The following is a 72089-nucleotide window of genomic DNA, read 5'->3' as shown; positions in this document are numbered from 1 at the left end:
TTTGGAATTGCAATCTCATTTGGTGTGTGCACGTCTACCAGTCTGAGTAGATTTATAGAAAAAAATATCGCATTCCAAATTGGTAATTTTGGATTCCATTTAAATAAAAATTTCTATCTATTCAACTAATATGCCTAAAAGATTTTCAAAGTATATTTTTTAAAAATCTAATTTCATAAAAATTTCACTTTGCTTTAATTTTTTGCCTTACAATATGTTACGAATTTTATTGATAAAATTAACATAAAAATTCGTTAAAAAAAACCTTTTAGGATATATAATTATTATTTCTCAAGCAAATTCTCTAAACCTATTTAAAACAACTTTATAAGTATTAAAATCTAAAATTAAATCTATCAAATATCTAAAATTAATAAATGGAAAGTAAATTTTTAAAAAAATTTTAACTACTCACCACAAGATTCATTAAAAATTTCAACAAATGTTCGTCAATAGAGAAAGCAGAATTTTTGAAAAAATAATAAGGTGTCAACCTTCACAGAACAATTGTTAACTTTTGGAGTGATACCGAAACAAACGTGTAAGCTTCTACTAAAATTTTCTTTCAAAATGAACACTGTTCCGGGGGATTGCAGATCCAACAAGGGTGCGTGGGCTTCTCTCTTCTAACACGCCATTGCTCAGTCCAGGGATGCTTCCAGGAAAAAGCAATCTACGTCAGCGTTTCCATTAGCAACGGGAGGTCCACACTCCGTTCCCAGAATCTCGTAAACAAGTCTATTTATATCACTCATCTTATCGATACCGACTACTGAATTTTCAGATTTCAAAATCCTTTTTCACTCTCTTTCTGATATGGAAACTTTTGTAGTTCTATTTATAATTATATATTCACAGTAGCACACCAATATATCCTTATTTTCTAAAACTATCTGGGTGCGAATCAATCTATCAAAATTTTTAATTAAATTTTTAAATTTTATCAAAAATGAACAATCCGTCCAGTCGAAGTTCTACGAAACAAAGGAGTACGTTGTTCTGTCAGCAGAAGCAAAAAACGTTATCTGCTATTGAGGATCTAAACATATTATGTTTTCGTAGTAAGACATTAAGACATTTATAATCAGATGTGAAATAAGAAAGAATAAATTAGAATCCCCCTCCCCCGTAATTTAAGAAAATTTTAAAGTAAGGATATTTTTCGAATCTTCTCTTAAAACTCGATGAAGGAATTTCTACATGGAACAAAAATCATAAAATTTCTGATACTGAATCGTGAAAACAAGTTAGAAAAAAGTGGAAATACAAAAAATTTTAGGGTACTGATAATAAAAATAAATTTGATCAAAAGTCTGAACATCAAAACTAAAATTTATATAAACATGAAGGTATTGTTCGACAACGGATTCAAAAACCCTTCACGCTTTTGTGGTTGGGTTTAATTCGTCTAAATAGGGGTGAGAGGAAAGATGAAAGGAGGAAATGCTTAAAATAAACTCGGATTACTCGCGGACTGAATTGAAATAATATAGTCAAAAATGACACGATACTCACATACACGTGAAAAAAAATTGAACAAAAAAAGTATAATAGGGCGAAAATCAAGGTCAAAGAATGGATAAGAATTCCGGAAATGCGCTCATCTTTCCTCGTCTCTCCCTTTAATGAGATAGAATCGTTGAAAAGTAGTCGTCTCAGAATACTGAAACGAACAGTATGAAAGAAATTTAAACCTGAAATGTCTACAGGAGCATAATACTAAAATTCTTAAAAATCATTTATAGAACACTAAAAAATGCATTTGGAATGTAACTATATTAAAATATGTACAGAATTTTTCTGTCCCCTCATGATATATATATATATATATATATATATTTTTACTTTCGCAATATTGAATTAAATATAAATAATTCCCTGCTTTTTAAAATTTAGATAAATATGTTATTTTCTAAAATATTTTTTTAATTTGTTTTAAGCGTATTGTAAAAAATATTATATCAAATCTCATTTGCAAATAAAAAGTGAATTACGCTTAACTAAGGGCTCACATGCTCGGTTCAAGTCAGCTCGCTTCATTTGTGCTATAAAGATAGTATAATTTCTAGATCAATCACTACGCAATTTTGAAGACATAATAGATCTTCAAGCGAAATATATGTAGTAAATTTCAGTATGAAGTAAAATTTATAGAAACATCAATTGTTGAACGATTTTCGTTCAATTTTTATGAAATTGGTTTCCATAATTTGTAATATATTTAATATTAATTTTAAGTAAGTCAATTTCCATATAAGCATACTATTAAAATATTTTTATAACATGAAAAGATAACAAACGCCTACAACAAATAATATAAATTGTGGAATCTCGGTAATAAATTATTAGCACTAATAAATGTCAATCATTATTCATTTCAATGATGCAATTGTTCATACCTTGCCGTCTTTGTCAACCAATTATTTCGCTGGAAAGATTTGTTGTTTTTACTTTTAACTAAAATTCTGAATTTATAATTTGATGTTCATAATTCCCCAAGAAAACTGGTTTAAGCATTAGTTTGCGATAGATATCAAACCCCAAACTCATATCATTTTAATAGACTCACATATGTTCTGTTCATTTTAGTATTAGAGTCAAGTCTCATGACATTATAATGCTATTAAAAACGTAACTTTACAGTTCTCCTCTGAACTTATTCCCATTTCCCGTATAAACTAATGAAATATTGAGCAGAATTTCCCTTCTTTAACTTAATATTCATAATTCCCCAAGAAAAAATTTTTCAGCCTTAGTTTGCGATAGATATTAAAACCGCATTATTTTAATAGACTTGTATTTGTTCTGTTCATTGTGATATTAAAGCCAAGTCTCATGACATCATTGTGCTATTAAAAGCGCAATTTTCAGTTCTTCTGGTTCAATTTTTCTCTACACTTATTATCATTCCTTATGCAAACTACTTAGATATTAAACAGAATTTTCCTCATTTAGCTTTCCACCATAGAACAAAACCACGGAATTAAATATTTATTGAAACAATGAAAACAGTTTCAATTTCAGAGCAACAATGACATCTATAAGCGAATAAAATAAAATCTTAAAGCATTCCCAGAATTTTGAAAAAAAAATCATGACAATTAAACCTTATCATTATAATGATAATAGTTCAAACTTTAAAATGGTGTAAGAATTAGTTCTATGCTGTATAAATTTTGGAAGTTATCGCGGAATAATGGGGAAATCTCTCTTAATTTATAATAAATTAAAAATTGATATATATATATATATATATATATATATATATATATATATATATATATAGTTAACTTCTCATTGGATAATAAATGAAAAAATATGTATATTTTATAATCGGAAATCTAAATATATATTCGTTGATAATTTTCAGCAACAAAATTCAACAAATTTCATTTTCGCATCAAAATTAAGTCAATATTCCAACCGTGAAGTATTGGATTAAACGCTTTGTTTTTCATTATCTAAAGCTAAAGAATAAAGATTTCAATTCGATTTCTTGACATAATAGTGCACATGAAGAATCCAAGAATAGAATTAAATTACACCAAATTACTACGAATTCTAACTTGAAATTCACTATATACAACCTTTAAACTTCAAAGGACACATAGATAACACGGGACTCAACTCCATTACAAATGTTTATGTACCCAAAAATACAGGTGTGCAGTCATTAAAATAATATGACTTTAATGCATATCACTATCTGATGTATAAAACACTTTGTTGATAAAATTAGAAACATTCTGTTTTGCACAAAATTAAATTGCATTAATCTAAAACTGCACAAAATGAATTTTTTCTTAAAAGAAAACAGTTGCCAAAAGGGGCTAATTCAGCAACAAGTAGTTACTCAAATACTTGAAATTCTCTTGTTTAAAATACTTTTAAAAATCATTAACTCTAAATAAATACTTTAATAGAATTATAAATAATATTTTAAATATCTTCTCCCCCCTAATCTAAATAATTATTTGACAACGGAAAAAAATGCATCACATTATAAGGATTGTACTTTTACATTAAAAAATGTTTTATGACCATCATTTTGTTTGTTAGCTAATTCTACTTATTTTTCAATAATTGTCCCGCATATTTCGAATTCAATTCCCAAAAGTGTTTAGGTTATTTTTTTTATCATGTAAAAGTTCAATTTCTGCCATCGTTAGCTTATTGTTAGGCGGTAAGCAACCTCCTCAATGATTATTATATGTAATAAATTATTATATGTAATTAATTTATTTAGTTTGATTTTGCTTGTCTTCGGTCATTTCCCAATTTGAAGAGACAATTTTGACACGAGGGACTGAACATATACAGATAGTATTTTTAAAGTTAATTTCTGCAAACATTAATGGTGAATTAAAAAATTTAAGATTTTTAATGCATATTTATCCACATATGATTAAGATTTTGATTCAAGAATAAAATTTTTAAAAAATAAAGCCATGAAAAATGTGACATAAAAATAATTCATAATATTAACTTGATACTCGACATTAAACATAATTTATTCTCAACAGTAGATACAATACAGATAAAATAGTATCAAATAGGGAAACATGCTCAAACACAGAAACTGAAGCAGCATTTTAAAATAATTTCACTAGAGATGAAGGACTAAGGCATTTTTGGCATCTTTTTAAAATTAATGTATGAATTGTCCAATATAATGGTGTTCAAATACCAAATTTATACAAGCAACTACTTAAAATGAAATCAATACTCTGAATGACATAAAGGTTAAATCTCTTATTGTTTGAGTCAATACATTCACGGCTGAAACGATGACAAAAATGCAATTTTATGTCACTCAGTGCATTAGTATTATATAGCAAAATTATCTTGTCACTTAGCATTTCAGCATCCATTTAAAAGTTCCACAAACTTTGCCGAATTATGAAGCTTTGAATATTACTGTCTTAAACGATTTCCAACTGCTTCAATGAGAACATCAATGAATATTCGAGAATCAGGGCATGGTATTTTCTTGATGGGCTGAACAATTGGCCTAAATGAAGTTAATTGTTTCATATTTTTATCAATGCTAGTCGTATTACAGTTTCTTTGCTGAAATGTGCAATGCATCAAGAATATAGGACTATAATACCAGGAAGTAGGGTAAAAATTTCGATTTCGTAATTTTTAATCCATATATATTTTTATCTCAAACAATATAAAATATAATTATGTATGCCATTTAAAGCTCCCCCTCCCCCCATTTTCTCTCTTTAAATTTTTTTCCTTAAAGCAATTTTTACCATTTTTTTCCCTCTGTCTGTCAATTTAGAAGTAAGCTATTGGGCCAGATATAAGATTTTTTTTTCAAAAGAATCCACGCCATCGTTCCATTCTGTAAGATCTGAACTTCACAAAATGCTGCTTAAGGTATAGCATGTGTTCGATCTGCGTTTATGTTGAATCTGGCATCGTAAGCTAAACAGTTACCCACAGATGCGATAAGAAGCTTGGAGATGGGGTAGACAACGCACCTGCATCTACGGCTGTTCAACATCAAAAGATCTGTTCCAATTTATCCATCGTTTTGCTTCATTACTTCGATATAAATTAAAATGAGCTATACCTGAAGTAGGTGAATGCGTTATAAAGTCGTTTTTTGGCGTTCTTATCTATTTCTTATATTTTTATTAAAATATATTATTATAATTTTTCTATCTAGTTAATTAACGCTTCAATGTTACGTGCGTTATTAAATGTCACTTTCTCCTCTTTCTAACTTTTGTTAAAATATATATTTCAAAAAATTCAAAAATAAAAATGTAATCATTTTTTAAGTGTGATTTAATTATATCGCAGTATGTTTTGTCGTTCAAGAAAAACTAAGTAAATGGTCTGTTTATTTTAAAATATTTCTCAAAGCTTCATTTTACTTATTTTTTTTAAATTTGAAAATGCTTGTAATTTATTAGCTGAACACAGATATTCAAACATTGTATAAAAACTCCTTTTATTTTAAAATTAGGAAATAATATATCTCTGAATTTAACTGAAAAAAATTTTATGATTTTTTTTTCATAAACTTGACCAAGAAGTTTTAAACGAATCAGAATGGATTTGTAAAGAATTCTACCATTCAAATCGGCAATTTTTGAATTCAGGTAAATAAAAATTTATCGTTATTGAAGAAATATGACTAGAAAAATTTCGATACATATTTTTAAAAAACTATTTTCATAAAAATTTCACTCCGCTTTTACTTTTTTTTCACTCAATAAGTCATGAATTTTATTGGTGACAACAATATAAACACACACTGTCAAATCTTTCGAGATACGTGATCAGTATTTCATCTTCATATTATCTCAAGCTATTTAAGATAGCTTTATAATTACTATACCGAATATTTAAAATTAAACAAAAGAAATTAAATTAAAAACTTTAAAACTACTCACCACAGGATTCTAGAGAAAGTAGAAATTTCGAAAATTCATTCAAATGTCTCACCAATTCATAGTAAATTTAGTTTAGCTTTTGAAGTGCTATTGAAGAAACCAACCATCTTTGACAACTTTTCGCTCGAAATGGACGCCGCTCAGAAAGGTTCCATCTGGAAAGAGTATGCGCATTCGTTTCTTTCCAAAGCTCTATTGCGCAGCTTCCAGGCATGCATGCATTAAATAGCCTCCCAGAGAAAAACAACCTACGTAAGGGTTTCCCATAGCAACGGGAGCCCCCCCTCCCTCCGGAGTTCTGCGAAATCTTGTAAACACGTCTATTTATATTGCAGTCTTTTATTAAAACTGAATTCTGGGAATTTTCCATTAACAAAATCATTTTTCACTGTCTTTCTCTTGTGCTAATGATTTCAGCTTCCTACACTTATATATTCATAATCCAATCCAACATTTTAATAGTTTTCTAAAATTAATGGTGAATAAATTAATTTATTTAAATTATTTTATTAATTTTAAAAAATTTATTTGAATCACGAATAAACAATCCGTTCAGATGCTGCTCTTCGAAACACTAAATTTTAAACTGATCTACAATTTTAGATTTTTTTTTTTTTTTGCATACTTTGTGTATTAGAAAGTAAAGAGAGAGAAAGAGAGAGAGATAAAGTGATGATAGTGATGAGTTTATGATAAAGTTTGGAAAATTTGAAATTTCAAATGATTCCTTTTATTTAATTCCTTTATATATTCCTTTTAAAATAATATATTTATTTTGAATGCAACATCTAAAATATTTTTAATTTCACAGATTCTGATATAATTTTAAAAGGTGTTCAAGATACTTCGATGATAAATTCAAATGGAAATTACTAAGCATCAAGAGAATCACACTCAAATACTACTACAGGCCAAATAAATAAAAACTTAATACTTAACTTTTGAACAATAAAAAGGCCAAAGAAATTATAAATAGTCAAAAAAAACCTACAACAAAAGAAGAAAAGATTCTTTTGGCTATGACAATATTTTGCATATTATATTATCTCGTTATCCTTAAGATAAATTCTGAAAAGAATTACAAATATAAAGTTTAAAATATTTAAAATTCACATGAATTAACATTTTTTAATTTAATAATTTCATCAGAAAGAGTCAATTTCACACACCTTTCATCAATATTCAGGTCCATTCTGTACACGATATTTTATTCATTCAACAATGATTCATCATACACTTGGGGAAAGTAAATAATTGTCCTTCTCACTTTCCTGCGAAAATGTCAGTCTCCCATTACCCGCCTCCATACAATTGCGCGAGTTTATCAATAAAATTCGTGATAATCCTTTGCCCAAGAACTTTAATATAGCATAGATTCCCAACTTTAGTTATAAAGAACCATATAATAATTCATCCTGGGCTATTCCAGTCGCCATCTCATTACAATTGCGCGACTTTATCAACAAAATGCGTGATACTCTTTTTCCTCAAAATAATTCAAAGCTTTAGTTTTCAACAGCCATTTAATCACTCATCTTCGGCAACTCCATTGGATGTCTTCTAAAAATTGCACGAGTTTATCAACGAAATGCGTGATACTCTTCTTCTTCAAGAAATTTACCATTGCGTATATTCCTTGCTTTAGTTTTCAAAACCTAAATAATCACTCATCTTAACCATTCTATGACTTCTTATCTCACATACTCCAAGTAACCGCATCCTAACAATTGCGCGAGTTTACCAACAAAATGAGTGATACTATTTTTCTTCGTGAACTTCACCAAAACAAACATTCCAAGCGTTGTTTTTCAAGCAATATATAATCACTCATCTTGGGAAACTTCATTCCCTCTCTCCTTTCAATAGCGTAATTTTATCTACAAAAAGAGAGATGCTCTTTTTCCTCAAGAACTTTACCATTACATATATTCCAAGCTTTAGATTTCAAGAACCATATAAAAACTCATACTGGACTGAGCTTTTCCCCGTCTAATTACAAATCCGCTAGTTCCTCAACAAAATAGTGATTTTCTTTTTTTGTCAACAACTCTTCCATTACATACATTTAAAGCTTTAGTTTCCAAGATCTAAATAATTACTCATCTTAACCATTCTATGACTTCTTATCTCCCATACTCCAATTAACCGTCTCCTAACAATTGCAAGAGTTTAATAAAAAAAATGTCTGATACCCTTTTTCCTCAGTAAATTTACCAATAAATACATTCCATGAACTGTGATGGATGAACTTTGTAATCGCTCATATAGAGCTTCCTATTTTCCTGTCTCTTTACAATTGCACCAGTTTATCAACAAAATGTATGATCAATGTTTTTTTCTCAAGAACTTTAACAGGAAAATTATTCCAATCTTTCGTTTTCAAGAACCAAATAATCCCTAATCTTGTTCTGCTGTATTCTCGTCCCGCTTATCTCACATACTCCCATTAGCCATCTCTTAACAATTGCGCGAGTTTATCAACAAAATGCTTGGTACTTTTATCCTCGCGAACTCCACGATTAAAAAAAAATTAAAAGGTTCAGTTTTCGAGAACCTTATAAACATTTATATTCATCAAAAACATTCCACGTATCATTATAATTGCACGAGTTTATCAACCATTCATTTTCCTCCAGAACTTTACCATTACACACATTCTGAACTTTAGTAAGATATATATTTCTGAAGTAATAAATAATCACTCATCTTACCCGTTCTATGTCTCCTTAACTCTCCACTTGTCTCCTTATAAATGCGCGAGTTTATAAATGAAATTCGTGATATTCTTTTTCCTCGAAAACTTTACCAGTAAATACATTCAAAGTTTCAGTTTTCAAGAAATATATAATAACTCATATTGGAATGCCCAATTCCCCGTCTCTTTACAAGTGCGCGAATTTATCAACAAAATGGGTGATGCACTTTTTCTTAAGAAGTTTACCCTAAAAAATATTCCAACCATCAGTTTTCAAGAACCAAGTAATCCTTCATCGCAGACTACCCTCTTCCCTGTCTCCTTACTTCCCATATTCATATTAACGATTCCTTTACAATAGCGCGAGATTATCTTAAAAATGAGTAATAATCTTTTTTCTCAAGAACTTTACCATTACATACATTCGAAGCTTTATTTCTCAAGAACCATATAAAAACCTCATATCGGGTAATAAAATTCCCCATCTCCTTACAGTTTCGGTAGTTTATCAACAAAATGAGTGATACTCATTTTCCTCCATTACTTTACCATTATATACATTTTTAGCTTTGGCTTTCAAGATCTAAATAATCACTCATCGTAATCATTAGATATCTCCTCACTTCCCATACTCCATTTAACCGTCAGTATCTCAGTAGAAAGTATTTCTGTCCCCTCATGATATTTTGAAATTTCTTTTTTTGACTTTCGTAATATTGAATTATACTTAAATAATTACCTGCTTTTTAAAATGTATGTAAATGGATTATTTTGTAAGGTATTTTTAAATTTGTTTTAAGTTCATTATCAAAGATATTATATTATATTTAATCTGCATATAAAAACTGAATTGTGTTCTAATAAGTGCTAGTCCATTCAGTTCAGTTCGTTTAGTTTGTGCTACAAAGATAAAACAATTCCTGCTCCCTACACAATTTTGAGGATATAATAGATCTTCAGCCGAAATCTATATCAATTCAGTGTGTAGTAAAATTTATAAAAATATCAATTATTGAAAGATATTAATTCAATTTCTGTGACAGTTTCCCTTAGTTTCCACAGTTTCTTATTTATTCTTCATTTTAAGAACGACGATTTATATATAAAGATACAACGTAAATATTTTTATTACATCGAAAGGTTACAAACGCATATTACAAACAATATTCATGGTGAGATTGCTAATAAATATCACTTATTATTCATTTTAATATTGTAATTATCTATACCTAGCCGCCTTTGTCAACCGATTGCTTCACTGGAAACATTTGTTGTGTTTCCTTTCAACTTAAAACTCTTAATTCGTAATTAATGCTCGTAATTATCCAAGAAAACCTTTTTAAGAATTAGTTTGCAATATACACTAAAATCGCATTATTTTAATAGACTTATATCTGTTCTCTTCATAGTGGTATTAGAGTCAAGTCCCATGACATCATTGTGCTGTTAAAAACATTACTTTACCATTTTTCTGGTTTTATTTTTCTCAATGCATATTCTCATCCCTCATGTAAACTACTCAAATATTAAACAGAATTTTCCTTCCAACAATGGAATTAAATATTTCATAAAACAATAAAAACAGTTTGAATTTCAGAGCAATAATAAAATCTATAAGCAAAGAAAATTGAAACATTTCTAAAATCTTGAATATTTCTATGACAATTAAATCTTATCATTATAATGATAATAGAATAAATTTAAAATTGTATAGAAAATCAACTCGTAACAGTGTGTGTGTGTGTGTGTGTGTGTGTGTGTGTGTGTGTGTGTGTGTGTCTTGTACAATATGATTAAAAGAAGACCAGGCATTAAAATAAGTAATAGAATTAAAAAAAAAAAAAAAAAAAGATGAAAATTAATTTATTGTGCTTTTATAACGAAAAAAAAGATTGAGAATCAATGCAAATGAAATATATCAAAAAATCAAAATATTCAAATTATTCATATATTAAAATATGTATAAATTGTCTTTTACACAAATTGTTGCACATATTTTTTCACATATTTTGAACAGAATTATATTCAATTCAAGACAAAAAAAAATCAAATCCATTTTTATGAATGGTTAAAAATATAAATATTAATTTAATAATCAGAAATAATGCAAATTCAAATAATCACAAAATATTTGCAAAAATGACACAGTGTAGATTAGATTCCCTCTAAACAGTTTCGAATAAAAAAAATAATTTAGAAATTTGGTAACAACAAACAAATCACGAAGGGAAGAAATAAAATGCATCAAAATTAAGAATGTGAATCAAAATATTATGCTTAAAGAAGATTCTTGAGATGAAATTTCTCAAGAATTCAATTGCTTGTGATCAGTTTCAGTAAATTTTAAAATTTTTTAATCTGAATAAACATGCAACCATTTGATAATTTGCAAATGACTGATTTAAGTAATCATTTTTCATAATATTTGAATAAATGGTTGTTGAAACTTCAATTGCATTATATCAAAACTAAAACTGGTTGATCACCAATTTGTACAAACAATTTACACAACATTATGCACTGAAGAGTCGAAAATTTAAGACCATATCACCATTTTTTAAAGAACTCGTATAGATGGCGTGAAGAACACGTGATTGAATGGTAATGGTGTTTAACTGCTGCCAGAGAAGGTTAGGAATCATTCTTGCATTTACTGTGATGGAAAAGGATGCTGATTTCAAATCTGATAGATGGCAGATTGTAATGGCCCGAAACGAGTATCTCGAAAAGTGCATGACTGGTAGACTGTTAACGATTAGTTGTTAATAATTATGCAAAGTTGATAAATGATTATGAAACCAGTAGCAGACGCCTAGGTGTTGAGCGTCCACACGTCATAAAAAAAAAACGGAGACTGTCCATCTTGGTACAGTAAAATCGGCGCCAGTCAGTGGCTCAGTTGACAGTCCAATACATTTCAGGTCCAAGTGTAAGTGTTTCGGAACACATAATTTAGCTGACACTGCTGAATACGAAACTACGCAGCAGACGCCCTTTCATGTGCCTCTGCGAACCAGTCGCCTTTGTCAACTACGCCTACATTGGGCCCAGCATCAAGATTGGATTATGGATAAATGGAAAAATGTTGCTTGGTGGGATGAATCACAATTTCTAATTCATTGTTTCGATGGTCGTGTCCAAGTACGCCGTCTTCCAAACGAGCAATTGCTTCAATCATGTGCAGTAGGTCATACACAAGTTATTGGATGCAGTATTATGCTTTGAGGAACTTTCTCATGAGCGGGTATAGAACTTGTAGTTGTAGTAGTGCAGAACATGAAAGTTGTGGTTCGAGGAGTATAATGATGAATTCCAATAAAGGCATTGGCCACTTAAATCGCCGGATCTTTATCTGACAGAGGATGTCGGATAAAGATGCTTAGACATTTGGTATAACCTGTCTTCAGTCATCTACCAAGGACTTGTGGCATCAATTCCAAGGCGAGTTGCAGCTGTTTTATAAGCCAGACGAGGAGTAACACGTTATTGAGTAAGTGGTTATAATATTTTGACTCTTCAGTGTACAGCACTATGACATGTTTAAAATAGAGCCAGAAACTTCTGTTACTGCTTCAATCTAATGTATGCTGGAAAATTCTTAGAATTATTTTTAATTGGTATCAGATAATTAGTAGATTAAAGATAGCATTTTATAAACGTATCATCTATAATTATTCTATGTCAAAAAAAACTATTATCTCAATAAATTTATGAGCATCACATAAGTTAACTTTTAAAAACAATTATCTTTTTGCAGATTTGCAGAAAGATTTCCTCATCTGTATAATTTAAATATATGAAAATCACTCTTAATATGACTTAAATTTCTGCTGGGGCTTCTCCTATTATATGCTACTGGTATATTAGCATTAATGTGTTTCATTCTATAGAACTAATTTTTAGACTTTCAAGAAAATTACATGTGTATATATTTTACGAGGCAAGAAAAGTACCAAGTTGTGAGAGGAGTTAATATGAAATAAACAGGATGCAAATGACTATGGAAGAAGGGGTCAGTTTCTAAAGCTAAACATTCACTAGAATTTAATTAGCTCTGATCGATATCATTGACTTCCTAGTTATAAATGAAATCTATGACTTACAGTTAACAATCAGTTCTATGTCAAATTAGTTGTCAGTGTATTTTATAATTAGTAATTAACATGGAAATAGTCAGATTTCATCATTTTAATATATACTTTAACATCAGGAATTTTCAAATTGAAAAAAAAAGACACTTTCTAGAAATTTTTAACAATTCTTCTTCAAAATTAACTCTTCTCACATCTATAATGCTACAGAATTAAAGTCTAAATTTAGAGTTCAGAGGTAAATGAATAGGAGATTTTATGATGAAGCAGTTAATTGATCGAATTTTATTTTTGTATATTCATCAATCGGTATAACACACAATATTGGATATGATAAATATTCCTAATTTTTATTCTTCATAATTAGTACATCTTCCTCATACCAGTTCTCATTCAGTAATATTCATTCGGTTTCATAACAATTGAATTTCCTATTTTGATCATGTTTTCCACCACTCTATGAGGAAAATATAAGGAACATCAAACTGTAGAAATTATTTTATCCTTTCTACTTCAGGAACACATTCTGCTCTTATATTCAAGCATCAGTCTAGTGAAAATATACATATTTTGCAGGTATTACCATTGTACAGTAAAAATTACTTTTTTAATCATCTGGTCAATTCAGTTTCAAATTTCAATACTTTTTAGACAATATGCTAATAATTTATATTACATTATTTCACTCATTTATGAAAATATGATTATTTATTTATTATAATTTAAAATCGCATGGAAACCACATTTGTACAAAATTTTCCTTAGTGTTCGGATTTTATAGACAATGAAACAACTAAGTGAAAATGTAAAACATTTAGGAATTTAGAGAATTATATTTGACAAAATGCTAATATTGTGTTGTATTTTACAATTCGTAGATTTTATATTCGTACTTTTTTTTATTTGGATATTAGTCAAATAAATTTTTTTAGTTAAACAATTTGAAGTCTTCCTCAGCAGACTGAAGTAGATGTCACATCGAAAATTAATCACAGATCAGCCTCATCAACATGCTTCAAATTTCAAAACTGATTTTTTTCAACCATTTTACGCATTATGTGTATATTAGTTAATACAAGAATTTAAAAATAATCCATGGTCATATTTGAGCATAAAGTTAGCACATTTTTTTTAATGGACGATACAAATAATCTTTTCATTTTTCACTGCTAAAGTGTTAAAGTTTTTTTCAATCTTGAAAACATCTGTTATAAGCCTGATTTCTTGGATGAGAACTCCTCCATCAGTTTTCGTTGTAGGCAGACGGCAAGTGCAACAACAATCCTCCATCCCTGATATACTGCTTTCAGTGGTTTGCGATAAACATCAGAAAGAGTTTCAGGTAGAGGACTAAAATAAAAAGAAAGATCTTAAATAGTGAATTAAAAAAATAAGTAAATTATAGAAAAGCTTCATATTTTAATTAAAAAATGTTATTATATAGTTATTACACATCAAGGCAAATTTGAGGTACTTTTATATAAGATATACGAAAATTGAATCCATTATTGCTAAATTTCTATCATATTTTATGAATGTATAATAATTTTTTTCACCATCTAAAAGGAGCAGCAGAACTTCGATTATCGATTATGCACTTTTATCAATCCGGTTTCTGCCAACCAGGCAGATAATTTAACAATATTTTACACTGTTTTAATAGCTGTTAACTATATTTTACACTGTTAAAGAAATTTTCAAATAAATTGCCAAAGATGCCACTGCATCAGATCTTCAACATGTTTAGTTTGTGTAAATCATTATTGGGAACTGATGTTTCATAATGTTGTTTTATTAATAAATTATTTTAATTAATAAATGACTAAATTATTTTATTTAATAAATTATCTAGAGTTAAAAATAAAAATACAGATACGTTCATAATCATTTCATTAATGATGTAAGCAAATTTAAAGAATTTTTATGGAAAAAAAATGGCACTGTAAATTGCTAGAAAATTTAGCACTGTTAAACAGAATAAATTATTGATTTGAAAATGCCCTTAAAATATTATTAGGAAAATATAAAAATAACAGCAGAAATTAAAAATATTCGAAAAATTCTATTATTATTGATTAATTTTTGAATATTTTAAACTGTTAATGAATAACAGTAATTGCGGTTATAAATTTATAATACCATTTAAACCGCTTTGAAAAATTCTGTAGAAAGAAGAACAGTTATGCTTAACATTTTGTCTGTATTAGTTTTTTTAACTATGAAAGTCATGCTTAGAACTTTAATCGTAGTTCTTTATAGACGTTTGACAAATTTTTTTGTATATTAACATTTGCACTCATAAAATAAAAGAAATTTCATCACTCTTTTTAATGAAAAGCGCGTCTAAAAATATCAATACTTTAGAATTCATGATGAATAAATAAATGATTCGCGACACCATAGAAGACATTTTTCAAAAATTTCTTTTCAGTAGCCAAAATTAATTATGTAATTATAGCTATTTGATAAATTTCAAGCTCCTAGAGCTCATAGTTCGAAGATTTCATGATGAATTAGTCAGTGAATTTGATTTTTATATATGGATCAGTAATCCTAAGTAAAAGCATTCAATATTGCCTTGTATTTATCCAATAATATTGCTTGTGTTAAATGTCAAAGGATTTTTCTATGCTTATGGCACTGTTTTAGATTCCATCATAGAAGAATTGGAAACTCCAAGTAGTATAAAGCATTTGATTCATACTACTTCAAGAACCTAGTATTTTTTTTTATTCCTTGCGCTCAAATATCAGGCTACTAAACATTCTTGAAATATAATTTATTTTTTTAATCAAAAGAAAATATTTTGCATATGCTATTTGGAAAAAGGTTTTAAAAATAATTAGTGTTTACAGTAAAAGCATATATTTTTCATACTTTCATAAATTCAATGCCACATATAATCTTCTCTTTTTTCACTAATAAAATATATAAACTTATTTTTAGGTTTACCTTCCTGTGTTTTTGGTTTCCTGGCTATAATTCCAAGATGTAGGTTTGACAAACAGAAGTTGCTACAAAATGTAAGCATTCATGTTAATCAGTCTTTACAATATTTTGATAAATATCAGAAAGAATTTTAGATAGATGTCTAAGAGAAACAAATCAGATAAAAGACTGTATTTTCGTAAACCTTCACATTGTAAATAATAATAATGTTACAATATTTGGGATATAAAAATGACAAAAATTTTCGCTTGAATAAATGTAACTATATGAAATATCTAAAAACAAAGCTCATTATTGTAAAATATTTCTCATATTTCTATAAATGAATAGCAATTACTAAAAATTTACACACATTCATTTTCAATAAGTAAGTGATTTATCAAAATAATGTTTTGTTATCTCTATTTATAATAAAAGAGTGTGTGTGTGTGTGTGTGTGTGTGTGTGTGTGTGTGTGTGTGTGTGTGTGTGTGTGTGTGTGTGTGTGTGTGTGTGTGTGTGTGTGTGTGTGTGTGTGTGTGTGTGTGTGTGTGTGTGTGTGTGTGTGTGTGTGTGCGCGCGCGTGCTTGCGTGCGCAAATAGAATGTTTGGTCTACAATTACAATGTAATACTGTCATGCGTATTTTCAAAATTGGGAAAGTACCTTTTGCAGCAATTTTAATTTTATATTTTTCTGGCCAGAAGAAATTCTTGGGAATTCAAATTAATCAAGATATTGGTGTTTTTCCATGAAATCTTCCGAGAATGTTATAGCTCAAAAATTGTTTTTATAGCACTTTAAAATTAAAAGAAACTATCCATTAAGTAAAATAAATGCTATTGTCTGCAATTTTTTTTTCTAATACTGGCACAGTTATAAAAAAATATTTTGATGCATAAATTACACCAATATTTTCTTTGTTGCAATGAAATGCAAGCCTCTTTCATGTTTCCACAAATATTTAATTTTTCTTATTTATCTCCGTCTTTTAAAATAAAAGATAGAACATTTTGTTTATATTTCCATATTTTGGGGCAATATCGTTTCTAATTGTTCTTCCCAATTTTATTTATTTCAACTTTTTGTAGAAAATTGACAAAAATATAAGAAAATAAACTTCATATATAAATGTTTGTACTTGAAATTATTTTTACCAGGAAGTTTCAGTTTAATCTTTTCCGTTGACGGACATAATGTCATATTCTTGCAAGGAACGACCCCACCAATTTTATATTATAATTAACAGATATGAGAAAAACATGGAAATGAAGATGCATCAGTGTATCAGACATTTTCCAGAATAGATACTAGATATTGTGGATATTTGAAAATTTTCTTATGGTTCTAAATAATGATTTGACTTTATTTAGTAAGCTCATGCTCATAAAGAAGAACGCAAGTAAAGTTACTGAAATAAAGATACCTAAATCCCTATCTCAAATTGAAATTTAAAAATACACCCATAGCAAATTGAAATGGAATCAAATCTAACCAATACCGCTGGCGAGACAGGCTGATCATAAAAATCATTAATATTTTTCAGTGATTTCGTCGATTTAATATACAAAATTTTTCATATTCTAATTTTGAAAAAAAATGCATACGATATTTTTTTCTTTAACAATGATCAAATATTTTTGATTCAACTAAATCTTCTGTATCCATTCTTAAATACAAAACTTTTGAATAAAACCAAACATTGATTGCATTATTCTTAATTTCTGATAAATATATATATCTCAAACGCATAATAAATGAGGTTCTATCAAATTTATTTCATTCTAAACGAATTCAACTCGATGCGTAAAGAATTTTAAAAAATTTTACTTTTTATTAGCAATAAAGCATACTGTACTTCTATTTTAATTATTTTCGATCACCGTTCTGCTTATTTGTTCAGTATAAGCCTATAAAATTTAATAATTATGTATGAATTTCTATGAATTCATTATATACAAAAAAGTGTGAAAGCTTGTGTTAAATGAAGAAATCTTTTTTTGATATGATTTTCTTTATTGATTTTTATGCAGGTTTTCGTAGTATATCTCTGATACCGCTTAACACTTTCAACGCTACAGACGAGATATCTCGTTTTAAAGATACTTCGAATTACAGATTTCTGTGAGCTAAAATTCGTCTTTTATGCCAGTTTATATATGTTGAACTTTCTAATACATATCTGAAGAATACCTTTACTTTTTTTCATTTATTTTTTCGTATAAAAAATGCCAACAGCCAGAATTGATTTTGTCTTTTCATGGAGTTTTTATGTAACGGTTATATACCACGGTTAAAACGTTAAAAATTACGAAGTCCGTCCCAAAATAGCCCTAGCGTTACTTTAAAACGGCACGTTAGTATAATCAAACTAAACTAATCATCTTTAGCGATGAATATCTTAATGCAAGAATAAATCAATAAATATTTTCATACCTACCGATTCTATGTGCAAGGACGTGGGTTAGATCTCTGTTATCCGAACCTTGAATATTCATTTCTCTCCTTACTGCAAACTGGCATTTTGTCACAATAAATATTGAATCAAGCTTTAATCATAACTAAAATGCGCTTGACACCACTCTTGCTGCGTTCCGCAGAATAAAATTCAGTAGTAATTAGTCACGTTTTCCAATGGCTTTAGTAATGGCTATTAGTAATGTTTCCAGTAGTTTAATAATGCTTTCCAAAGGCTTTTGGAAAAAATGAGTGATGTTGCTACAGGGCAGTATTTAGGTTTCTTTATTATGACAGTGGGAAGATATTTGGAAGAAGTCTATTTCGAATTGCTTGCCTTGAAAATTTGTTTCCTCTTAGAGAAGAAACAATTTTTCCAGTTGATGTTACAGTATATTACATTTTTAAGATTTATCAATATCAGATGTCTGTTGTCAGAAGTGCCGCATGACCAACCGTTCATTCGCCAACTATACTGGTGGAAAAACAGAATAAAACCTTCATACTAAAACAAAGAATAGTCGCCTGTACCTGATTATATGCTTTCCAGATGGATGCTGACAAAATACAGACTGACACAACAGAGCCGTTTTGCACTATGTTAGCATATGGACATTCATGCACAATGGCTTGGCTGTGCCAGTCTGATACTCGCCTTCCTGTTCTTTGTCCAGGTCACATATGTTTGCTACTCTCGGAGGAATGCAGGTGGTCGTTAAATGTCCACATTCCACTAACGGTGATGTTTGCAATCTATGCCAAATAAATGATGACAATAGGCTTCCTAGATGGTATTTTTTGCCGCTCTTCTTTAGATGTATCAATGGTAAACCTCGAAAATTTGTATTATGCAGCCTATCCTAAAGTTTACTTTGGGAACGTTCCCGTTGAGCAATTCGAAACAAAATTAAAGGAAGAATAAATAAATCAAAAAGAATGTCTCCCACTCCCGAAGGCACTTTCTTCTGGGGAACGTTCACAGCCCCATTGTCGTGGGTTATCTGGAATGTGGCAGGACCTGCGTTTCTTCACTGAAGAGCAGCATTCAGACACCATTGAAACAGTTGATAATCCACTCATCAATGATATCAGCAAGCGAGGAGGATCTTCATAATGTGCACTACAATTAATAGTGGAATAGAGTGGATCATCAACAATGGTATTTGAGTGGTGATTCATCGTTTCAGTTTGCTATCAAATCCTTAGCAAATTATGTGCCCTATAGAAATGGGAAAATATAACAAACCAGTTAGTATTTATTTTGTTAATGGTCAATTGCAATATAACAATAAATATTTATAAAACATTTAATCAGTATATAATATGATAACAATTGATGTTCGAAAAAACAAAAGTACACTCAGGACTAGTCTTTAACTGATTTTTTAAGCTGATTCTAATAGAAGATCCTGGACCAAAGCAATGGGGATTTTTCGTATAGGCATTAGAGGCGCATTGCAGAGGAACTCGGCTCTGTCGCGATCGGTGCAGTTGGTGTTTTCTTGTTCTCCTCAAAATATGTCTGTTAAATGAAAAATGGTAAATAATTTCTGTTGAATACAGTGCTCAAAAGTAGCTAAAACCCGGGAATAACAGAGTTTTTCCACTTCATTTAAAAAAAAAATTTTCTTAGAAGTTATTTGACTTTTCCAGATGTTGTTGACGCAGAAGCGTCCACTTGTTTGGATTGCCATTTTGTTGTGTATTTCCATCTGAGAAACTGTTATCGGTATCCGCATTCAGTGCATGGGCTATTTGCAAGACTCGGATATTTCCAAGTAGATCCAAAGATCTGATTATTTCGTTGGCTCATATTTTGTGATTTTTCTTTTACCAATTTTAATTTTCAATTAATGGAAAATGCCCATAAATGTGTTGAGTATTAATTGACAAAAAAATAATTGTTTGAAAATTTATATTTCTCATAGGTGCATTTAATTTGTAGAAATCTTGATTTTTTTAAGTAGTTTTTTTTATATAAAAATTTTTTTTGAATGAAATTTTATTTGGACTATATTTTTTAATGTATTTGTACTAATTCAAATTTAAAATTGGAAAAATTTTCCAAATATTTCGTTGAAGGATCGCTGCCTTCTGTTGCACTACAATATTGATTAGTATTAAAATTATTGCACTAGAAATCTAGATTTTGTAGGTAAATAAATAATGCAATCATGTAAAAACAAGACCAGCAGGAAAAACTATGCGGATATTTTAATAATCATCTCCACTCCTGCCAAAAGGAGTGGAGATGTTTATCCCTGATGCACCAACACCAATAAAAGGATTTAAAGTAATGACGTATAAAGACTTTAAAAAAATCGTCGGATTCTGAATCAAAGAAGATCATTGAACTGTTAATGCAGACGGATAGCAAAATACAAATCGCTAAAAAACGGAAAAAGAAAATAAATTAAAAAATGGAAATGGAAAAAAAAAACTCTAAAGATGAAAGACATTTGCATTCCCAGCAAAAATAAGAAGAAAAAAAATGAATAGAAGTTGCAAATGTTAAGATTGCAAAGAATATGGATAAAAATAAGAATGAAATAATACGATAGAAAATTAACAACCTTAGAACTATTGAGAATAATGGAAACATTTGAAAGTATTATCAGTAAAAATTAGATTGAGGGTAACGCAGCTTAAGATCTGAAAGACTTATTTTTAAAGGATTCGTCAAATTTTTCAGAAGAAAAAATAAATTCGCCGGATGATAATAGACGAACCTTCGCAAAGGCGGTTAAAAAAAAACAGTGATGGTATAGAGGAAAATAAAAAAAAAAAAAATCCATTAAAACCAGGTCTAACTTTTCTTAGAGGTATCCAAATCGCTGATGGTAGAGTGGGGGAGGGGGGGGAATGGAATCAAATGCAACAAAAAAAAGGATAAACCTGAAGGAAAAATATAAATAAGCTCTATTACTAAGACTTAAAGCAACCCTGCCTACACTAGTGATTAGATCAATAACAGGCACAATAAACTCATTGATTAAAATGAGAATGACATTAGAGGTGAATATCTTTCCAACGAAGATGGAAATTAAAATTATAAGTCTGAAGACGTCAATAGGAAATAGAGTCCCGTTTCAGGTAGAAACACCGGAAATGGTCATAAATTAGAAGATGCAATTAAGAGGCATTCAAATCAGAAAAATGTATATAGATCTACAGCACCACAGATCATTATATTCGAAGAGGAAATAAGTGAGAGACCCAGACAGGAGGACGAATTAGATTTCCTGAATCAAATCAAACAAAACGATGACATAGTAAGGAACGTGTGGGTTTTTATACAGCAAAACGGAAGGGAAAGTTCGACTCACTGCATTATGAGCTTGGACTCACAAGTGTTCCAAATAATAATGATAAATTAAGACAACAATGTGGATTCGTATAGATTTAGGGAATTTGTGGAACCCCAAGAATGTTATAATTGTCTGACATTTGAGCATTTCGAATCAAAATGTCTGCAAAAAGAAGAATATTGCTCTAAGTGTTTGGAATCACATGATTATAAAAATTACACAAGGCAAAACTCACAATGCAGAAATTGTAAGAAATATCGCAAAAGAACAGGGATTAACATTAATATTCACCTGCCAGCCTGTTCAAGAGAGCAATACTGTTTAGTATAAAATCTGGAAATGACAATTGTAAGCAGTGACATACTGGAAATTTATAGATAGAACTTTTTATCTCACATCAAACTGGCAACTTTTTAGTGAACTTTTGAAGACGCCAGATTCTGTGATACTCATGAAATATAAAATATATATATATATATATATATATATATATATATATATATATATATATATATATATATATATATATATATATAGCTCTATTTTTTAAGAATACAATATACAATTATTTCCAACTGATACATATCCTTATTATTTTTCATCTTTCAGAGTTTTAAAGAAAAACCACCAATGCTCTGTTTTCGTTACATTTTTAAAATTTAAAAAATTTATAATAATTTAAGAGAAGAATGAAATAATGATAAAATAAAATGAAATAATGAAAAAGTTTTAAATTGCATATATTTCATAGCCGTAAATCCAAGAAAATAATTACAGATTCTTCTAAAATTGTTCTAGATTTTTAAAAACAAACCCCTCAACAAACTATCTTACCTTAGCTTTAAAAATGATTTCATTTCTATTTCTGACACAAAACTACGAAATCAGGTTTATGTCTTCTAAATATAAGGAAAAAGAAATGAAAAATCAAAACTTTAAATTTCTGAAAAAATTCACAAATATTTGCATTATTTATCGGTTCAAAGTCTTTAAATTTCATCATTTCGGTTGAAAAATGTCTTTAAAAAATTTCTAAAAATTCATTTTTTAAAGATATTAATAATTTTTGAAAGAATAACAAATATAAAAAAAAATTAATACCCTTTTTATCAGAGAACTAATATTTTATCAAAAATTTGAATATTAAAAAAATCAGAAAAGAGACATTGTTAGAAACTTCTGAGTAAATTTAATTACAATCAATATTAATCAATCATGCATTATAATGAATTTTCAGGAATTTTTTAATGATATTTATAATGACTATATATCCTTTATTATTTCTTACACCTCGCTCATTTAGGATTTTTTTTCTTTATTCCAGAATTTTCAAAGAAAAATAATTTTCTCTCTATATACACTAAAAAGAGCACTTTTTTAAAAAATACATTTTTTTAATATTCATTAATTAATTTTTACACTCTATTGTTCATGATATTCTTTACGACTTTTAAAAAGGTGCAATGCACATAGGTTTTCTCCAGGCATTTAACGCCCTTCACAAACTTGGCGAACCTGCTGACTACCATTAAATTTGAATTCTTTTCTAAACAGTCACATTAGATATCATTGAAAAAAAATTATCTTTAATTAATATTCTAGATTTTTAAAAACAAATATTCTGATTTTTACATGATCTATATCTTTAATACATTTTTTAGCTCTGAATGAATATCCAAACACTTTTCTTGTGATTACATTAAGACCTATTTCTTTCAATAAAATTCATTGTTTTATTTTAATTTTTGTGGAAAAACTATACTTCTTATTTCTTCTGCATTAATAAGAATAATTTTTAAAACATTATTATTTTCTACTTATTAACTTTTAATTTATTGCACAACTCATGGTGAGAAATATTATGGATTCTCAAAATTAATAAAATTCGAACTAAATTTTGCATGGCGCCTGCTAAACGGAATACATTTTTCAGCTAAATTAATTTTCCTGAAAAATGTAGAGCTGCTTAAGATTTGCAAAATCAGGTAAATATTTTGTTGCCATCAGAAACCAATATATGTGTAGAATTTTAGAATTCAAGTACTTAAAGAAGAGAATGAAACATCAAATAGAGTATTTCTTCATTACAACATGGAACATGCGAAGTTAAGTAGAAGTGTTTAAATTTTTTTCTTTTAATATTTATTTAAAAACTAAAAAATATATATAATGTTGCGCATATACAATTTTTTTCAAGATTCAATACAATTTCTTAATATTACTATTATTAATTTGAGATCCTTAAAATAATTGTAAGTATTTCAGAGTACAATTGGGAAGACATATTATATTCTAATTCATTCTTGCTCGAAGGTAAGGATAATTTAAACTATGTTAACCAAAAAAAAGACCCTTATGATCATTAGGATAAAGACGAATTTTATGTCTTTTTTAAATGCAGTATATATTGGTTTGTATTAAACTATATACTATATTGATCTACATTAAAACAACTTTTGTGAACTAAATTTTTTCTGCGGTTAAAAAAAATTACAATTTTTAATCTAAATTCCAAAAACAATTAAAAATTGTAATTTTTAAATATTTTTGAATTTTATCCTTTTATTATTTACTTTAAAAGTTATTAAAAAACATGCTCATTTTAATCGTGTCCCAAATATAAATCCCTATGTTATTAGAGAAACAAACAAATATTTCCAGTTGAAGTAATACTTTAACAGACGTAAAGATCACATTTTATATTATTTAACTGAAAAACCCTACGGCTAAAAAACAAATGACAGAATTTAATTTTTTTATAGTTGATTGGCTCTAAAAGTCATATTAAGCAATATATTTTTGTCCCCCTGATTCTGAATAGAGGGTATTGCATAAATTTTAGAATTCTTAAACTTTTTATCAGTACATATTTGTTTCAATTAAACATAAATATGATTTTTACGATGTTTAAAGCGTTTTTTAAAATTGGTAATAATGACTTATCTCTAACGAATTATCAATTGCTATTCTCTACATTTGGGCCACGATGAATGATAATTCTTCATAATGAAGTTTTCATTAACGATAAGGGGCAGAGGTTTTTGGCAACAACATCGAAATGTTTTTATTCAATATTCTTAATTTCTGAAAATGTTTCCCTATAAAACTTTTTGGCTCTTTTTTCTTCTCTCATACCTGAGAAATAAAGTTGATTTTTGTAAATGCATAATTTATGTTTTAATGTTATTTACATCGTTAAAAGACAATTTCTAGATTTTGGTGAAATCCAATTAAAAAACGTCGGAAATGAAAATGTAATAAGAATTTTTTTGTTCATATTTGGTATAATAATTTCTCAATAGGTCTTCTAATTCTTGAACTACATTGAACAATTTGTTCATTTATAAAAAATTTGCAGTTGTTTTAAAACTTCATCTTGTTTTTAAAAAAAATGAAAAATTCAAGCCGTTTTAGAAATCTAAACCTATTATCTATTTATTTCTTTGTTCAATAACTACATGCTTTGTTCCTTATGTGAAAGATTTTAAGCAAAGCATTTGATACATTTCTAAGCTAGACGGCTTTTCTATACAACTTCTTATTGCGAAAATATTTCATATAGTTTTTTTTAAACAATTTTGATTTAATTGCTGCAAGTCTATTTTAGAAGTTTTTTTAAATGATTGTAATGACCAAAATTTAAAAATGTAAGCATATGATAACATTTTTCAAAAAAAATTCTCTACAAAATAATTTTTTATAATAGCATATTTTTGTGAAATTCACCTTTGCATGTATCAAATTTGTCAAGTGTCCCCCTTAATTTTTACAACTTAGATTAATGTTAATATTTAGATGCACTGGTGTAAATTCCCAAAGGGTTTCTAAATGGCATTTTTTCTTAAAATAATGGGTGAAGTAAATTCCATGAAAATATTGACTCACATTCAGAATTCTTCCCCCAACTTGTTATTTTACAATATATCGACAGGCTGCATATTTGCAATGGAGTCCCTGCAATAAAAAAAATTTATTTGAATGAAAAATAACAAAGTTATTTTATCAGAGACATTTTAAAAATTAAAAAAATGAATGAAAACCTGACTATGAAATTTTTCACTTTAGAAACAGGAAAAAAATAAAATTGAGTGACAAATTCAAAATAAGCAGATTTTAAAATTTTATTTAAGGAGTGGATTTCAAGTATTTCAATTATTGCATTTAAATCTTCAATTTATAATTCGATATTATAAATATCATGAAAATTGAAATCGGTTTGAATTAAAAAAATTAGAATACAATTTATTTTTAATAAATTTTTATTTATTATAAAATATCCTTTCTTTTATACTTATTTTCAAATTTAAATTCACGAAAAAAAATTCTGCTCTGGGAAAAAGCATAAAACCTTATTTAACATAAGACTCCAGCCTTTCTTCCCTTTAAAACATATTGTTAGAAGAAATAAAATAAAATATTTACTACTTGTTGCTCCGCGGCCACAACAGATTGAAATGAGGTTTGAGGGAAGTTGTTACCCTCTAAGGACACCTGAAGGCAAATAAAGGCATAATGGCTTTTCTGCTTTTTTATGTGAAGATTAAATGCACAAATGTGTAAGTAAATTTATTGTAAATGTGTAAATAAATTGTTTATTTGCAAGTAAAGTAATATAAAGTAAAGATAAGTAATTATAAATTAAATATACGCCCTAAATATGTTGTGAAATTGCAACTCCATATTTACAAGAGTCGTTTAAGATTTAGGACAGCTTTACAGTGAATCCTATCAATGAATTCGTAATTTTGAAATCCAATTAAATAAAATTAAACGTATATATCTAAAAAAATCGAATGTAAATTTTTTCAATCCTATTTTTATAAAAATATATTTGTGCTTTTTAATTTTTGCTTTACAGTATTTAATGAATTTTATTAATAATAACAACATAAAAATTCATTGCCAAGACTTTCAAAATTTACGATCATGATTTAATTTTCGTATTCGCCTGAACTATTTAAAACGTCTTAGTAATCATTAAATTCTAATTAATATTTTAAATTAATCAGTAAAAAATTAAAATATAAAACTATTCACCACAGAAAATTTCAATAAATGTCCGTCTATCGAGAAAGCAGAAGTTCAGAAAAAACTACAAATGTCTCTACATCTAACAGTAAATTAGCTACTTATGGACCACAAGGAAACATTTACAGATCTGTCGAAACAGCATCAAAATCTGACAATATATGCGATTTTCTGGGAGCACAAAACTGGTAAGGGCGCGATTGCTCAAAATCTAGGTGCACTTGCACGCGCCACGCGCCAGCAGAGAGCTAAGATGAAATCCCTGCGCGTTGCCTAGCAACGAGCCCCGGATGGCTGCAGGATTTCGTAAACAACTCTATTTATATCAAATGCTTTTATTGAAACTGGCTTCATTTCCTAGAATTTTCTATCTACAAAATCAATATTCCTGGGGCTCTCTAATACTTACTAATGCTCTTCGATTTTCCTTAATTATACATTGAAAATAGCTGTGCAATATATATTACTATTTTCTAAAATTAAGTATCAGTAAATTAATTTATTCAAAATTTGTAAATAATTTGAAAATTTCGAATTTAACTAAAAACTTTAAAAAAAATTTTTTTTTCAGCAGTTATCAAATATTCTTATTTGGCAGAAAAAGTAAATCAAAGATCGCAGACATCTTCTCTGCTGAATATATTATATGTTTTTGGAAAGAAATTTATTAAAAAAGCAACAAATAAAATATTTTTTCTCATAAATTAAGAAATTTACAAATTAAGAATTAAAATATTTGTTTGAACATATTAAAGGAATTGCTCACTGAGAAGTAAATTAAAATCATCAGTAAAAAATCTGCTATCGAGTTATTACATATTTAATCAACTTTAAACTAGAAAATTATAAAAATGTAAATGACTTTAGAATGTTGTGCGAAGATAATTATTTTTTTATCAAAAAATCGGAGGCCAGAATAAAATTCAAAGCGTGGACAAACCGAATTCAACAAAAGAAAGGAAAATGTAAACAAAAGAAAATGCCATTTTAAATGTTATAATAAATTCCTAAAATTTAATAATAGAAAATTTAAAATATTTCACGAATTTATTGAAATGCCAATATATTTGGAGTATTTCTATCTCTATGAATATTCAAATATTTCTTTCTATGATGTTTTGCGATTTCTATTTTGATTTTCGGACTACTTATTTAAACACAAAATAATTTTCTGGTTTTAGCATAAAAACTTACAGGTTGGCTTCTTTTTCCTTTATTTTAGTTGCATATTATCAATGAAAATATATTGTCAAATTAGCTTCTTTTCAATTAAAATCTGAATTTTATTCTACTAAATATTCATGAGACAGTCAGTACGTTCCATTGAAACTACAGAAATATTTCCTCGTTTCTCACGCAGTTTTGCAAACGACATTCTAACAGAAACAACATCCTGTTGGTATGAGTTAAAAATTATTAACGGATCAATTATTCAAAAATGTTAATTAATTACATGAACCCTTTTTAATTGATATCCACATTTTTTGTTGTTGTTGTTGTTTTTGTTGTTGTTGTATTAAGCATGATAACTCGGACACGGTAAACGGTTTAAATATTTTCATTGTACAATCGCGGAATAAAAAGGAGCCATTCTGTTTTATTTTGCAGTCGATCATTGAATATGAAAACTAAAAATATCATTTTAAAGCTAGTAAAGTGTACTAAAAGAATCTGTGCCTAATATGTCCGTATGAGATTGTCTGTATATTTAAAATTTACAAATTCTGATATTTTCTATGACAACCCCATTTTTTATATCATGAATAGATTTCCCATTTGAAAATTACTATTACTTTTATACTTTTATTTATCATTAAATTACTTTCTTAAGTTATTATTCAATACATAATTACATAATTCATTACATATTCATTCATAATTATATTTATAAGTTTGATAACAAATAAATGTTCAATTTTTGCATTACTTTTAAAAAGTTTTTAATTATTTTCAAAAGGATAAGTCTAAGAAGAAAAACCTGCTCTTATCAGGGATTTCTAAAAGGACACAGAAAAAGGCTCTTTAATATTTTTAAACAGAACTATTTGACAAATCACGATTTTTCACATAATTATGTTCAACTAAAAATGACAGTAAATATTTAATAAAAAAAAAGAACTATTTTCGCTCTTTTTTTAAGTATCAAATCTTTAAAAAAGTATAAACTTAAAAATGAATTTTATTCAAAATTATGTGCAATTTTTTTTGTTATAAGATATTTTTGCTTATCAACAGAAACTATTACAAAACTTTATTTTTCCAGAGCTTTACTCATTTCGGTGTTCAAGTAAACTGAAATTTATTGCTTTTAAAGTTTTATTTGATCCACTTTTGCTAATCATTTAAATATTAAGTAGAACACGCATAATTTTATACTGACAAAATAGCTGTAAACTAAAATATTGATCAGTATTTTGTGAATCATTAAAATAATTTGAAATTCTTCGTCTGCGCATGTGTAGGAAATAAATGCAAGATATATTTTGAATCCAAAATATTAATAACAAATGCATTATCACTTATTATTGTTTTAATGTCGGATTTTTTTATTTCATTTATGATTACATACACTATTATAATAATCACAATTACGGCAGATTAATTTTATGAAATGTGAGCATTTTGAAAGAAATATTCAGCAGGCATAACTAAATTTAAGCAAACTCAGATTGCCCTTTTCTTATTAAAAAACATGAAATTTGTTATGCATTTACAGAAAAATAATTCTATCTGTATGTTTGTAAAATTAAATAGTTACAATCGTACAAAATATTTATAAGGAAATAAAATTTCCATTTTAAAGTAATTTTTTTATATTCTGTATGCGACATAATATGAGCCAACGAATGAAAATTTTAGCTTTCCACAAGGAATAAAATACCATGTCAACGAAAAGCGTATTTTTTTTATTTCATATTTTTGGCACTAAAAAAAATTTATACATATTCTTGGGACATGAAAAATAATATTTTAATTAAGAAATGCAAACTCAATAGCATTTGAATGCCAATTAAAATATATAGTGTTTTGATATTTGTGAAAAAACCCTTAAATGCATCGTTTTAGAAGCAATATAGAAAAAAATACTAATAACATTAAAAAAACTACTAGTAAGAATGAGCTGAAATGTTACATGCCCCCTTGAAATAATATTGCCTTTCCATTTATGTCCAAATTTAAATGTGTTGCCATTAAAAACATTTAATTTTAATTTTGAAATATTTTTGCACATTAAAAATTATATTTTAATGGTAAATATGTGTGAAAAACATGTAGAATATCTTATACTTTCATAACAAAAAGAATTTAGTTCAATAATTATAAAATGTTTTAATGTATGGATGAAAGCTCAAAATTTTATTTTAACATTAGAAAGTTAAAATTGTGTTAACTCATAATTTCGAAACGAATAGATCTGACTAATGAAATTTGGTTTCTGGAAAATATTTCTCGTGTAGTTTTGAAATTTGGTAAGAACAATAGAAGTTACCATTGAAAACTTTGAAGTTTATTCTTATTTAAGTACAGAGTGAGTCTGAACAAAACGGCAAAACTTTACTGGGTGATAGAATGCATCTACACGAGCAATATTCGCCATAGAAAGCATGGGCGAGCCGCTGGTGGCGTTGTAAACGGTATAAAAAAGTCGGTCCTCATATGATGGCTGGTTTTACGAACCATGAAAATGCAGATATGAACTTCGTGTACGGTGCAGAGGAAGAGAATGATATAAAAAAGTCCTCAAATGATGTCTGGTTTTACGAACCATGAAAATGCAGATATGAACTTTGTGTACGGTGCAGAGGAACAGAATGGTATAAAAAAAGTCCTCAAATGATGTCTGGTTTTACGAACCATAAAAATGCAGATATGAACTTCGTGTACGGTGCAGAGGACAGGAATGCGAAAATTTTACCGAGAGCGGTTTCCGATGAGACACAATCCAAATAGGAAAACATTCGAGAGCTGTGTAAAACAGGATCCTTCGTCGAATCCAAGTAAGATGCAAGCCGTGAAATGAATGTCAGGACAATGTAACTTGTAGAAGATATCCTACGTAGGATGGATGATCAACCGGGATGTAACACGTGAGTGGTTGCACATACTGTAAACGTGTCCCAAAAGACTGTTTGGCATATGCTACATGATTTAGAAATGCACCCTTATCATAAGCAAAAAGTACAAGCTTTGTCATCTGCGGACTATCAGCGGCGTGTCGATTTCGCACATTGGTTCCTCCTGCAAAATGTAAAGCATCCAGATTTCGGTGCACATGCTGTGTTTACCTGTGAGTGCACTTTTAATCGTGAGGGTGTTTTTAATACCCAAAACTCACACACGTGGACATCTATGAACCCGCGTGCTACGCATCCTTATTGGTTCCAGCAACGATTCTCCGTTTAAATGTTTCGTCAGGAATTCTTCATGACCATTTGAGTGGCCCATATCTCCTCCTCATCGTTTGAAAAGCGAATCGTATCACACATTCATGCGAGAGCTGTTGCTGCCGATTTCAACTTTCATCAGGTCGAGAATGTTGTTTGTGGAATACTTTAGATGCAACGTTCCCAGGGCGATGGTCCAGGTGGCCATCATATCTTGGCCACCAAGATCTCCTGCTCTCTTCACACGACAGATTAGAAGATTATATGGTCCCACTTTTTCCTGTGGGGTCATATGAAAATTTTGATCTACGAGTGCCTCATTGAAAGCGATATGGATCTAATCGTCAAGATCGCAGTTGTTGCCAGCAATATTAGAGAAATGCCTGGTGTTTTCACAAATGTACGTCACTCTCTACGCCGTAGGTGTGAAACCTGCATTGCAACTGGACCTTTTAACTTCTCAATGCTTGTGTTCTCATCATACATTCTACGACGAATATTGCTCGTGTAGATGCGTTCTATCACCCAGTAAAGTTCTGTCGTCTTGTTCAGACTCATCATGTACTTAAACTAACACTTAGGAAATGTTTAGCTCAAAAATGTTGAAGATTGCGTTAATTCCTTACGAAAGGCAACTCGTTTATGATTGCATGAGAATAAAGCTAGATGCCCCCCACTAGACTGTACTATTGCTTATAATGCATTTTCTATTATTATTTTGTTTTTGTTTCACTTAATAAATTCGATTTGTGCCGATAAATAGTGCTTCATATTAATAAATAAGTATTAAGAAATGCTGATTAATAAACTTGCTAATATTCTTAACTAATCGGCTTAGTAACCAGATACATCTACGTAAACATTGGTTGTGTTTTACTTTCCAAAAACTTAATGTTTGTTCCTCCAAGGAAATATATTTTAACATCGATTTGTGAAAGACATAAAAGCCTTGTTATTTCAATGACCTTATAACTGCTTTTTCCTCTGCCCAAATCATACAACTTCTGTATATTCAGATAAAGAAAAAGAAACACAGACGGATATTTACATATGCATGCATTTCTGCACAGTTTGAAACTGAATTTCAATCTGCAATTTTACAATTTCATTTATAAGTAAGATGTTCCCCAAAAAGCATATTTTATAAACATTGCAAATAAAAATGAAGATCAGAAACAGAATATTTTGCTTACAATTTTATGTTGTCTCATTTGTATCAGAACATTTGCATTTTAATTCGTGATTAATCTTTCAACATCTATTGTATTTATGTATATATGACAAGCAACATTTCTCAGAAAGTATGCATGAAGTTTATAAATAGAGGTATTCTTAAAATATCATCCTTTGAAATTCTAACAATTTTATTAAATTCTCCATTTTTATTTATTTAATTGGGTTATATTATTGAGGTTAAAATTCCCACGAAAATATTTTGAACATCACATGTTCAGTCTATTCCTTTAACACCTAACTTATTTTTTTTTATTTATAAAGTTAGAATGCCACTCAGAATAATACTAAAAATACTTTCTAAAAAAGAGTATTTTTAGACAACGAAATTAATTAATTACAGGAGCAACACTTATTCATTGATATTTAATACAGAAATTTCCCTCTACAAAACTCAAATAATTAACTCGAAATGATATCTGCATTGCTTTTTTCAATTTGCATTTGTTTATTTGTTTAGCAATATAAAAATATAATTTTGTAATAATCTTAGCTAAGCAAAACAACTGGAGATATACCTTTGGTAATCAAATTAATCACATCCATCTAAACAGTATATATATATATAATATAAATAGTTCATTAGTAATTAATATTTGATTAGCTATTTTCTATTCTTGTAACAATGTCAAATTGCTATTTTTCTCATTGTGAGATGAAATGATTACTAATATATTAGTCCTAAAAAAAATCAATATTTTTGTGGTACAGCTACATATATATATATATATATATATATATATATATATATATATATATATATATATATATATATATATATATATATATATATATATATATATATTAGCATATGTTTGTATGGAAATTTACTTTAGTCAATTTTTTACATTTTGTGTATGAAAGCCATATATAAATCGAAATCACTTCTAAAATACGATTCTTTGAAATATATCTCCATTTCATAAGATTTTGCACTTTTATTTGTGCAATTTAATATATTTGTTTAGGATCAATACAATTATTGAATTAAAATAAATGTGACAGTATTTTATTAATTTTATACTTCGATTTTTGAAAAACCAGATTTATATAATTCTGAATTTACACAGAAAAAAATTAGGAAATTATTTTATTAGGAAATTATTTTTCTCTTACATTCTCCTTATTGCTCAAAATAAATTATTTTAGCTTTTTATAAAAATAAAATTTATTCTTAATTAAAGATTCATTTCTTGGTCTAAATATTTTATTAATCAATATTTTCTGCCTTCAAAATAACAAATAACTTAAAGACATTAGTTTTGTTTTTTACTCATTATTCTCACATGCTGCAATATTTGAAATTTTTTTATCTGATTCCTCAAAAAAAATTTAATATATAAATTTAACAATCATATGAGTAATTATATAATATATCAAAAACTGATTATATAAATACAATATTTATTTTGCACTCTTAGCAAACAAATCAAATAACAGGGTACATAGTGACAAACTACTGCAAAAATTAAGTACTTTTAAGCACTTTTATACATGTATGCATATGTAAATCTGCATTTCTTTTTTTTTTTTTTTTTCTAAGCAAAGGATATTTTCTGTTTTATAATAATGTATAATTTTTATTGAGAAAAAATTTTTTAATTAATCTTAAATGTGTATTCTTTAAATGTTAATATTTATTTCTATGTTTGTACAATGTCTTCTATTATACAAATACATACATTTTGCCTTTTTGATTATGCAAAAACTATCAATACGAAAAAATTAAGCCAACTTTTATAAGATTGATAATACAGATATCTTTCAACATTTCTTAAAATTAACAAAACATTTAGAAGGATACACCATTTCTAAAAATATGGATATTGATTTAAAATTATAGCATGACCAAAAATTTTGTATTTGATTTTTATATATATGATAGCAAATAAGATTCAATGTTGCTGGGATGAAAGGTTTTAATTTCCTCCTGCATTAATTCACTATGTTTAGTAATTTTATTTGCAGTATTGTAAAACTAAGAACTAAATCATTCCTGAATGACTACCATTATCAAACTGGCCAAATTGCTATAGAATTAACGATAGAACAAATCTGTGTCCTAAATGTGTTTTTAGGTGATTTTTTAATAGAAACGAATAGAAGCGTTCAGAAATGGTCAGACTGTATAAAAGCTGTCTTAATACTTTTTACATCTGAAGCTAAGTAAAAACCCTTTTTGAACTGTCTGACAACTTAATAAAAACCTGCTTTTTAACTCATATGTAAAAAAAAAAAAAAAAAAAAAAATCTTATTTTAACTTTTAAAAAGTCACAGAAAAATGTAAATATACATTTTACGAAGAAATGAAAATGCATTAACAAGTCCTAATTTTTATAAATAATGGAAACAAATTCATGAAGGTAAAAATAAAAAAAAGCCAGTTCTGTAGTTAGAAGCACAGTCAAAATAAAAAATGGCAGTTGAAACATTTTTTAAAAGTATTTTCTGAAATCAGTGCCAAACAATATATTGCATTGCTTTAAAATTTAACAACTATCATATAAAAAATCTTATTCAAGGAACTGTTTTAAGACTTTTTAAATGAAAGCAAAGAAAGCATGTTTTTTTATCACAACTTTAACAGCGATAGAATATTGTGACTCAACGATTCAAAAAAATAATGATATCATTTTGAATTTCATTATAATAAAAATCATTGTTACAAGTTGTGTCAAAAACTGATTTTTCAAAAATTACTAAAACTAAAGAAAAAATGCATTCATTCAAACAAAACTGGTGTCATTAAAGAGGTTTTTATTTAAATCTTTAAAATGGTTTTTTAAAAAAAGAGGGAGTGGGGGAAAGATACAGCAGCATTTTGTGCTGCCACTTCTGGATAACCATTCCAGTATTTCAATAAATGGTAATGTACAGAAAGATGGAGTCGGAAAAAAAAAATCCTCATTAAGTGTTATCTTAATATTGTTTGAACTCCCGGACCTATTTAACCCTCAAATTCATTCTCCAAATTCTCCTTTTTTGTTGGTTTACTTTCTTGATACATCAAGCATACAAGCATTTGTGGCCATGCTTCTGAATGCTTTTCTATGTGTGGGGAAATAAAACAACATCTTTCTTCATACTTCTTGAGAAATTTATGCACCTTTTAAGGTCTATTTTTAATAAAATCTATCACTTAAAATGGTTTTTAAATTTCAGTCATTTTTAAGTACTTTTCATGATGCTACGCACCCTGAATAAATAATCAAGGAGCAAAAAAATATCTTTTTTTTTTTTTTTATCTTAATGGTCCCCAGAATATAGATAAACAATGAGCACCTTAACATGATTTAAATATAATTCTATGAACAAAAAAAATTATTATTTTCATTTATGAAATGTATAATTCTGAGTAGCATAAAATATTATAACTAAATTGGCATTTTTTTCTTTTTCCTTTCATTATTAATTTCATAGTTTAAACAACAGCTAACTGTTATCTCCATGGTCTTAGATATACAGAACTTTAAAATTAAATTTTAGTTCAACAAGAAAAGTATCTAAAATATTTTCTTTTCAAATTTTATAGTTAAGAAATTTTATTTCATTAATTATAATAGTTCAGGAATAAAAATACAGATTTAGAGGGGGAAAATTTGAAAATGAATTCAGGAAATAATTCTCTATCATTCTATAAAATGTATTAACTTGCAATGCAAATGAAACAAGGCCAAACATTAAAATAGGCATATACAAATAAGGAGGAAAAAACAACCTTTCACAAAAAAAGTGATTTTTTTTAATAGAAAAAAAAAATGGGACACATATGAAACTAAAACTTAATTTACAAAATATCATGGATCTACAAGTTGTCTTGTCTTGTACTTAACTCTAATTCTTTCATATGGCACAAAACAGAAATTATCTCCATATATTTTGAATATGTTTCCATTCAGTTCAAAACAAAAAACTGATCCCTTTTTAGGAATGGCTGGAAAAAAAATTTATAATCAGAAATATATAACATGTGAAATAATTTTAATGATACAAAATCCAAATATTTACAACATCCTTCTGAAAAGGCATATAATGAAAACTCTTCTAAAAAGATTTTGAATCAAACAAATTTAAAATAGCAATGAATAATGAAAAGAATAAATAAAATTATTCAAAATTAAAAAAAATTTTAAAAAAACTCTTATTTTTAAATAAAATAAAAAAATATATAACGAAATTTATCAAGCATTCATTTGTTTGAAACCAACCTCGGTAAATTTCAAAATATTTTAATATTTTTACAAAACTAGAGGTATCTGATAGCTTGCAATTGATTAATCTACTAGTAGCAATTGTATATCATAATACTTGAAAAAAAATTTTGTCAAAACATAAAAGCTTCTTCTATTAGTATAAATCCTTTATATAATATTACAGAGCTCTATGATATATTTAAAATTATATTGGAACAATATTATTATCTAAAAGAGATGTATAAGTTTAAGAATTATTATATGTACAAGTTTAAGAATTATTTTATTTCAATGATTTCAGATTACAAACAGATTAAAGAAATGCTTGTACTTACCCAACATAATAATTATATGCAAAGAAAAATATTTGAGTAACTTCATGAGTACCAGAATAATTCATGAATAAAATATAAACTAACTTTTTAAAAGAATTATATTTTTGTCATGGAAACTGTTAATTATTATTAAAACTCTAAGTTTTGTTAGAATTATATAAGATATAATTCTAATTATATAAAATATATTTCTAATTATATAATTAGAATTTTATATATATATATATATATATATATATATATATATATATATATATATATATATATATATATGTAATGATATTTTAAACTCTTAATTTAGACCATAGTAAAATATTCTCTTATTTCGTGATACAATTCCATTTTCAGTTTAATTAATTCCTCTGTAAAAATAACGTGCCATCAGTACTACATATCAAATGAAAGTGATACTTCCTCTACTCTTCTCAAAGTCAACATATATATTCCCTTGGAGCGTGGCCAGAACAATGTTATATAAGACTAGTGATCATTTGTTCGTCCCTTTTTACTTCTGAGTTTGTGCTGTGCTGCACTGCGTTTTCTTTTATATAATCAAGTTTGCCTCCCGAGAGAGAATAAAACGAAATACCAATTAAAAATACCAAGTCTCTTCACTGTTTCGAACCTGCATTTTACTTAAACCAAAAAATATGTTACATATTATTTAGTCGACGGGATTCGAAAAGTATTACATATTATTTAGTCGACGGGATTCGAAAAGTATTACATATTATTTAGTCGACAGGATGATGTACTTGTAGTTAAAAAGAAAAATTTGTTTAAAATAGTTGTTCCTTTTTCTCTTAGGAGAAAAGTTTTGCAAACGGCTCATGAACAATTTGGGCATCCAGGAACTCAAAAAACGATTAATTTAATTATTCCTCAGTATTGGAAACATATTGCTCAAGATATTGCACTTTTTGTTAAACATTATGATATTTGTCAATTCAATAAAAATAATAAAAAATAATATGTAACATATTTTTTGGTTTAAGTAGAATGCAGGTTCAAAGCTCTGAAGAGACTCGGTATTTTTAATTTCGTTTTATTCTCTCTCGGGAGGTAAACATGATTATATACAGGAAAACGCAGCGCAGCACAAACCCAGAAGTAAAAAGGTATGAACAAATAATCACTAGTCTTATATAACATTGGATTTCTGGCCAGACTCCAAGGGAATACATATGTTGACCTTGAGAAGAGTAAAGGAAGTATCACTTTCATTTGATACATAGTACTGATGGCAAATTAGTTTTACAGAGGAATTAATTAAACCAAAAGTGGAATTGTACCACGAAATAAGAGAATATTTTACTATGGTCTAAATTAAGAGTTTAGAATATCATTATATATATATACAAAAGTATTACAATCGAGTTAATAGGAAAAACAAAAAAAATCAAATAAAAATTAAACCAAAAAAATTATAAAAAAAGAATCCGGCCTGAAGACTTTTTCAAGGGTCACCCTCAGGCAGGGATTCAAAGAAAGGGATTTTTTCTGTGAGAAATACAGACATTGTCTAATAATGATTCCTCGTGACCCAAAAATCCCCTGAAATTATGCTCAAGAGATATACCATTTTAACAGAAAGGAAATATAAACAACAAATTAGAAGAAATTAACCACAACAAAGTAAAAATACAATAACAAAAATAACAATAAAAACAAAAAATAGCACTGAAATTAAAAATTAAAAACGAAAAGGCCAGTACATACCCTCAACAGTCAAGGAAACTTTAAACTAACGATTGTGATTCCCTGTTTTTAAAAAACTAGCGGTAAATTATGTAAACAGATGTAGGCTCCCAGCGCCAAGTGATCCAATATGCAAGGAAAGTTCTATTTTTATTTAAGCCAAAGGATTAATCCCAAACCATACCTTGTTTAATTAAAAAATTGACATTACAGTAATTTCTAGGAAATTCATTTTTAATTAAATTTTTAAGGAGGTTGTTTGATGCTTCAATATAAGAATTTTTATTATTGCAAACCCTTTTTATCCTGTTAACTTGTGAAAAAATTAGATTTTTGAAAATTTTAGAGTTTAGATTGGAATGGTAGTTACATAGTTTTGTAATTTTAAAGTTGAAATCATCCCTTTTATCGTATATACCAACTATTGTTTTATCATTAGCAATTTCGATTTTTAAATCCAGAAAGGTAGCCTCAAGTTGATTTTTATTTGTATCTTTTAGAATTAAATCTTTTGGATAGCAATTAGTAATAATATTAGTATTGTCGAAGTTAATCAAAAGTAGGTCATCAATATATCTCCACCCGTTTATTAAATTATATTTAATTATTTTTTTCTCATAGTAATGCAGGAAAATATTAGCTAAAGCACTTGAGAAAGCTGTTCCCATTGGAATGCCCTTGACTTGTTTATAAAAATTAATACCATTAAACACGTAATTTTCAGTAATATTAAAATTACATAACTGAAGCCAGTTATTTTTAGGAATGATATTTTCATTTAAATATTCGTCATATATAAAAGTGCAGACCTTTATTAATTTTTCATGAGGTAGATTAGTGTATAAATTTTCGAAATCAAAAGTATTAAGTTTATTAATGCTGTTATCTTTAAGAAAATCCAATACTTCTTTGTTACTAGAAATAATAAAGTTGTCTTCATTTTTTATTTTGTCCAGGATAATTTTTAAGTATTTAAAGAAATGTTTACCCGTATAGTAATTATAACTGCCAGTGCTACAGGTTACGAATCTGAATTTTAATGGATTTTTATGAAATTTAACTGTTGGGAATAAATAAGGATAGTTAAGAGAGCAAGTCTTAGTTTTGGTTTTTTTTTGCGAAAGCTAGCATTCTTTTATCTAATTCCTTTTTCCCGGTGTTCTTTAACATATAAGTTGCATTAGAGTTATATTCATTAATTAAAAGTTCTTTATAATAATATTTACAAATTAAACAGAAATTATTTGTTGATTTATCTATTACTGTAATAACAAATTTTTCTTTTAAATTTTTTATTTCGTTTTTTAATGTTTTACTAAAATAAATCCCACGTTCTTTAGATCTGTCAAAATCAGTATTCATTTTTAGTTTAATTTCCTTTAAAATTCTCACTTTCCATTCCCCGAAACCTTCCGCAGGCCAATGGTATTTTCTAGATAATTTGGCAATAAATATATATATATATATATAATTATCTAAAGTATAATTCTAAGAAATATATGAAATACACTTCACACATCACATAATTAGGATTTCTATAGAGACTTTTCCCATGATATGTAATAAAGTTGGAGAAAATGTTTCATTCCGTAGAACTAAATTTAAGGATCACTTAAGTAAATTATATAATAAATTTTTCTTTTGGCTGAGAGATAAACCAAATCTCTGAGGAGTTAATATGGAGAAATAACATAAAGTGATTATGATGTTGACCATGAGAAACACCAAGAGAACAAACTAATGGAATTTTAAAAAATCTTTATGATTTGAAGGGAATTATAATTATAATTGAAATCTATGGACTAAAATCAATAATATACACTATATCAAAATAAGGCTCATTGTAAAATAATTATAAATTTATTGTAGCAATAAGTTTAAACATTTGAATATATAGCTTCCATACACTGGTTTTTATAATTGTAAAAGTCATTCTTTGCCCAAATCCTTCTCCACAAGCATAGATAATAATTCTTACCCTCTCTAAGCAACAGCAGTAATCTGATAAATTTTAAGCAGCAAATAAGTATGTATATAATAATATTCAGCATTGCCTGGCTAATCCAATAACTTTTTTTTTTCCCCATACCAATTGAATCTCCATTGCTGATGGTGCTTTTCAAAATTCTAAGGTGGTAGATAAAAGTATCAGAAATTTAAAATTGTAAAGAGGATTTGATTCACATAACTGTAAAAATGTAGAATCTAGTTCACTCCTTGTGCCTTGTGTTCACTCCAAATAAAAAATTCATTTCGTATACGATTTTTTTAAAAAATCAATGTTTACAACATGATTGTAATACACTTTGCACATCTATCATATTGATATTTATTTTATCAATTCGATGACACAAATAATCACTTCCTTTTTTCTCAACTTGTAATAAAGTTGAATGTGCATTCATGTGTGTATTGGCACTCTACAGGCCGAACCTACATTTACCAACCTTGGTACATATATGCACTGAAAGATATGAATTCATCTCACAGGGCTGGGTTTTTTTTATTTTAATTAGAATTTTAATTAATTAAAAATTAAATGAAATTTTGGTATTTTTATCACAATAAATTCCAAAAATTTTACAGTACAAAATAAATTTTACGTCATTTAAAAAAAAATAACCTTCTCAGTGGTACCTATTATTTCCTCTCTTATAATTTTTTTTCTAATTATAGTCAATTTTCAAAAAATTGTTTTCAGCATATTTCCAACATATTTCATTTAAAATAAACTAACATTTAACCTGCAAAATCACATTATATTATCAAGAGAAAGCTTTTATCAGTATGACAAAATAATAGGTGCTACTGAGAAGATTATTTTTTGTATTTTAAGATGATGTAAAAATCATTTTTGTGTTATAATATTTTTGGAAGATAATGTGGTAAAAATGACAACATTTCACAAAATTTTCAATTAATTACAATTTGAAAGAAAAAATACCATTGAGATGAATGTCTACCTTTCAAACTATGCATATATGTATATACCAGGTAAATGTAATTTGCAACATGTGTCTGTATGGAATGAAATAAATATGACATGTGATATTTTCTAAAAAAAAATGAATGGAAGAAAAAAGTTGTTTTTTTTTTTTAACTTTTAAAATATCTATATTATTAATTCAATAAATCTGTATTCTTTAAAGCAAAATGGGTATATACATGATGAATTAAAAAAAATTTTAATATCACAATTTTATAAAAAATGCATGATTTTAAATGACTCCATTAACCATTGCAAAGAAGATACACCCAAAAGTACAAGGCAAAAAGCTGATTCGCCTAAATAATGAAACTGTTGATTGCCATTAATTAGTGATATTCAAAGCTTCATAACAATCAGATTAAATCTCAAAAAATTGAAAAGATTTTTGATTTAAAAATTAGAATGTCGAGAATAGTTTACTGATTACTTAGGACCAAAGAATTGCATAAAAGTTTCACTTTTTTTTCAGAAGTACATTTACAAATTGAAATAAAATAAAACATTATTATTTATGCCTTTTAAATCCTTTTGAAAGTAAAATTAGAAGCTGAATTTTATGATGAAGCAGAGAAATAATTTTTCAATAATCTGTCAAGCCATTACTTAAACTATAAAAAACATCATATTCTGTCGAACACTAAGATTTCAATGCTGAACGATTCTATCTTCTACATTGAGATTTTTAAAAATATGTTTGTTTTCAGAAAAGAGTTTTTGCATTAGTTTAAATTTAATCATTTTCTCATCAAATTAAAGTTCAAATTTTAGGAGAGCTAACAGAAGATTAGAAAAATACATAATATAATGAAAAAATGGTGAAAAGTTTCTAAAATAGTCAGAATTACATAATTATAAGACAATAAAAATTTGAAGTTCAAAATATTTTGCTGAAGTGTCATTAAAATTAAATAACATAAAATATTTAATTGAAAATTTTAGCAAATATTAATCCCAGTGACCAGGCAGTCACAAATAAAATAAATATACATACTTTTAAGTTTGTCTTCCTCTGTTATTAACCTGAAAACATTTTTGGTTTCCAGGACAACTATTCCTCTGATTCCAATGTAAGTGTGACATACAGAAGATGCAACAACAAGCATGCATCCATGATAATCTGCTTTTAGAAGTTTTTGATAAACACCAGAAAGATCTTCAGGTAAAGGTCTACAAAAGGATATAGAATTAGGTCAGAAATAAAATTTTCAAAAAGCTTCATATTCAAAATAATAAATAAAACAAATACATGACATGACAGATTAAAAAAAAAAAATTCTTTTGAATGCATGTATCTATATGAGATTTTTTAAAACCGGTCTCTTTATAGTTAAATACTTCTCATATTTTTATACATGGATAACAACTATTTTGAACATTTAACAAATACAATACAACCTTGATTATTAAGACCTCTACCAATTACGGTCCCTGCAAATTGAGCTAGCACTAAAAATTCCAACCAAATTTTACATTTTTAACAAAGTAAATGAATTTTTTTTGAAATAGTATAAAAATTGGCTATTAAAGCCAACTTTGAACATGCTAATGGTTTGAATAATGCAAGTGAAACAGCAAAAATCAGAAGCATAAATTCATGTTTATAATATCATATAAACTATTTTGAAACACCTTGTGAAAAGAAAAAAGTAATGATTAAAATTTATTTGTATAAATCAAATTTTTGATTATCTGAGATAATAGTGATACATAATTTGTTAATTTAAATCAAATTAAAGAAAATTACAGAATCAACTTTAAAAGTGTCAAATTCCACTAACACAAATTCCACAATTCTAACTGAGAATAGATTCAACTTATACAAGGTTTTAAAAAAAAATTCAAATTACTAATGTATTCCTTTACATTAATTTAACATGTCAGGTCACATAAAAATCGTAGTTATCTAAATGCAAGAAAACAAAATATTTTCAAAAAGACTAATTTTGTTAGATATAAAGAAAAGAATATATCAAAGCTTGAATTGACAATTAAATTAGAAACAGGAAAAAAAAATCATAATCTGAGTTTAAAAATATAGAAATTATTAAAGTATATTTTTAACAAATTTAAAATAAAGCAATTTTTATTGCAAACTTGATATCAAACTAATGAATAGTAGAATGCAGTGTTCAATAAATATTTCAAAATAGACTAAATTTTTAAATAAAGGACAGGAATTGTGTTCAACCTTAAATTGTAAGTGAAATTAAAAGTAGAAAGAATTTTCATAAATCATTTGCTCCTCTCTATTAAAATATATTAAAAATAAATCAAGAATTTCTTCATACTTATGCGAAAATAAGTATAAAGATTCAGGCACTGCACACCTAAACTTTATTTTTAACCCAAAATTAAAAAGAGATATAGAAAGAAATATTTTTTTTTTTAATATGTGGTTTCTTCTGTAAAAAAATGCAGCTGTAAATTCTAATTTAAATCTTAAAAACAATTAAAATGACCAAAATTTTAAAGTAGGTTAGAATAATAAGACAAATGCATTATATAAAAAAACCAATATGAACCAATGTGTAATAACCGAGAAATATCAACTGCTTCAAAGAAAAGTTTTAAAGGATAAAAAAATAACATTTCAATTTCATAAAAAAATTGTACAATAAAAATTGAACAGCATACCTCTTCTGAACTGCTGAAACTAGCTTTTATTAAAGAAACCTACATCACTTAATACCATCTCTAAATTCTTGGTAAGAAAGCTTTTAATATTCCACAGATTTAATAGCATATTGTTTTTAAAAAACATAGTAAATTTAGAATCAAAATGGTACGACTCTACCCAGAGATGTAGCAAAGTGAAGTTAAATAGCCACCTTCCACCCACCCCACAGATTCAACTAAATTACAGTCAAATAAATTGGCAAATTTTAAACAACAGAATGCAATATTGTATTTGGCTTATTGTACTGACATTTGTAAAAATATGATTGAAGCCTTTAAAAAAAAACATAAAATACTGTATCTAAAGTTGCTATTTTTGTAGCATATTTATTGGCATTTAATTATCAATTTTTATTTATTAAAAAAAATAACTTGTTGATTCCAAAAACATCAAAACCATGATTGCTGTTTGGAGAAAATAAAACCAATTACACACTAAGTAGTTAACCCGTTCTTGAATAATGAATTTTTTAAAATATGTATCACCATACTTATAATACATTTCAATTGTTTAAGAAAACTGGATGTAATTACTCATAATCTGTTTTTAACTATATTAGATTACAAATTTAAAAATTTTCGAGCATTTCAATAAAATATGCACATAAAGATTACCTCTCTAGGGAAATAAAATCATAGCCTTATATAAATGTTCTTACCACTATCTACTCAGTAAACCTTGAGATAAACTGCATTTATAATGCTGCCATATTATTTACAATATTTACAATGATATTAGAACAAACTTAATCTAAATTTTCATTGTTTAAATCCTTTCAAAAATACAAAAAATTGTGATATCCTGTAAAAAGAAATATTTGTTCAGATGAATAAGTAGATTAGCAATGGTAAAATTCTCATTCAGAAGTTTTGTTTGAATGAAAATGTTTACATGCTGAAGTACAAATGTTTCTAGATGAAAAACACTAGAATTTTACATATTTGTCACAAATAATATGAAAATAATACCATGTCCCATATTTTTAGCATCAAAACTTTTTATCTCTCTCTAGCATTCTGCTTACATTCACAATTTTGTGAAAGATCTTTTATTGCATTGAAGTTGGTCTTTACCATATTCAAACAAACATATGATATTTTAGATTAATTAATGTTGCTTTTTTAATTATGTCACATAGAGTTGACATTCACAACATTACAAAGAAATTATCTCAAATAAAGCATTGGATTACAAAGATGCAAACCAAACGTTCATTCATATATCTCTAACTCCCTCCCTCAAAAAAAAAAAAAAAAAAAAGATAAGATCTTTGTCATATCTGCCAAAATGGAAAGAAAAAAAGTTCATGTTCATATAAAAATGTACAAAGAAAGATTTCTTTGACAAATTACGCACACTCATTATATTATCCATTTCCATTTTACTGCACAAGAATGTTCACATAGTAGTAATATTTTAATTTTCAGTATTTTAACTAGAGTTGAAATCATTGAGCATTATAGATGATCCTGAGTTAATTGAAAACAGGTTTATTTAAACAACGCTTTTTAGAAGTTGCACTTTTAAATTGCATTTTAGAAGATTGTACATAATTGATTTCAGACTCAAATATACTGAAAAAAATTAAGGAAAAAGTTTTAAAATGAATTAAATTATAATAATATTATGAAATAAATTTACATAGAACAATTAATAGGTTTCTGTGATAGGTATTCTCTATTCACAATTAGGCAATACTACTAAAAAAACATAAACTTACTCTCTTAGTTGAAGCATTTTCTGCATATACTGCTTCCATAATTCATGCACAGGGATGAAAGTTTTAAATCTGAGAGACAGATAAATGCATTAACTAATTGCATTAAACACAAAATCTAATGAATGCATTCAACTTAAAGATATTTTTTTTTAGTCCTTAAAAATTATAAATCTATAAAGGTTGTTATAAGTATAATATCAGCCTTAAATTATATGTTAGTAAAAATAAATGTTTTTTCCTAAAAAGAAGTGCAGAGAACATAGAAATTAAAATACCACAGATCTTATACTATTGCTCACTCCATCATTAAATGACTTTTTATTACATTTTTTTTTATTGTAAGTTAATATTATGCAAAAAAAAAAAAACTTGCTTTAGAGTAATGAAGTGGCTGTAGGCAGTTTAAAATTCAAAAGAATCTATCAAATTTTTAATATTTATAGCTATTAATCATGAAACAATAAAAGAAACTAAAATTGATCTAATAAAACAGAATCTCAAGAAATAATAATAAAACTTTATCAAAAATATACAATTCTTATTCTTTTAAATCTAAATTTTTCTTTCAGTTTGCTTTAACTGCAGATAAGGGAATTGAGGATTTAGTTTTATAATAAAATTAAGCCATAAAAAATTCTTGTAACCATACATAACAAAAATTTTAGGGAATACTGTAATTTTCTCTTTCAATTTAATTAAGAAAATTTCAAAAATATGCATTCAGTACTTTTATATAAGATATAAGACAGACTAATTTGATAATGAAATTGTTTCATAGAATAATCAATTTCAAAAAATTGCTTTATAATATATGGAAAATTTCAAGAAATATGCAATGGATATACATTATAAAATTTTCAAAAAATTTCAGAATTATTAAAAAAGATTGTATGCAATAGATATACATTTGTATTATATAAAATCCATTATAAAATTTTCAAAAAAATTTCAGCATCATTAAAAAGATTTTTTCTTTTGCAGCATGGTCTACTTGCCAGGGCTTATTTAAAAGGAAGCATATTAAAAATCAGTCAAAATAAATAAAGTTTTAGCCAATCAATGAAACATTAAAAAAAAAACTGCATAAATTTCAAACCAATTGTACTAATAAATTTAACTGAAATATATGTAAAAAAAGGAGGGTTTTCTCCATATAAGAAAATAAATTTGAATCAGGATCTTCCAAGTAATTCTTTCAAGGACAGATTAACTGCACAGAAATTATTTCCTCCACAATTATTAAATAAAAGAATTTTGAAGAAATATGTCATATGTATAAAATTAATTAGCAAGTAGAACACATTGGCAAGAAATCCTGCATATAAATTAATTAATCATTTACTCTGAGATCTATTTAAACTGGATGAACAAAAGTCTTAGGCAGATAGATGTATGCCCATTTTATCACCGACTGGTAACCCTGAATTTATCAGTGATACCTAATCTATCATTAACCAAAGTATTTTTTCAAAAACATTTGGAGAGATTATTAGTGAAATATGTTGGTTTTCATGTGTATTCAATTTTTCATCATAACTCATCCAACTGCTTATTAGAAGAGAAAAAACAAAAACAATTTCAATAAATAAGTAACTTAAAAATGAATAGAATAAGCATAAATGTTAATAAATATTTATGTAATTAATAATATTAGATATCAAATTTTAATTGATCTTGCAATTTATGAGAAACACATGGCAAAAATTCAAATATCAATGAAAATCATGGACTTAAGTAACGTTGTTGTTGTTCTCGTGTACACATCTATTTTTCTTTAAATGGAATAGCAGTCTAGATATGAGACAACTGTTCCAATTATACATGATTTTGTTTCTCTGTCAGTAAATCATTTTTGTTGAATCATGTATGACTTAATATTCAACTGAAAAATTTTATAGCTATTATCAAGAAGTTTTTAGTATTTTCATTATTATGTTTCTCAACCAATAAATGACTGTTTTTCCGAAATCAGAAAGACAACTCCTTGAATTATACATAATACATCATTTAAGCAAACACAGATATATAGTACTGATTTCATATATTATGATTAAGCAATTTTTAAAATTTTTTTACATATGTAATGCAATTATTGAAAGCAGAAGCTGAATCAAATAATCTGAAAATATAGAGCTGCATAGCAGTGACAAATTTAAAAATTTCTGTTGATAAAAATTACAATATTGAAAGTAAATATTAGAGACAATCAACACTAGAAAAAGAGAGATTCATCTATAGCTATAGTGAAATCTTCTTTCCTTTCAATTCCCTTTCAAACATATAGAAGATTCTCCTTAGCCATATGTTTAAGGGGTAGCATTTTCACTTCCAATAGCAATCCTCATTATTTCTTCCATTTAATTAATCAACAAAACAAGAACCACCCAAATCATAAGTTTTTGGTAATTCAATGCAAAGTAAAATAATTAAAAGATAAAAGAAAAGAAAAGATCACAGGTATAAACCAATAAAATATAGCATTTAAACTGAAATATTAAAGATTTGAAAAAGAAAGGGGCTTTCTTACAGCTTATTGATGTATGGGATTAATTACTATAGAAAAATTTAATAAAACAAGAAAATTTATTTTTTACATATTTAAATATTGCTTGTAAAGAAATTTCACTTGTTAGAAAACTTCCTTTGTTATCATATTTTTTAAATAATTCAACCTTACCTATAATTGAGATAAAATGTAATTAAAAAAATGAAAATGAAAATGAAAAAAGAAATGAAAAGTTTTTACTTGAAATTATCAAATTTAAACAGAATATATATATATATATTTGATTTTTTGTTTTTCCTATTAACTTGATTCTAATACTTTTGTATATATATATATATATATATATATATATATATATATATATATGTTTCTACTCATTTAAAACTACTATTATAGAATGATAGTGATATATTTCATTAAAAATTTCTTATTTGTTTAAATTTTCATTATGTTTCTGAAAAAAAACACTGAAGTTGCAATACCCTTAATAAATGTATTAACAATATAATGAAAGGAAGTTTTCATTTCTAATATAATTTATCAATTTTAAACAAATCAGTATCAAAGAAATCAAAAATAAATAACTGAAGAACCATAGAATAAAATTTAGGGTTTTTTTTTCCCCTTCATCTTAACTTGCAAGATAAAAATTAATAAAGTTCAAACATGCAAGTACAATTATGATAATGTTTAAGAGATATTTAAAACATAAAATTAATTGAAATACTTTCCACACACTTGTACTAAATATCATTGAATTTAGTGCAAACAATTATAACTAAAAATTACATCCATCAAAAATCATTTAAAATAATTTCTTACTTAGTGGTTTCAGGATCCAATTTAAAGACAGCTAATTTCCGTTGTTCACTAGCATTTAGCAGAGTCTTTCTTTGTTTGGATGCTAACTGTTTCTTCCTCTTTTTGAATTTTTCATTGCTGAAAATATATTCCTTGTATTCATTTAAATCATAACTTGCAGTTCTTGGAATATTCTCCTTCAAAAATTGTTTGATGTAATTTTCAGGGACTTTCTAGAAAGAAATTAATATAAAAGCTGAAAGAAAATGACTAAATATTCTAAAAAATGGCATTTTTTTTATTTTCTAACTGTTATGTATAATAAAAAAATATAATATTCTTATAATGCCCTTTCTATTGCTTTTCAATTAATACTAGACTTAGTGAATGAAATTTAGTTCTGCAGTAACAAATGACATTTATAAAAGAAATATTATTTTATACATTTATCATTAAAAAACGAATAAAATGCTTGTTTCATAGGCATTATGATCTACTGTAATTGTTAATTTTATCTAAATCTCTACTAATAATAAAAACAAATTTATATTAGTCTGTTCTGGTATTTTACAGGACTGACCATCAAACTACCAAATTCAGTACGAACATACTTGGAAGAAGGGAAAACATACACTTTGGAGTGACTGTTTTGAAATACTAATTAGAATTTTAATTTATTAAAAAGTAAACAAACTATGCTAAAAACAGCTGCTTAAAATTTAAAAAATTATCTTTCCAATTATAACTTAATTTTCATGCAAATTATTCTTAAATTTTGGTGATTTCTTAAAAATACTTTCCTGCACAATTTTCAATAACCGATTTAATTGTTATAAAGAAATTTAAATTGTGTCCATCACCCAGTTAATAATTTACTAATGTGATTTTCTACCATTAGTAAAATCTAAAGAAGGTGGGTTTTGTTTAATATTTGTATAGTTCACATGGGAAATAAGAAGGTGAAATTACAATACCTACTGTGAAAATTATAAGATTGATTATCCAGAAAGCTATGATTTTAATAGAACTATGATGCTCATATACATATCCATTAAAAGAATAAATATAAAGCTATGAAAATAATATGACTCGGATGTCCAAAACACTTTGATACTAAAAAAATTTTCTTTGAGAAACATGATCATAAAATTATGCAAAAGAAATTTAAATGAAAATAGACAAATTCAATATTCTTGTCAAACCAGCAGGTCAGAAAAGACAGCTAATAATTAATAATTAAGTTAAACTAAATAATCATCAGCTAGAATATAAAATAAATCTGTTTAACGAAATATGTTCATGTGAGTAATCCATACAGAGAAAATAAAAGCCTCAACTATTATAAAACTATGTAAAATTAACAATAATAATTACAATTTAGAAAACATTATCTTATTAATCATACATTTATCCATAATATTAAAATTTCACAGCAATCAAAAATTTTAATAGATAAAAGAAAGTGTGTGTATTTTTTCAATATAACACACTCTACACCAAAAACAAGTATTTGAAAAAACTTTCTGCGCATAATGATATGCAGGACATGAAAAAGTACATAAAAATAATGTATTTAATTGGTTTAGAAATTCACATGTTTATAAATATAATATATATTTTTCAAAGAATATTTTCAAGAATAAATATTCACATATATATATATATATATTTCAAAGAATTGTCTAAACCCATAGCTTATCTGTAAATATTCAGAATACTATATATGGAGTAAAAAATTAATTTCAAAGATATAAACTGTTATAAAAAATACCCAAACTTGCAGAAATAAAATAAAAATTTGTTATGACCATTGAATATAATTTATGAAAATAAAATAAATTAATGTCAGTTAAATTACCAAAATAATTTTATTCACAAATCAATCTTCTTTTTAAAGTGAATGAAGGTGAGAAAATAGGAATAATTGTGATGAAATGGGAAAAGAGAAATGATAATCTTCATTAATAAGGACATTTAAGCATGAAGACAGGGAAAATTTTGGCATTCAGTGTATGGCAAAGTCAATTCTTTCCTCAAGCATTCAAATTAGAAATTTAATTTCTAATATTTTACTATTCTGATTTAATATTAAAAAATTACGCTGTAATAGCATGCAGATATTATTAGACATGGAATTGTAACAACTATAGATATTCTAAAAATTTATGTTCAGAAAAAAAAATGAATATATAAATGTCTTTTAAAAGTTTATATATATATATATTAATACAAAGAAACAATAATGAGCATTTTCAGCTAGAAAATTTCTTTTAATCATTTTTTTTAAGTGACAGAAATTAATAAATTTCGATTGTGCATATGGTTTATGCTGCTTGGGGCGGTTAAATGAATTTAATGAGTTCTTGAAGTGAAATACTTTTCACTGCCTTAAACTCATTTAACAACCCCAAAGCACATGAGTCAGGCCCCTGTCAAACGGTATCAAGCAGTCAGGGCTCATAGGGTTAATGGAGCACACTTAAAAAAATATAGCAATCAAAGATTAGAAAACAGTGAACATTTGCAGGAGAAAAAGCATGTGATGTTAAAGTAAGCCTTAAAAAATGTTATATTTGTTCTCTAAATGACATAATTGGCTACCTATATATATTAGTGACTCCTAGATTCAATCACTAAGCAACTGAAATATACAACCATGATAATTATATTATTTATAATGGAGCTTCATGTAATTCTAAAATTTCTAAGTAAGCCTATGAAAAATTATAATACAAAAATACTTCTAATTACACATATTATCTGATTATGAATTAGCTTTATTCTAGGTAATATAATCTTTGAGCAATCTGTCTTTGGATGAATCACCTTGTAATAATATATAAAAGCTAATCTAGAAATTTCATTAAATACACACATTTTTCATTCAAAAATTAAACTATTTTAAAGGCCTAGATATTAATTACGTAACAAGAATTACAAGATAGATTTGTTTCTTCGAATGAAGTTACAAAAGAGGAAAGTTAATCTAAATCAAAAAATTATCTGCCTTCCATTCAATGTGATACATAAAAGTAACAATGATTATGCATTAAGGCTCTTTAAAAATAATATGTAAAGGAAATGACAGCACTTGTGTATTAATTGCATGTCAATGGTAAACAAGGTCATTAGACTAACATGACAATCTGACAATTAATTGGACATTATAATAAACATAACATCGTTTTGCATCTAAACATAACATCATGCAGTTAAAACATAAGTACTGAAATAACTTATATAATGAAATCCTATAAGGTGACAGACACAAGATGAAAAGTATTTAAATACATCTTTGAAGTTCAGAGCCAATTAATTAAGATAATTCTTTGAAAAACACATATTAAGGAAAAATATAAACATAGATGTTGAAAAAATATTCAGAAAAAAATATAATACATGAAATGAGATATTTTAAAATAAGCCTTATGTGCTCAAAATCGCTTTGCAAATATAATACCGAAAATTGTACAATCGCTAACACAATATAAAAGAATTATATTATCATATATTTACCCTCAAACCAATTCTCTCACTAAGTTTTTCGATTGATGGCGGCAGACTTTTGTAAAGAGGATCTATATAAATAAATAAAATAGTTTGGTGAGCGCTATTCAATTCATATGAATCAGAATCGTATTTTATTTATGTATCTTTGAATCAATAAAATGAATGTAAAAACTGTATAAATATCAGTAAAAATAATGCAGCAAATCATTCTCATAACCATACAAACATAAATAATCTACAAAATAAAACGTCTAAGTAACTAACTCTTATAGGAATTTTTCTTTTCCTTCTTTTTTGCAGAATTATTTGTTGTTGATTCACTCATATTCAAAAAAAAAAATTAATGTAAACAGTGTGGGATGTATAACAAGAAAGTGAGGTAATAGCTTTTACTTGAAAAAAAGTTATGTATACAAACTTATTTCATATAAACAAATAAAACATGTGGATACTGTTATTATTAGAGAACTCACGGTCTTATAACGAATCCCGATATACGAATCTATGTGCTCTTTGCTCATCGGAAATTTCTGAATCGATTAAGTAAAGCAAAGATTTGGAAAAACGTATTCACAAATCGGATTCGAAACTTCCATTCGATCGGAAATGTAGGAAATCCACTAAATGTACAGAAATAAACAAACTGGAAGTTACTATTAATTAAAGGGAGTATAAGATATAGGATAAGTGCAACTATTCGGAACCGGCAATGACATTGTTTTTTTTAGAAAAAGAGCTATTCCGGATTTTATCCCATATATTCAATTGAGACAATATAACTGTCAGAAAATAAAATTTTCATATTAATTCCCACAAGAATAAGGTCGACTTCAAAGGCAAGTAAATCACCCAACTAATTTCAAGAGAAATATTTCATTATATCACTACATTTTCTCATTATTAAATTTATCGTATAAATCTTTTCTCCATTAATGTATGAAAAGTATAACAATTATGATCACTGAAATATAAGAAATTATAATAGGCATAATAGTTAAAAGAAGAAATAGTTATACTGGCATAATAGTTAAAACAAAACAGTTTTATTTGGTTTTCATAATAAAGGAATTGGTACCTCCAAATGTGTAAAGAAATATTATCAGATGCTACAATTTCTGCAAAGTACTGTTATGTACTGAATTATTGCTTATAATACAATATATAATACTTGATATTCATGTGAAAAATGCGAAATCATAATAAATAATTGTTAATTTCAATAAGAAAAGTAATAATTAATTTAAGAACTATTTCATGTACTATGTTGTAATAAACTTCGAAAAAAAGTAAAAATAATTATAAATCTAGATATTGTTGGGGAACTTTTGAACAGAAATTCTGCTTACTGATATTTGAATCGATTAGTTTAAGCTGTAGTTTCACTGCAGAATTTTTATTTTATTATATTCAAATATTTTGTAAGATATGAAGTTTATTATTTATACAAATTATAGATCATTTCTTTAATGTGAAAACTGTACAGTTTTCATTTGTATTAAATAACAATTTTATCTAAAACAAAACTGATATATTTATGAATTTTTTTAAGGCAGAAATCTACATTTTACATCAGAAACTATTAAAGTTTAATTTTGTCCTTCATTAATTGTTTATTCAAAATGTTGCATTTCTACTAGTTAATTTATTCTGGAGGAGTTGAACTTGTTTTTAAAAATGAATTTTTTCACTTGGTAAATTTAAGTTAAGTATAAATTTTAATCTTGTTGACTTTTTTCTATAATGACATATTTTTAAATTTATGTCCAATAATGGTTCATTACATGAACCATTATTGAGTATTTTCTTTTTGTATATAGATATACTGTGAATTGGGATATTTATGCTACATATTATACATAGTTTTAGTTTAATAAAATAATTTTAAAGAAATACATTTATATTCATATTATTTATTGCATATATTTTGATAAGTCAGTATTACTTCCTAGTTCAGATTAATCTTACTAGGAGAGGAGTACCTTAAACATGGTAATAAAAAGTAGCCTGACCCATTTGCTTGATCTCTTTTTCCTAATGAATACAGAAATTTCTTAGAGTCAAGTTACCTCCATTCCTATAATGTGACATATCTTCTGTAGGAGTTTTTCCTTGACCAGTAATGACCCTTAAATATCAGATCTCAAGTTGATGTCATGATCATTCAATTCAACTTCTGATGTCGTGGCAAGGTGGAGGATCTCTTTTATGGTTATGCACATATTAAATAGCTACAAATGATGGTGTCCTTGAATGTTATTTATAATTTCTTAGTACAGACAATATTCTAAGTGTCAGGTTAGTAAGTGTATAGAAATAATTTTTTCCCTTAGTTTCAAAGCTTTAATCATTGCAAATATATGATGCCATGCAAGTTATCTTAAAATATGAGTGCAGTGTAAACTTCTGGTAATTTTATTGGATGTATTTTTTAATGAAAATAGCTATTCTTATATACAAGTGTCATTGCATATTTTTACTGCAGCAGTTTTCTCTGATCGTAATTGTTTTATGTTAAACAATACTTTCATTTTACCTTTGGAACTGTACTCAACTTTTTTTTGGATCAACTTTTTCCATACTCATAGTACAGATTCTACTTGTTGATTACTTTCCTCTGTGTAATATATTGGTATCAGTGATTCTGTAAGATTTCCTTCCCTTCATAACTAATGTATTGGAAATTTCAAACATATTTTCCATTGTGTTATTTTCCAGCTGTATCACATCAATTCATGTGTTATATCCAGATAAAATGGGATGAAGGAAGTAGAAAACAAGTTATCACCTAGATTGTTTAAAGGAATATAGTTCTCATCTTAAAACGAATTGACCTAAAACAAAAGTACTTTCCTATTTCTTCATCAAAATTCCCATTTTGAAATATTCTCTGATTATTAATATTTTGCCACGTATAATTTGAATGTTAAATAGAATATAAAAATCTTGAAAAAAATTTGTACATTGTACTAGAATTATAATAATGTACCTGTTAATGTTAATTTATATGAATGCATTAAATTTGTTTTAGTTATTCAGAATATTTTGATGACTACATCAGTAAATTAAGATTTCTTTTCAATTCTCAAATATGTAAGTTTAAAAATTTTATAAACATGCCTATTTTTTCTTATAATAAAATTTTAAACTTTGAATTCTTAACTAGAATTTTTCATTTAAATAAATTCTTTATTCTTAATAATAGTTTTTAAAAAATATTGCTATTGAAATTGCTTAAAAAAGATGACAACCGGCAGTCAATCCTTCCGATCGGTTAAGCAGATAAACCTCTAGGAATTCATATATTGAGGAAGTTTGTGTGTGTGTGCTTATATGGGTGCTTAATTCAATATTTTGATTAAAAATTTGATCTCAATCTCTTAGTTTAACAAAAATATCACCAGTGTTTCTGTAGTAAAATTCTAGCTGACTTCGGCAACCAGCTATTTCCCCATCATATTTAATAATATTAATTTATTCATGCCAACCGACTTTGAGGAATCAATTTTATCACTGCAAAAGATACCGTTATTTTAAATTGTGAATGTACAGTAAACAGTCAGCAGTTTGATTAACTAGCAGTACACTCAAGATGGTGAAATTAATTGTGAATAAAATTGGCAAAATCAGTCCAGTGATTGAGATTGGGAGTTTCTGTCAACGTTTTATTTTACGATATTTCTGGAAATTGATGAGTTGTGGGACGGGGAAAACGATCATCAATTATGTATTCGGAAGTCATAGCCATGAAATTGGTTCAGTGATTCGGTTGTGGGGAATTCTGTTGCTATGACATAGACAAGTTGCTGATAAGTAACAAGGACATAATTTTTTCGTTCACAGTCGTCAAAATTTTTTAAGTAAATATCGATAGCATCCTGGGCATTATATTACTTTTTTTTTTTTTTCGCCTCTTCATGATATTTAATTTCAAAAAAATGATATAAATATTCTAATGTTTTATTCCAATGCTTCCCGGGGACGCAATGACATTAGCCTCTTTTACACCAGATTTTTGCTGATACACGAATTTTTACTTTCTCCTATACGTACTATAGAGTAAGTATAATAATCATTAAAAAAAAATCGAATTCTAAATTTTGATGAATCTCTACCTTTAGACTCACCCTACGAGAAAAAAAAAAAAAAAAAAAGTTTATTGGAAAATATTTGTCTGCCTGTGACAAAGATAACTCGAAAACGTTTTGAGCTAGACGGCTGAAAATTTGTATACGGTCTTTACACCACATTTGTGGATTTATATCAAATTTTGAGCAAAATCCGTTCAGAGGAAGTTTATCTGTCCGGCTGTTCGAATGTGACTTAGCTAAATAACTACAAAATGAAGAGAACTAGCTGGATAAAATTTGATGCACAAATTGGACATTTATAATGTAGACACCTGTCAAATTTTGTGCGAAATCGAACTAGGAGGTTGACCGTCTGTCAATCTGTACTTTCAGAAACATGTAAAGGGGATAATATAATATCACAAAGGCTTAAATATATCAAATTTGGCAAGTAATTTTATGACTACAAGAGTAGTTCTGTGCTAAATTTTGGTTTCAATCGCTTGGGAAAAACGTGTCTGAAGCGCAAATTTGATTTTTGGATACTATTAACCACATGTCAGGGATGAATCGCCAAAAAACTCGTCATAGTGGATTCAGTAAATCCACCATGGTGATAAATTCAGTAAATCCACCAATCGTTTGGTGTGGATTCAGTAAATCCACACCAAAGGTTAATGTTTTGTGATATTTGTATATCCGCTTGTATGTATGTCTTAATGTTTGTGACATTTGTATAATGTTATGTGACAATATTATACAAGGCTTTCTCTTTTATAAAACCTTTATTAGAGAGTGCGCGAGAAAGTTTCCGGGAGACAACTCCCAATTGGTTATGCTATTTTTAAAGCATTCAATTAAAAAAAATCAGGAATTATTTCTTTTTATTATTATTAACTTTAAAAAGAATTAATCATAAGAAATTTTAATTCAAAAACCACGCTCTTCTACGCCAGTTGCTTGCTATCTTTGCTAATTAATTGTATATTTTGCATAAACCTGTATATATTTCACTGGAGAGATTTGACTTTTACTCCTTTTTAGTATTCAATTTAACTTGTCTTTTGTTTTGGTTGTTGTTTTCTCTCTCTCTCTCTATCTCTTTCATACTTCTCCTCTGCACATTTATCGTTTAATAATGTGAATGTGCATTAATTTTTTTTTCTTTTTTTTTACATTTATTTATATAGAAAATGTTTTAAATAAATCTTTAAAATTTTCAAAAATGTGTTTTATTTTTATTTCTTTGTGTTGCATTTGAACTTTTTTACAATTTCCGTTAAAATTTCTCTCGTGTTCTTTTTGTAAAGATCCCCCCCCATGAAAATTGTAGGCCTTGGATTAAACTGAAGTCTGCGCGAGTACTCAAATTCTTTTGCTCTTAGAATTAGATAAAGCGGAAATGTAAAATCCCTGCTTGAAAATTTTGTTCCTCAAACAATATCGACTGAAAATTCGATATTAAAATGCGAATATCCATCCTTTTCCGATATGACTATATCATTACACGCGATTGTATCAATATCATTCATTATACGCGATGTGCAATACTAATGAAGAATGCCGAATTTGCGTTTTGAACATCTTCCATTTGATTGGCCTCAAAACTATGTACTAAGCTTCTTTTTTAAGACAATGAGTTTTTGAGTTATCATTTTCATGCACGCACGAATATACAAATCGACAAACGATTGATCCGTTGGCAAAGTTTAAAATTATATGCCCAGTTTTATCCATTTAGCTTGTTTTTATTATTGTTATTATTATTTTATTATCGTAGTTCATATGCACACAAATACAATACTATCTCATTGCATATTTCGTATACGAGAAAATGTAAATGTAAGCTGCCAATAAATCATTAAGTTAAATAAAATGTATGAATATTTTTGTGGTTATTATTAATTAATTCATTGTAAATTCTAGTAAAATTTGTTTCACTCATGGAGAAGTTATTTGCAAGTTTAATTAAAAATTATTTCCATGCTGTATTTTCATCAACTTACATAAATTACTAATTTAATTAACAGTTATTTACTTTTATAACGGTTATTTCATTTTAGCTACTATTCAGTAGTTACGAATTTAAGAAGAAGACTTTTCTGCTTTTCACATTCTAATTACTTCTCATCCCTCCCCCCCCCCTTTTTTTTTAATGCTACTTGAATTAAAATAATCCTGACTAGAACCTAAATATTTCATCGATTTTTCAAACTTCTATTCTTGCCGTGTAATTTTTATTTTTTTTTACTTTTCTGTGTGGCGGCCACTTTATAGCACTTTTGATAATATTAGTATTAATTAATATAGTAGTTTTTGAAATATTGTTTCAATCAACTCTTTAGAGATTTCTTTCACTGTTTCTTAAAAGACAAGTATGAAGCATCTTTTTCCTTCTTTCAAACTTCTATCTGTAGAGTAATAAAATAATATTAAGATGTATCGAAATGTAGATTACTGAAAATACATTTTCTTTTCCAGATTTGCTGGCATCTAAAGTTGACTTGATCTAAAAGAAGGATTAAATTTTTACCTCCTCAATGAAACAGAATATTATGCTGTTTCTGAACACATGAAAGTAGAAAAATTTCCTTGCTACAACTTCATCACATTTTTGTAAGGGAAAAGTTATTACTGAATGTTGAAGATGGAGACTTCTAAGGAATCAAATGAAATCCATTTGGTTAGTAATGTGTGTGCTACAATATTTAATACTGATTTAATTGTCGATAGAGACACTTCAGGAAATGAGAAATATTTCAAATGTGATAAATGTGGCGAGATATTTCCTGACAATGGTAATTTAAAGAGCCATTTTCTTACACATGCAAATGGGAAAAGTTTTACGTGCGATATTTGTTGTAAGGTGTTTTCCCAGAAAGATCATTTAAGAGAACATAATCGTACACATACAAAAGAAAAAAAAATTTCTTGTGATGTATGCAATGAAAATTTTGTTCAGAAAGGTAATTTAAATGAGCGTTCTCTATCTCATATAAAAGAAAAGCCTTATTCATGTGATATATGCTGTAAAAAACTTTCTCGGAAAGACCATTTAAATGAACATTATCGAACTCATACAAATGAAAGACCTTTTGATTGTGTTTTGTGTGGTAAAGCGTTTATTACGAAAAGAGACTTAAAAAGGCATTGTGTAATTCATACAGATAAAAAGCCTTTCGTTTGCGGTACCTGTGGTAAGGCATTTTCTCAGAAAAGCAATTTAAAGGACCATTACGTTGTTCATACTAAAGAAAGACTTTTTAAATGCAGTATGTGTGATAAAGCATATCCTCGAAGAGAAAGTTTAAAGATTCATTATCGTACTCATACAAATGAAAAGCCTTTTGTTTGTGATATGTGTGGTAAGGCATTTGCTCATAGAAGTAATTTAAATGTGCATTATGGTACTCATACTGATGATAAGCCTTATTCTTGTGATATATGTAGCAAAGAATTTTCCCGGCTAGATAATTTAAATGATCATTACCGTTGTCATTCAAATGAAAAACCTTTTATTTGTGATATATGTGGCAAGGCTTTTTCTCGAAAAAGTAATCTAAATAAACATTATCATAGTCATTCAAACGAAAAACGCTTTGTTTGTGACTTGTGTAGTAAGGTATATGTTAAAAAATCTTATCTGAATAAACATTATCGTACGCATACAAATGGAAAAATTACATTCGTTTGATATATATTTTAAAGAATTCGTTCGCAAATTAATTTCATTATGCATTATCCTATCCGTCCTAATGAAACACTTTATATCCGTTATATATATATATATATATATATATATATATATATATATATATATATATATATATATATATATATATATATATATATATATATATATATATGCGGAAACGTATTTCTATAAAACTTGGTCTCTGAAAATACGGCGGCTGCTGCTAAAATTCACTGGCCACCGAAAATTAAAATACAAAAGGATTTTTGTAAAAGACAAACATGAAAATAATTACAAATAGATAAATATAAAAACTGGAATAATTCTGCTTTAAACAATATTTTATTGTACCTAATTTTAGCATCAAGCATAATTTAAAATAAATTATTACACATTTTTACAGAAGCCCACTGTTAGAGAAAACTAATAAATGAATAATGACCATCAAAAATAAATACGTTTAATGAGAACTGAGTATTCGCCTCGCTGCCGTAGATTTTCCATACTTTCAATGAAGTTGCCGAATACCAGACTGGGCAACCAGTCCCGGCCAATTTAAGATTTAAGTTGCCGGGGAATAAGGGCCGATCATTGAGCAACGCTTGTTCAGATTTATTTATCTATCTTATAAAGCAGAAGCCTCTTGAAGCACCAATTATTTTACCGAGGTAGTCCCAAAAATAAAGGGATTAAGGTGTGGAAATTAAACTGGCCAATCCATTCGCTCCAAATTTTTATTCTCAAAATATTTTTTGACTGGCTTAGCCCGGTAAGGGTGAGCATTTTTATCCATTAGGGTGAATTCCTCTCTAATAATACCAGCATATGTGTCGGGAATTTCATCTGATATATCTAACAGCAGTAAAGCGTACATTCGACACTTTGTCCTCTCCAATTGCGTCCCTTTTGTTTGTTTTTTGATTTTATGCCAGTTTTACTAATTTTCATATATTTTTATATTTAGTTTTTCAGATTCGTAACTTGGTCGAACATTGTTTTTAAGTTTTTTTGCTGGATTTACTTTACTTTTAAATATATATGTGGGACAGTTTAGCCAAAGTTTGCTCTTGCGCCATTAAAATCCAAACCAAACCACAGCAGCAAAAAATTTTCAATGAAGCACTTAAAGATCAATATCATTCCTGAGTGATTTCTGCCCAAACTATAATTTCATCTGTTCTCTAACTGTGTTTAACTATATTGAATTAATGATATATGGTATCTTGATTTGTATGAGTACACGACCGTAATGACTATAAAGTAAATTTAGTTTCACTTCAAAGAATACTGATGCCCTGGGCCAAGTAACATGCTCTATCACTTTATGTAAATGGCACTTCACTGTCGTCGATTTATGCTTAAAATCTTTGATTTTAAATATACCTTCGCACTATAGTAGCCGATATTCTCATCTCTGTTGCAGCGAAGTAATCTGAAACAAACTAAGGCATAGGAACAGCCTTCTCCAGACTGATGCTGTTTGAAAATAAGCATCTGTAGAAGTTGTAATGCGTAACCGACCTGGAACAGGTCTTCTGGAATCTGATTTTTCAGATTGAAACGGATCCCAAAATCTCCCGACCATTCTGCTAACCTTCTGGTATCATCAGCTTGTGTCAAACTCATTTTAACGCTTTGATCACCTGCCATCCTGACTAATCTGATATAAATGACATTTTTAAAGTATTCAAGCAGATGAAAGTGAAGATAGCAAGCATTCATTAAAAATATTCATAAAATAAATTTAAAAAAAACGATTTCTCGTTAAAAATGGGAGTTATACTTATTAAACGTGATTTAACTAATATTATCTAACATTTTTCTTATAAACTAAATCTTTTATTTTATTTGTATTTAGTTTCAAAAAACAGTTGCATTTTAACTTAGCCTCTTTATTGTGAATGGTTCTTAATAATAGAAGATTTTTGATTTGAAGTATTGGCAGTATGTCTCATGTAAAGATGATAGTTGTGGAAATCCTTATCATCATAGAATAACAATAAAGCAATAGTACACAATATGAATCTTTTTTATATGCGACTGTTTGACACCAAGACATTTATTATGTGTTTGGAAACACTGGAGCTAAAAGACCTGTTCATCTCTAGCATCTTACCACACCAGACGGAAAGTCGTAAAGCATAGTGAGTTCAACGGTTTCAAATTACTAATTATACACATACATTTGAAATTAATTAATTCTGATAGTGTATTAATGAAAATTCTGCTTCTTTAACATGTAAAAAAAAATACGAACATTTCAATAAAATATAATTTTTTTTTAATGCCTATTGTATTTATTTATTAAACACTCGCAGTTTTCTATTGTCCAAAAAGTGTAAATCGCATGAAATCCTGTGGGGCAGGGAATTAACAATAACGTCAAGTGCAAAAAAATTTTTTAACCTAAAGTGGAATATAGAACTATTAACAAACGAAAATCCAACTAAAGAACTATGTTTAATCCCGCAAATCATATTCATTTAGGCGTATGATGTACTGTCTGCTGATCTTCTAAATAAATTATTCGTCGATGTCCGTTTTAAAAATTGCGATAAATTTTTCTTCGATTATATAGAACTGATTTTTGAAATGAGAATAATCCCCCGTCTTCGTAAGTTGAATTTAGCAATGCAGGAAATTCCTAAGATTCTGAAATGAGCTTAAGCTTAAAAAATTCTCCTTCATTATTGATACTACGTATTCTATTATGTGCTTAGAAAAATTTCTATTCTGCTTTCTAAAATTCGGTTTGGAAAAAATGCTCTCTCGCAACTTTCTTTATATAAAGCGATAAGATAATATTTGTACCATTATTTCACACAAATTCTTCTATTTTGTCCAAGAATGTTCATCCTAATCTGATTCCTATACAAACTCACCCAGCTCAAGTTCTTTTACATAGTCGAATCACATTATTATGGGCCCCCCATCTAATTGCCAGTATAGCCTTCTCTTGTTGTCGAAATAGCAATTAAGCACCACTGCAGGTGCTTGGAAGGTGGCATCGTGTAACTTCTGAAGATTCCAAGACCGAGAATCTAATGTGTCGATTGAAATATTCTTACAGATTTTCACATGGAATACAATCTGGTAACTTTGGGGGCCATGGTGTAACTGGAATGTCCTCATGCTCCTCGAACCATACACGGACAACTTTGGACACATGGCATGTAGCGTTATTCTGATGAAATATGCTATCATTCGCAGAATATACAGTTGTCATGTAAGGATGTATCTGATTAGCAGTGATGGATAAATACGCATAGCTATTAAGAGTGCCTTCCATAGGAAATGATGGACCTACAGCCGGTGGCGGATTTTGACGACTTGAGGCTCCCTTCTACGTAAATTATATTGATTAAAAAGTAACGTGAACTGAACTTATATGCGCTTTTAAATTCCTTTTTATACTTATTTTATTTACATAATATTATATATCAAATTAATAAAATTACTATCCTTTATCTTCATTTTTTATTCTTTTTTTTTTGATAATATAAAATGATAACGTGACAGTGATTTATTACTGCCTTTGCATATTTTCAAAATGGGATATACGTTACAGTGTCCTATTCAAATTTTGAAACTGAAAAATTATTCTTAACAAATACATTAATTTAGTTTTTATTTATTTAAATTTCTAAAAAAAAGTTGTGGGCATAGAATATTTGACAGTTTTGTTATGACACTTAGTTTTTCCTTTCGTCTACGTACAAGATCTTCCTTAATACCGCCTTTGATTTTTTTTTTTAATTTGCCTTCATCTCATAATTATCAAGCATTTCTAGTAATATAAATGCGCCATTTCAAGTTTTGCCACTTTTCCTTAGATCACGAATTCTTCCATCAGAACTAGAAAAGAAATCTATTCTTTACCTATATATTAACCACTTTTAAAGACTAATAAAGATAAAATCACAAAACAAAATATTTAAAAAATTGTGTACATTTTCATAAAGATCCATGATTGCAGCAATATAGAAATACTAAAATTATTACTTTAAAATTTGATTAATCTGATCTTACATAGTTATGCCGAGATCTACAGCTACCAATTCAAAAGGATTAAAAGTGAAATAGAAAATTTTTCGGAACAGTCTAAGATTTGAATATTGTAAATATAAACGCGGCATGCATTACACAAACTTGTTACACACAACCTGTATTGACACGTATCTAAATTTAATGATACTGATATTTTAAAATTTCTAGAATTTTAAAACATTAAAGGGTTTCATCCTTTAAATGTAATAAGCTAGATTAAATCCTTTAAATGTAATAAGCTAGATTAAACATTTATCAAGTCCGCCCCCCCCCTCAGATCAAAATATTATCTGTAGAAAAAGAAAAAGGAAGCAAAAAAGTTCATAATCTATATGAGGGGAAGGGGGTGTCAAACGAATTAAAAAAATAGTAAAGCAAAGGCTCAGTTAATTGTCAACTCTTTGGCTTTAATAAATGTTAGTATTCACATAACTGAGTTCACTTTAATAAAAACTCTACCATCTAATTAACGGTAATTCTTCATATATTGAATAATAAATACCATTTACATAATTTTTGTTCCAAAATAATCAAATTTTTTCGTAATATATATTTTGATGAAAGCTATTGCACGAAGTCTATTTTTTCATTGCTTTTTTTTTTATCTGTGTTAGAAATAATGTCTCATTTTTTTTTCAGTGTGTTTAGAAAATTCTAACTGGGACAATTCAAATAGTTATATATCCCTTCTTTACTATGGAAATTTTTAAATAAGAATTCATAAATGTTTTCTTTCATTCAAAAATATCAAATTAATAAAAAAAAAAAATGGCAAGCCACAAAATGAAAATTATTATTTCATTATTTATTTATTATTTTTGCTATAAATTACGTTAATTTTTTTAATTTATATAAGAAACTATTAAGTGAATTTTCCTTGAATCATTCAAAAATGGTAGTGAATAATTTTTAAAAACTGCATTTGTTTGTCTCTACACTTTAAAAATATTCGCGTATTTTGAAGCTGGTATCTTCAAAAATTCAGTAAAAACAAAATCTCGTGAAAATGAAATGTTTTAATGGAAATGGACGACAGGAAACGAAAATACACAGAAATCGCTACAAAACAATGTCATCACCTCCACATAAGGTCAAGGATGAGGTCAATATCACACTCTTTTGGCGGTGCAGGGAATAGCATCGACATTTCTCTTTTTTTTTTTCTCTCTCTTTTTTTTCCCCTTTTTCTTCATCTTATGTTAGCTAATTATTGTCGACTTGTGAGTCAGTTAGCCAACGAAAAAAAGGGGGGGGATCTCGCGGATTTGATAACAAATTTGAAATAAATAAATTCCGATAGAAATATTCGGAAATTTGACAGAAAGTTCATTTTCATTATAATGCATTTGAGTGCACACTATCCTTGCAAATCAAATAAATAAAATACAGTAACTCATTTGTTAACAATTTATTAAAGCATTTAGATCTTCACGGTATGCCATATCTGCCTCAGTTAACAATATTCAAATCATATGATTTTGCTAATCATATTGAAATTTATTTGGAACAAATGGTTTTGATATTTCGAGGGGTTTTTTTTTTCAATATTTTATAGGGTTTTTTTTTTTTATGTATATCGTTGACATTTCTCGAATATCACTAATTTTGGAATTATTTATTTTTAGTTTTTCTATACATAGTTATTCCTCCCCCCCTCCCATGTTTTGTTTAATTCTTCATTTTCATTGAGTTACTTTTTCTTTCTTTTTTTCTGAGTAAAGAAGGGGGGGGGGATGTGTGCAAGTCTACTATGAAAAAAAAATTACTGTCGTTTCAGCATTACGATATAGATTTTGAGGCCTCCAGGTTTCAAGTCACTAGTAGAGATGCATAATCCACGATTTTTTAAATAAAAATAATATTGCTATTGCTATTTTTAAATATGCGTTCCAAATATCTGTTATTTCAATCATTATTAATTAAAAATTATTACTTAATATTAAATATAAAATTTATTAATTGTAATTAATACTTAATTTACTAATTTAAGTAACGTGTGGTTGAATTAATTTATCTGTTTCAGCTTACTTCTTAAATTTTTTTTCCCTCAAAACTATTTATTTGATTTATTTATTGGAGTGAACCATTTTCTGGAAAAGGAGAGTTAAAAATATATGTCATTTCTTTAAAATGTTTACTTTAGTTCTATATTCTAACAAAAGATGGCGCCAGCAGTAAACAGAATACATGTAATCAAAGTCAATCATGTCACGAGCAATTAAAAATGATCTGTATGGAATAGTGCATCATCAAATACAAATATCGGAAAATCAAAGTCACGCCTGTTAAGTGGAGCGGTGACTTCGCACTTTCCAGTGAAGCCTCGCACTTTCCGGTGAAATCACCACTCCGATAAATTTCAGTGATATGCAATTCAATGATACGATACGATAATTCCAATAACCGGTCCGTTCACTTTTCAATCCAATCACAGATTTCTTTCGAGAGCTTCCATTGAACAGATTGTATCGATTGTTACTTTCCAGTGAAGTCACCGCTCCGGCAAATTTCAGTGATATCGTATCGATTGTTACTTTCTATCGTGATCCAAAATCTGTAATCGAAATATCACCAGTAAGATTGTATCAAGGATTTGAATCACATCCCTCTTTGAAAATTATTGATCACTTGTATTTGTGATTTTTTGATATTGGTTACGTAATAACCGCTCGTAGAATATTCATCATCCCTAGTCACTAGGTGACCGCCTCCACCGCCTGTGCGGTATCGATTATTACTTTCCAGTGAAGTCACCGCTCCGATAAATTTCAGTAATATCGTATTGATTGTTACTTTCTATCGTGATCCTAAACTTGTAATCGAATTATCACCAGTAAGATCGTATCAAGGATTTGAATCACAACCCTCTTTGAAAAGTATTGATCACTGGTATTTGTGACTTTATGATATTGGTTATGTAATAACCGGTCGTAAAATATTCGCCATCCCTATTGCGAACATGAAAATTAAATTTTTTAATGGAGTTGAAATGCTTTATACAACGCAATGATCACTACAGAGTTATTCACAAATTAAAAAGTTTGAATATTGATATTTGATCTCCAATAATTTCAAAAGGTTGCTTAAAGCTCCTCGAAGAATAAGACATTTTGTAGAATTTAGAGGAAATCAATAATGGAAATTTAATTAAAAATTTGAGGTGTAATTTTATTACTGAACACTTCAGTGAACAAATTTTCTCTACTAAATAAAAGCAAATTCGTTGAAAGTCTGGATCAAAACCAAGTAATAACAAAAAAGTATTGCCTATCTTTGTCGGATCGTGAAAATGGCAGTAAGTATCTTATAAAGTTTCATAATCTAAAGTACAGGAAGAACAGAATAGTAATAATTTTTACGGAAATGATTAATAAATTAATTAATATTGTTGCATTAATATTATTTAACTTATTTTTATCTTTAATTAAAATTAACAATTGAAATTAATCATTATAAATATTAATTTAATTAATTATGTGAATATTATATTATTATTAATAAGAATTGCTTAAATTATTCTTTTAATCAGTACTGTTATTATTAGTAATAATTCCATTAAGTTCAGATGCAGGACTCGGAACAGATTTGCGGTTCTAGAACCATTCAGTGAATGTGTTTTTCTGTTTGTTGACGTTTGAAAAAAAATGCCTAATGTTCTGGATAAAAATATTAATCTCATTTCGCCTATAAAAAGTAAATATTAAAAGAAACTGCATGAAATTTTTTATGCTATTAAGCAATCATATTAATGTATGAATAATATTGCAGACAGACTATTATTTTGTGTACTAATTCTTTCTGAACAAAAAATAAGTTATAGAAATTGTAATGTCAAATTGTAACATCTTGTACCTTTAACTACTTTGATATGTTGTTCCCACAGAGGTTGTTCTTTTAAACAGTCAGAGGTACGTTCTTCTTATTTAGAGGATACTTGATCAATATTTTCTAAAAAAGTGAGATAATTGGTAATTTATATGTGCTATCTTTAATTGACTTTTAATCATGTTGTTATTGGAAAGGATATCTGTAAAACCATTGTAATGGTGGATAGGTAAATAGGTTTTGGGATGGCATTGTAAATTTTTCCTCTGTAAATAACTCTTGAAAAGAGTGATGAATTAAAATATTTCTGAGTTTTAAGGATACTTTCATCTATAATTTGACGTATGAAATTATGCAATATCATGCAATAGTTTATCTTTTAATAATCAAATATTATTACTTAATCATTAGAATTCAAAATCAAGTTAGGCTTACCCGGCCATATTTATTTAGAGATACTCAATTCTGTCAAAAGAAGCTTCACAATATAAGAATTTATTTAGATCTCTTCTTAAACAATGTGTTTAACTTATGTCATTGCCAATAAAAGAAAAAAGAAAGATCAATCTTCGGTTACTAACAGAAACACAAAAAAACAACAGCTATAATCTTCTGCAGACTTTCTGAAAATTATGATAAATTGTTTTCAAATTATAAAATTGAATAAGGATTTTCCTCGTTCATTCAATAACAAATTGAATAATGAATTGAATGTCTCCTCTCTTCTTTTTCTTAAGAATTAAAAAGAAATCAATAATAAAGTACAACTTGATTTCCATGGCGACCACAACAAACCATCAAATCATGTAAAAAAAGACAAAATATAGTCAAATTAAAAGCAACCCTATACACTTTCACTTTGGGTTTCACTATTGCTTAAATAACAGTAGATTCAACATTCTAACAAGATTTTTCCAGTTTCTTTAAGAAATAGTATACTAATGTAATAAATATATAGTTTGGTCACTTCAAATCCTCTATAATTTTATATGCTCCTGCTCATATTGTTCCTTCTAGTTTTACTGTTCTTTCTTCTTCTTAAAAAAATTCTGTTTAATGTGATATTTTTTCAAAATAAAATATACTTTTTATTATTGCTCTTGCAATCTTTCTGAATTGCATTTTTTGGAAATCCTATCTATTTATATGTAATTTTGTTGGAAACAAAATTATTCATTTCTATAGTATCATTATGGATTGTAGAGTATGCATACTTAGATTCATAGCATTTTGAATGATATGTGACCAGTTTGTATAAGTTTTACAGTACATCTAAAAATGTTTAGTTAGGTACCTAAACATGCTAAACAATTTTAGGTATAACTATTTTTGCCTCTTTCTTGTTATGCTGTCTTCATGTTTCTTCCCTATAAATTGATCAAAATAGAAGAAAATGATTTAACACATAGTGTTGAAATTTGTTTATATGGAAGTTAACATTTTCAGAACCAATCCATATAGCAATATATCCATCAATTTGGAAGAGTGATTTAGAAATATGGAGTTAAATGGTAATAATCTTACTTTTTTCCTGTCCTGTACATTTAATTGAAGATGGAGATAATGAAAATAATAATGATAAAAATTTATTTGAAAGGATTAGATGGAAAATTCTTAGCACTTTCATATTTGGACAGTTATTCTTTGCGTGCTATCTCCTTCATAATGTCTTTTTTTTTTTTTTTACAATATATAATATAGAAGTAGTATTCAATACCTTATTCTTTTATGGTTTGTATTTACCATATATACTACTATTGAGCTAGTTTAATTGAGAAGTTATCTCCTACTACTTTGGTCTGGAGATTCTTGTTATGTTAAAAAAAAAAAAAAAAAAAAGTAGGTGAAATGATAAAAAAAAGAGAGAGAACCTGCCCTGTAATTATTATAATTATTATTTACTTTGTTATCTTTGTAAAATGTGTTGATTACTATGTTTGATATTTATTTTTATCTTAACTTACATTAATAATGTATATTATATAAGAAGTTTATTTTGGTCAACATGTTGCTCCATGATATTTTTTTTGTAAGATGGATAGAGAGAATTGATAGTATAGTATAAATCTTTAAATGGATTTCTAAATAATAGGGAAGGAGTATCTGTAATGCTGCTAATTTAAACTTCAGTTCAATGAAATGAGTTTGTTGCAGAACAATAACAATAAAAATTATTATTGTTGCATTTATAAAACATTTACAAGTTTTGGTCATATGAAAGATTTATTTATTTATCGATTTCCTACTCTGTATCTTATTCATTGAAAAGAAATATTTTAAAACTAAAATGTTTGAATACTTCATCCAGTAAATTTAATTCTAAGATTGGATATAAATATGAATATGTGTTCTTGAAATATGAAATTCGTACATTGAATTTTGTATACAGCACACAGCATTTATAAATTAATACAGAATGATAGGACATTATTTATAGGCTTGCATTTATTTCAAAATTCCAGAAGTAACTCTCATTAAATTTTGTATACAGTCGAGTTCAGTGTATAATTAAAGTACTTACACAAATCTAAGATATATTTTTAATATGTTGGATTATTTTTAAGATACCTTTTTTTGTTAACTTATCTCAGTGAGATATAATAATAATAATTTTAAATCGACTAATCAAATTTCAGTTTTAATTAATAAATTTTTACAAGATTTAGTTATGTAATAAAAATGTAATTCATTGATTTTTTAAAAAACTTCTTTATGATTTTTTTTCTTTTTAAATCATTTCAGTGTGTGTGTGGAGAGGAGGAGTTAATGATAAAAAATTGAAACTGAAGAGACATTTTCTTTTCCAGATAAATTGGTTTCCAAGGAGGGCCAGATTTGGAGTTAAGGAAGAGATTTTCGGTGAAATGAAATGAAACTTATACGAATTCTGGGTATATGAAAAATATGCTCCATTATTCAGAATTAATGAAGATAATTCATAAGATTTAAATTCATTCTTTAAGAAAATTCTGGTTAAATCATACAATATGAATTCATCCATCGATGCAGATGAAACATATAGGGTGAATGATCAAAGTGTGAAGGATTTTGATACTGATACGGATATCAAAAATATGATTCAGGTGAAGAAAAAATCCTTCAAATGTGATATATGTTCCAAGGCATTTTCTCAAAAACATGGTTTCAATCGACATTATACTATTCACACAAATGAGAAACCTTTTGCTTGTGATATATGTGGCAAATCATTTCGACTGAAATTTATCTTAACTAATCATTATCTTACTCATAATAATGAAAAATCATTTGTCTGTGATTGTGGAAAGGCATTTTTTCAGAAAAGTGCTTTAAACAGACATTATCTCACGCATAAAAACAAAAATGCTTTTGTATGTAATGTGTGTGGTAAGACATTTTCCGATAAACGTGTTTTCAATGGACATTATCGTATTCATACAAATGAAAAACCATTTGTTTGTAATATATGTGATAAAGCGTATGTTTGCAAATATGATTTAAAGAGACACC

General features: G+C 27.4%; 2 protein-coding genes and 1 long non-coding RNA gene across 5 annotated transcripts in view; 1 reads left to right on the top strand and 2 right to left on the bottom strand.

The window, feature by feature from the left end:
- LOC129988182 (uncharacterized) overlaps positions 1 to 6597 on the bottom strand; it is a 22218-nt gene extending 15621 nt beyond the window's left edge. The window contains exon 1 of one of the 2 annotated variants that reach the window (XR_008785630.1): positions 6414 to 6597. This is a non-coding gene — a long non-coding RNA (uncharacterized LOC129988182). Of the gene's footprint in view, positions 1 to 415; positions 620 to 6413 lie in introns of those variants that run through there. The other variant, XR_008785631.1, reaches the window with a different exon arrangement.
- A 29654-nt stretch (positions 6598 to 36251) lies between these two features.
- LOC129989238 (ribonuclease P protein subunit p29-like) lies at positions 36252 to 53434 on the bottom strand. Its single transcript, XM_056097625.1, has 6 exons — positions 53232 to 53434; positions 52974 to 53035; positions 49479 to 49690; positions 46151 to 46219; positions 42745 to 42920; positions 36252 to 36472 (listed from the first exon to the last, which is right to left on the bottom strand). The coding sequence occupies exons 1-6, from the start codon at positions 53290 to 53292 to the stop codon at positions 36336 to 36338; spliced, it is 717 nt and encodes a 238-aa protein (XP_055953600.1). The 5' UTR covers positions 53293 to 53434; the 3' UTR covers positions 36252 to 36335.
- LOC129989236 (gastrula zinc finger protein XlCGF17.1-like) lies at positions 52997 to 60744 on the top strand. Of its 2 annotated transcripts, none has more exons than XM_056097624.1 (2): positions 52997 to 53060; positions 59516 to 60744. In XM_056097624.1, the coding sequence occupies exon 2, from the start codon at positions 59673 to 59675 to the stop codon at positions 60726 to 60728; it is 1056 nt and encodes a 351-aa protein (XP_055953599.1). In that variant the 5' UTR covers positions 52997 to 53060; positions 59516 to 59672; the 3' UTR covers positions 60729 to 60744. The 2 variants fall into 2 exon arrangements, with proteins under 2 accessions (XP_055953599.1, XP_055953598.1); XM_056097623.1 differs by lacking the exon at positions 52997 to 53060 and adding an exon at positions 55151 to 55262.
- The last annotated feature ends 11345 nt before the right edge of the window (positions 60745 to 72089 follow it).

This window comes from Argiope bruennichi, chromosome 10 (assembly GCF_947563725.1).
Source record: "Argiope bruennichi chromosome 10, qqArgBrue1.1, whole genome shotgun sequence".
Lineage (NCBI taxonomy): Eukaryota > Metazoa > Arthropoda > Arachnida > Araneae > Araneidae > Argiope > Argiope bruennichi.
The sequence above is the reverse complement of the archived record's forward strand: the minus strand, read 5'-3'. Positions and strand labels throughout refer to the sequence as shown.

Coding starts and splice junctions, on each gene's coding strand:
- LOC129989236 (XM_056097624.1), top strand. CDS start 59,673: ATGTTGAAGATGGAGACTTCTAAGGAATCAAATGAAATCCATTTGGTT.
- LOC129989238 (XM_056097625.1), bottom strand. CDS start 53,292: ATGAGTGAATCAACAACAAATAATTCTGCAAAAAAGAAGGAAAAGAAA. Junction 49,691..52,973: donor GTGAGAGAATTGGTTTGAGG/GTAAATATATGA, acceptor ATTTCTTTCTAG/AAAGTCCCTGAAAATTACAT. Junction 36,473..42,744: donor AGAGGAAGACAAACTTAAAA/GTATGTATATTT, acceptor TTTTTTTTCCAG/CCATTCCTAAAAAGGGATCA.